The sequence below is a fragment of the Nothobranchius furzeri genome, chromosome 15, assembly GCF_043380555.1.
Source record: "Nothobranchius furzeri strain GRZ-AD chromosome 15, NfurGRZ-RIMD1, whole genome shotgun sequence".
Lineage (NCBI taxonomy): Eukaryota > Metazoa > Chordata > Actinopteri > Cyprinodontiformes > Nothobranchiidae > Nothobranchius > Nothobranchius furzeri.
Genome location: NC_091755.1, coordinates 37,090,205 through 37,143,975, shown reverse-complemented (window position 1 = coordinate 37,143,975; position 53,771 = coordinate 37,090,205). Strand labels below are relative to the sequence as shown.

Below are 53,771 nucleotides of genomic sequence, written 5' to 3'. Positions count from 1 at the left end.
ACTACTTCTTTAAAAGCAACCAGAGTATACTGTATCGATTTTCTTTAATTGAGGGTAATGTTAAAGGCAATTTAGTGGAGCACTGCTTTAAAACTTTCCAAATGGATGCAAGTGTAATGGGAATGTCTTGGTTACAGAGAGCGGGCGAGGCGTGGCGGTGCTTGTGTTTGACAGGAGGGGTGTTCTCACTCACTCTCTGCCCAGCACAGCACTACTTCACGGCTTCCACTCCGCCGTCCTGCCGCCCCCATTCGAAGTTTGCTTTGCTTGCCGCCTGTCGTTGGGATCGTACGCGGCTGCGGTGCTGCAACCACGACGAGCCGAAAAACAACTGGAGCGTCGAGAGAAGAAAGGTAAATGACCCAGAAACAGAAAACATGTCCGGGCTCGCGCTGATTGAAGTTTCACTGCGGCTCTGATCCAAACCCGTGTTTTTTAGCAGCTTATAAACGCCATAACACAGAGGGATAATTTTAGCCCGTGGGGTTTGCGTTACCGTCTGTAGCTGGGAATAAAACCTGCACATGGTCATGTGGCAACAACAGAATAGTTCACTCAGCAGAAAAACAAGCTTCAGAGCAAATCTACCGTATCTGGATATAATGCGCTATCCTTTTTTAGGATGTTCACGAACAGACACCATTTCTGTTCCTTTTACCAACACGACTGTTACAATATTAAGCTTCTTAAGTTACATTTGAGGAACCCTTCTGATGAGAAGCACTGACGTTTGACAGCCCACTTTTCCCTTCAGTTGTCAACACAGTTTACAACTTAATATGTTACTAGCGAGCTGCTTACAATCCTCGTGTGATAAGATCTTATCTGAGTGACCCCTTTTGTGATTATGGGTGTTCCAGGATATTGTGCCATATACAAAACCAAACAGCTCAGACAGGGAACATGTCAGAGGGTTTGCACTGTGTGATTGTCAGGAGGACTGCAAAATCCATGATGTGTGAAGTGGGCGTTGGTGGGCACTGTCACTTCTCTGAGATCATTGTTTACTCAGAGCTCTCTTTACACTTTCTTTTGACTGTAAAGGGTGACTGAGTTTCAGTCGTCATCTTAACTGGAAACCTAAAACGCATAGTTCTGTAAGCCGATTAGACTGTTTTATTGAGACGTTTTCCATAACGTGGTCTGCTGAGGCAAAACTACAGTAGTCCAGGAGATGATATCAAATACGTGTGCATGGATAAACTCACTTCTCTAAATATAGTTGTTATATTTTTGTATTTAGCACTGACTTCCTTTATCCTCATTCTGCTTTTGTAACTACAATTGTAAATTTGGGATTTAGAATAGCAAGAGCTTATTGTTATTGGGCAACACATTTGCACACATTCCTCTTGTGGTGAAGTTAGAAAAAACACATCTACTCAAAGTAAGATCTCTAGAAAGTTAAATGAGAACTACAAATATTTATTAACAAGTTTATGTAAGTAGTTTGCTCTTCTAGGACAGAAATGTTGCTCATAACAGCGTGACGGGTGTATTTATAAAGCGTGAACACGTTATTATCATGTGGTAACATGCTGTAACGTTTTCTCTTTGTTAGATGAGTCCTCTCAATCTTCTGCAAGCAAATTCAGTTATTTTCACAATATGGACGTATGATATCTGCTCAAACTGACTTGTCTGATTAGATATGTTTCAGCTGTAGATAATAATGCAGGTAAAACACGACGTGTGCGTGTGTGTGTGACAGGTTTATTACTACATGGATTGACTATATGCCTTTGAGCTAACAGACTCTGATTATGAAAATGGAAAATCTTACATGGTGGTATTTTTTATTCATTTTTTAAAGCTGAAAAAATACATTTACTGTAGTTTCATTTTTATTTGGTAGCGCTGTGGGTGTGACCCCATGTTTCTTGAAAACACTTGAGCAATTAAAAAAAACGAACTTGGTTGGTTCTAGTGCAAGTCTGGTCAGGTTTTACCTTTTTTTCCCCTCATCAAAACGCAGCTTGATGTTCTGCAAGGCTGCCTCCACAAAATAAAAAAAAGACTCTTATATAAGTCACATTCAAGTCTGAACTCAAGACTGATAGGCCGGCCTCACTTTGAGGCTGGGGGGGCGGGCGAAACCTTGCCTACATTTTCCAAGAAGGCAGTGATTCATACTGTGGAGAATGCCTTTTTTTCTTCTTTTTTTCAAAATCTAAATTTATTGTGTTTTATTTAATCCAGTCTCTCTTCAGCTGAGCCTGTAGTTTGCATACCATCCAGTTCCTCACAATAATAAACAAAGGAAAGCCCTCTTAAAGGCTGTGACTACGCAGTAATAATACAGTACTTGTGGGATTTTAAAAACACTTGTTATTTATTAGTAAATTAGGAGCTGTTTTTATAGATAAGGACATTTTTCCAGCTCACTGTTTAACTCAATGTAGTAAATCAAATTACCTATCTGTTATCTGTACCAACAAGTCACCAGTTCATCACAGGGACAAACAACCAGCCACACACTCACACATGGGGATCATTTACAGTCTCTAATTAACCTGACTTATGGGTTTCTGGTCGGTGACGAAGCCGGAGTAAGCAGGAAAAACTCACACATGCATGGAGACAACGTGCTGACTCCACGCAGGAAGGCCACAGCTGGGATTTAAACCTGCGACCTTCTTGCTGCATGGCCACAATGCTACCAGCTCTTCCACCATGCAGCTGTAAATCTATATAAATTATGCCAATGTTAATTTGGCAGTTTTCCTGTGGTTGAATCTAGTGAAGATCTCAAAAGCAGTTAGAGTTCCCTGAATCCCCTAAGGGAGCTTGCATAAACACACAGAAAGTTATTTTTTTCTCTGCCAGAGGTTCTGTCATTTTTGGTTTAACCTGCAAAGTGACCCCTGAAGCTGACGATCCATTTATAGTAAGGGAGTATTCCCCCGTTTGTGCTGTGAGTCACAGGAACATCTTTGCAGTTTGGAGCACAGGCTCTGGTTTAGACGGGCTGGTGCATGGAGGGGTGAAGGTAGGAGCGGGCCACTGGGCTACCCCTGTCTGAGCTGGCTGCCTGTGGATCCTCCTACCTGTTAGTCACCCGTGGCGGTGCTTTGACGGAGAGCAGCTGATGGAGGGAAACACTTTCCATAGCAACCGTGCATGTCGGCCCTTCCCCTCTATTATTCTGATGCAATCTGCTCACGCTTCACAGAAGAGAATTGTTGCAGTTTCAGGAGTGAAACAGCAAGCCGGCATTACATGTAGACCTAGCTTTTAGCTTCTCACAGAACACCAACAGTCTTTTCCAACCACAGAAAGACAACTTCAGTGACATACACCCTGCAAGTGTTGCAAAACAGCAGATTTCCTTGACTCAAGGCGTGGGCGTCGTGACAGCTTGCACAGACATAGACCTCATGGAAAAAGGTCATCCCAAGTATGCCTTGAACTTATGCCCGTAAAGAGTTTATTAGTAGTTGATGGTTTTACCTCCAGATGTTAGTTATTTCACCATGTTGGTTTTATGAGGAAGCTGTTTTCTAGTTAAGAGATTAAAGCAAACAACTAGTTCCAGACAAGTGTTTTTATTAGCTGTAGCCTCACAATTTAACATTTAGATTTGACCACTTTTCTAATTTAAGAAAGCAGCCGTGCTGTTTTTGTATATTTGCTCATGATGTATGTGGTGCAGTAGTTTTCAAAGCTGATTACATTGAGCAACTATTTGTTTACGCAAAGTTGCTTCTCATTTTGTAACAAGAGAAAACCAAAGTTAATGAAATTAAATATGTTTTAATATTTCATGTGCACACAACAGATGTTTTTTTTTACATGAATGCATCCATGAAAGAATATAAACAGTCCCCCCCCGAAAAAACAGCTGCCACTTAGCTGTAGTCCAGCGTGACCTTATTGTGGGCCGAATCAGTCACATGCTCTGTATTTAGTCTTTTCAGGCGTCAGGCCTTCTGGAAACCTCTTGAAATATTTATGTTTGCTTCAGTATGCTCATTAAGTTGATGCCATTGTTTTTCAGAAGTCCATCCCACGTTTCTGAGTGCAGACAACTGGCCCTGAATGTATCACACTATTCATTTCTCCTCTAAGTACATTGAATGCCTCTTCCTGTGCTCCGTGTTCCCACTGCACCTAATGCCCCCCCTCCCCTCCTCCCCTGCATTGTGCATGCAAATCATTATCTAATCAGGAAGAGGGGAATCAGATTACTCCCGATAGGCTCGAGATTGTGTAGAAGCAAACAAAAATGATGATGATGCTCAGCTGGGAAGGGGAGAAAATAGAGTCACAGAATAGCTCTTGATCACTCGTCTGGAAATGATGAAAGCTGGAAAGGAACAGTGACGATGAGAAGTTTCTTAAACAAGAGGAGTCCAATTAAACTCAGAAGCCTATTTTTAGATTATTTACAAGACTGTGTTTGAAGGTTTGAAGCTGGAGTCAGGAGCATGTTTGATGGATAAACATTTAAGGTCTGTAGTTTGGTGATGGCTTGCAGTTGTTTTTTTCGTGTAGTTGGACGTTCATGTGCCACTTGGCCGTCGATATGGGCCTGGTCCACCACATTGGCTGCATAAACAGCAGCGCTAGGCAACGCCACTGACCTTTTGAGGGAATTAAGTGAGGACAGCGTGGACCTTTCGAAGTCCAAAGAGAGCAAACATGTCCACACCACACTGTAGGGAGCCGACGTTATTTCACATTATTTTAATTATTTTTTTCAGTACACTCCTTGTCCTTTAAGTGATCTGATTGTTTTTTGGGTGCAGACAGCTGTCGCCGGTGCTGGCACCAGCTGCACCTGAATGTGGATAAAAGACAAAAGTCTGAACCTTTAAAGGGAAGGGCTTTTCATCATATAGTCTACTTTCATGTTGTGTTTCACTAGAGGATAACAGAACAGGTTTTATGTTTTACAAGACATGTAATGGATGTATACAGTGTTTCTGCTGTTCTTTTGTTCCCGTGGACTCCAGAAATCCTTTCTGTTCCTGATTATTTGATTTTAAGCCAAAGAGGTAGCTCCAAAGGCAAGCAATGTTTTTCCTGTGTGTGTGCGTGTGTGTGTGTGTGTGTGTGTGTGTGTGTGTGTGTGTGTGTGTGTGCGTGTGCGAGTGTGTGCTTGTTTTTGTTTGTTTGTGGTAACAAAATGCCCCATGACAGATTTTAATCAAACTTTCAGAAAGTCTTTATTGGATGTTCCTCTACAGCCGACGTTGGGAGCCAACTTGATTAAAGATGGTCGCCACCACCAACCGACTATTAAAAACCTAAAGGCTATAATTCAGTTAGCCTTAAAGATCAAGAGCTAGTTTTATGTGCTAGTAGTACTGACATACTAACAGATTAAAAGGGATTTTGCTATAATTCATGAGCTTAAACCTAACATTATTCTCAAGATTTCACCAAAAACAGCTATAATCAGATTGTTTCTTTACAATTTTTAGTTTTTAGTTGTAAATATAAAGGAATATATAGCTTTTTGGTTTGGTAAATTCTTGGAATAGACTTTTGTCAGTGATCCATTTTATTTTAAGCCTTTATATAAAGCTGTAAGAATTCCAGTAAATCAGACACAAGGTGCATGCCAGCAACATCTACGGTAGTCCTCACTACCATTAACAGCACGCACATGAAGAGCATTGGTAGCTTCGTTTTGGTGAAACATTTGGGTTTATTCCAGCTAACATTGTCTTCACGATGCTCCACAGTAATATTACATCTGTGTTTGTTCCTAATGTCATGCAGCCCTACTTCACTGTCTTTTGTTTTCCATTTTCATCCTGTTATGAAAGCATTATTAATAAAATGTTAATTTAATCAACAGGTATGGTGAAAGAGAGCTGTGGTTGAAGTGCTGATTAATCTGAAGTGAAGCCTAATATCCCTTAATGGAAAATAATTCAGACAAACCCCATGCAGCTTCCTCTGATTACACACATTTGCACTTCACATTCGATTAAAACATTGTGTGTTTTGTTAAGTAAAGCTGGTAAAATGATTTGTATCCTTTCTGATCTTAGAGATCAACAAAAGATAATTACAAAATCAACATTTGACTTAATGAGATAAAATTCTTACCAGAGTGAAACTGAAGATGTAAAACAATAAATGTCCTATTCTTAATAAATACATGCAAAAGGCAGATTTTCTTTTTGTTAATACATATAGTAAATATTTTATAGAATGCATGGTTTAAATTTTAATTCTTGCTGTAGATTTATTTAGATTTTAGGCCTGACTCTTCTGCTTCAGTGGACCAGAGAGGTCAGTCTTTACTTCCTTAGATCATATTTCTTTGCCGACATAATTGGAAAGCATTGATTGTAACTCCATGAAGTTTTCTTTAGATGCTCTGTGCGTTTCTCTGCTGGACTGTTTTTATTGACAATGCATCAAGCAGGATGTTTACTATCACCAGGCCATTAACTGGCTTCTTAAATGGTTAATGAGCTGTATATGTAACTGATGTTTTTCCTGTTATGACAGAATTTCTTTTATTTGTGTTTCAGTGGCTCTCTTAATGCTGATGAAAGTGTTTCTCGAGGCTTCACGCATCCTCCTCCTAAACATGGCATCAGATTAGTTCAAATTGCACTGCGAGGCTCCCTCTGTCATTCAGAGGCTTTATTCACCCGCAACCATGTGACATTTAAGTCTTCTTCCTTTTTGTATTAAAGGGGAGGCCCCTCTTCAAGCCTGCTTGGTTTTTGCAACTTCCAATGTTGTTTATCTCTGCATTCAAACACTGTCGGAGCTGCTTAGCCGATCGCTGCCTTCATGGCTCGTTTTTCAAAGCTAATGTAGGCCAGTAAGTGTGTAGAAACATATTTAGGGTGCAGGGAATCCCTGGAGTCTTAAGCACCATGGGTTCCTTTTGGCTAACAGACCCAGTTTCAGCTGGTTTGTCCGTCTTTACACACGTTACACTATCATATTTATCATGCTGGGAATTAAAGCTTTATTATGAGAAAAAAAAGTGTAAAAAATAATCAAAATTATTCAGTTTAAGTTTTCATTTGTGAGCGTTTTTTTCCCCACTCTTTGGATGTCAGTCCTCCGTGTTTACAATCATGGATCTCTACAGTGAAAGATGGAAGATGCTATCTTTTGCTTGCAGCCACGCTTTTATGTTTTACAAAAGAAGCAGTCTGCTGCTCACCCACCTTGTCTTTTCTCGCCGTCTATATTTCACTGTTTCTCGCCTGTGTGTACACAGGCAGGCAGTTAGCGCACAAGAGGCACGATGTCCGCCCCCACAAACCCAGAGGTGAAGGAACTGAACCCTGTCGACTTCATCCAGCTACAGCAGTACATTGATTGTGAGTACAGACAGACAAGTAGGCGAACCGGCGGGCGGGCGGGCAGCTTCTGCAGCGCTTAGCATCCCTCCCCACACACACTTCCACCCACACACACTCAATTACACTCGCTCATGGTTTCTCTTATCTAGAGGAGGCAGCAGTAGTTTTTTGTTTTTTTTAATTCTCACAACTTTGGCATGTCCTTATATTAGTGTACTCCTGATATTTTATGTATTAAATGAGAAAAAAATTCCCAGAGGATTGGTGCACTCCTCACATCGCTGTATTATCCCTGGGTGACATCTGTGTGTGTTCTCTCCTCCCAGACTGCAGCTTGAAGGTGAAAGATGTGCTGAGGGAATTTGATAAAGATGGCAGGCTGGCCCGGCACAGACATGGAGAGGTGAGGGGACGCTGTGTTTTGCTCCTCACGGTCGAGTTCACTCCTCCAGAAGTGACTCACGGCCACGACAGCTGCACCGCTCAGAACCGAGCAAAATAAAAGCTCTGACTGCAGCTGCTGGGTGTGAAATGTGACTGTGATTCATGTATATTGGGCGGTTATTAATTATCCCCATGCTGCTTAATTAGATTCCAACCTATCGATCATAACGACTCAGCCGTTGCTTTTTAGCGAGTCTGTAAATGTAAATGACTTCCTTAGATGAGCCCACGCAGCGGGTCCCGCTTTATAGGGAGGGACTTGTCCTGGTGCAGAGTAGGCACTAAAGTAAATGAAAACAGAGCTCTGCATGGCTGATGCTGCTGGAAGCTAACACAATCGTTATCGATGCAACTGGGCTATGTTCAGTTTTATTGTGAAATCTGATGGAAATGTGGGTTTTACAGTTGCAGAAAGGCATTAGTACAACACAGAAGAACCAGGATGTGCTCAGAATAAATGAGGACTGAATGCTTCTGTGTCCTCTGCTCTACTTTTCACTTCATGACTTATTTGCTTTGATTGAAGTTTTAAGTATTACTGGGGCATCTCTGCAGGGTGTCAGCTGGAAAAGAGGGATAACGTCAACATGAAATGGATTTATGGTTCACAATTGTCAAGGGAATACTGCTTATTAGCCCTGCAGGATAAGATCACGTGATTCGAGTCCATCTGTCAAGCCAAACAGATGGAGCAGAATCTTAAATCAGGTTGCTTTTTGTTTTGTGTCACAGTCACGTGACACCCTGCAATCAGTCCAAACTCATCTGACACATTTCTACAAATTAATAATAGATTAAACAGGTCTGAGTTGCCGCTTGGATTGATGAAAACTTGGTGTTTTTTTCAAAGACTAACAAGAAACGTGAGATTTTCACAGAGCAGCAAAAATGGGATCTTCCCTTATTTTCAGAACCGATCCAGAGCAAACCATGCAAAGAAAGCTCAGCCATTTTTATTTTTTTCCACTAAGCGGATGAAAACAACACAACTGTTCTTTTTTCCTTTCAGTGCATCAATGAAGAAGGCTTCCGTCATTTCCTTAAGGCTTATTTAGAAGTGGAGGATTTCCCTTCAGATCTCTGCCAGCGACTTTTCCGCTCTTTCCAAAACTCCAAACCCACCCAGGAAGAAAGCACCAGTGAGATTATCCATACAGCCTCTATTCAGGCAGCTCATTGCCTTCACTTTACTGCAAGGCCCTTATCGGTTTACGTTATGGCCTATTTGCTGCACAGTCCTTTATCGCTGCATGCCTGTTCAGGACTTTTTGTGCACATATGGTAACCAGAGTATTCACAGCCCTCTCCCTTTCCTCCATCTCTCCTGTAGAGGAGGTCTTCCTCAAGGATGTTTCGTGCTACTTCTCTCTCCTGGAGGACGGCCAGCCCATGGACAAACTAGAATGTAAATGCTTTTGTTTGTTTTCTGCCCAGAATCTCTTCAGTCATGGTCTGGTAGTCCCTTTCATTTCCTTTCTATCTTTAGTTGCTTTCAGGCTCTATGACAGAGATGGTAATGGAGTCCTCGACAGCTCTGTAAGTAGTCTAGAAAGTTGTTTATATCACAGCTTTAATTTGGTCACTTCATCATACCAAACACAGACAAAGACAATCCCTTCTCTTGTTTTTACATTTAATCTTTTGTTTTCCAACAGGAAGTGGATCGGATTATTGCTCAGATGATGCACGCTGCAGAGTATTTGGACTGGGACGTGTCTGAACTGGAGCCTGTAAGTCCCAGAGTGCTGTGCTCTGAAGCATGGATGACCCATAATCTAATTAAACTCTGCACAAACTTTACTTACATCCCTGACAGTAAGTTACTTCCATCTAATTTCAGTGACAGAAGCTCATTTATCTGGCACTCTTTAATGGATGTCATCAAATTTGCTGATTTTTATGCCCGATTAATTTCAAAAACTACATGGCCCTTGTTTTAAAATGTGTGTTGATTGGATATTAAGAGCTAAATCTGATCCCATCAGGTTCTGAAGGACATGATGACAGCGATTGATGCTGACAGGAGTGGTACAGTGTCTCTGAAAGAATGGGTGGAAGGAGGCATGAACAATGTTCCCCTGCTGGTCCTGCTGGGTCTCAAGGTGACAACAGCTGTATTTCTCGTTTTATGATGCTTTCCCGTCAAAAGCTGAGCTGAAACCTCTTTGTTTTAATGGCAGGTGTGACCGTAGCTGTCCTTTAGAAAACCTGGCCTTGTAGTTCTCATCTGTCATTTCCTGATCCTTCTCCTCGCTGTCTCTAAGGGCCTTTATGTCGACTCAGTGTTACAGGGTGTGGTAATGCCATCCCCCCTCATGCAAGCTCTGCACCATCACAGTGCTGGAGTGTTTTTCCCTTTGCTCTGCACCACCTGAATGCTAGCATAAAACATCAACTTTTCCAGCTAGTGTTCTGTACTGGAGTGCTGAACAGCTCTGGTGCAGATTTGAAGCATAAAAATGTTCTCCTAAGACCAACGGTGTCTTAAATTAGCATTGTAGGTTTGGTTTAATTTGATGGCCAGAATGAGAAAGCTGCACTGCAGCTGTCTAAAACCACAACCTAGGTTATATCTATTGGTTTGGCTTCTGCAACAATGCTGGGGACTTCCCCCCCCAAGCTATTTCTAGCTAGCACTGGACATTTGAAGCCTGGAGTGTGTGAATTCAGCCCCCTCACTGTTGATGAGTGCTGCCCACTATGCCTCATACAGCAGGTGATACATCATGCCGGAATAACAGATCATGTTTTCTGTCCTCTGTCTGCTTTTTAAACTGATTGAAGAAAGTCGCCTAACTGGGTGTTGATAAAGAGTCCTGTCAGATCTGATTTTGTGCTCCCATAATGTTCTACGGTTAGCACGATTTTCAGTACACGGAGCAGCAAGAGGGGGGAAAACGCCAGTAGAAATGCAAAAAGCACTAAAGCGTTGTGTCTGTAGGACACGTTCTGTTGTAAACAGACTAACAAATGTTCATCCCTTTTTTCCATTGCTGTCGATGACGATCAGATGACCCAAAAGGACGGGCAGCACCTCTGGAGGATGAAGAATTTTAACAAGCCTGTTTACTGCAACGTGTGTCAGAGCATGCTGCTGGGCATCAGGAAACAAGGGTTGTGCTGCACCTGTAAGTACCTGAACCGGCCAGAGGAGGGCGCCGCTACAGCAACATTTATTCCAAAGCATTGCAGTTTCACACTGTAACATGTTTTATTTCTAGGAGTGTGTGCTGACATGTTAATGGGTCTGTGTATGCAGGTTGCAAATACACAGTCCACGGACGCTGTGCTAACAAGAACCCAGCTCCTTGCACCAAGACGTATGTGAAGTCAAAGAAAGAAACCGGGGTACGCTAGCTGCTCTGGGACAACTTCTGATGAAAACTCTGAGTTTAGATTAGATTTGGTCCTTCATCTTAAAGCTTTTAGGTGCGAACATGTTTCCCACTTTACAGGTTCCAACGCATGACTGGGTGAGTGGGAACTGCGATTCAAGGAAGTGCGATCGATGCCAAAAGAAGATCAAGAGCTTCCAAGGCTTAACGGGCAAACACTGTGTGTGGTGCCACATAATGGTGAGGAAGAATCTCCCTGCCTGGCTTTAAATGGAAAAAAGATTTATCTCTAGATGTAAAAATGCTTCCCTTTCATTATTCAAAGTACAGCCTTGCTGCTTCTTCTGGTCTGGTACCGGTGTCTGAACAGATTTTCTGAACTGATTCAGTGAGGAGACAAACCCTTCACCGTATATATGTGAACATGATGTGGTTCTCTGCTATAAGAGGAGGTTATTTTTCTGAAATATGGTTGTGCACAAACAACAGATGGGCACTTTTCAGCATGATTCTGCTTTCAGTAGAAGAAACATGCCTGCTGGTCCGGGGATCTGTGTCTGCGGTAACTTTACAGTAAATTGCGATGTGGGTTTATTATAAAAACGACCCTGAGGAACAACACGGGTGTTTTTTTTCTGGTTTAGCAAACGTATATCTGAGCTCTGATGGGATTTGGATGCATTTCATCTCTTAAACCTGTAAAAATCAAGGCAGGAATGTAAAGTTGAATTTCTGAGGTAAAAATGGATTCTGTCAGTCACGACTGCTCTGATGTAATGCGCCACCTGTTTGTGTTATCCAGTGTCATGATGACTGTGCACACCAGGAGCCAGCAGAGTGTACCTGTGGGCCGCTCCGAGACCACATCCTGCCGCCATGGGCGATATATCCTGTTATAATGGTACAGAAATATCCTCAGGCTCAAGTACAGTGCAAACACAAGTTCAGAACCCAAGGCTGTTTCTTGTTTTCGGTCAACATGTTCCCTGTCTTTTGTTTCGTATTCTCAAAAGTCAGAAAAGCATTTATATTTCCGCTGGTTTGTTTACTCTGTTCACGTTTTTCTCCCTGAAGGAGAGATCAAACAATGTGAAGAATGGCGGCCCCAGCGTAACAGATGACTGCAACCTCAATATCACCCCTGATGGACAGGTGCTTCAGGTAGGGGTCTACACAGAGCTCTAGGAGAATATAAAAAGCTGGAACGTGCGATTTACTCTTGTACTGTCAGTAAACACCTCCAAGTGTTTTTGTATTAACAGATCAACCCGGTGCCAAACACCCATCCTCTCCTGGTGTTTGTCAACCCTAAAAGTGGAGGCAAGCAGGGAGAAAGGTGAGCTCGAATCCCACAAGAGCAGAGCACAACAGATCTCTCAGCTCATTGTTAATTTTTTTTCATGGATTTTAGGATTCTGCGTAAGTTTCAGTATTTACTGAATCCGAGGCAGGTGTACAACCTTTCAAATGGTGGACCTGGACCAGGGTGAGTCACATCAGATCGCGTTATCCTGAGGATTCATCTAAGTACTGCTTCATCCTTTTCTGTTGGAGTCATCATCGTCATCATCATCATCGTCTGTGATTCAGGCTGAGTTTCTTCAGAAACCTGGAGAACTACAGAATCTTAGTGTGTGGAGGAGACGGCACCGTTGGCTGGATTCTGGATGCAATAGGTCAGCTTGATAGTTCCTGTACAGGTCACATATAACCTAACCCCATATTTGACCCTGGACTTATTTTTACTTTTTTTAGACAAAACCACTCTTCAGGTACGACCGCCTGTTGCTGTCCTCCCACTAGGCACAGGAAACGACCTTGCTCGATGTCTGCGTTGGGGCGGAGGTGAAGCAGTTTTCTTTTTTAGGTGAAACGTATAGAAACCCTGTATGATCTGTGCACGTGAATCTCACTGGTTGTGTGTTCATCTCTTTCCCAGGGTATGACGGTGAAGATCTGACTCGTATTCTTCATTTCATTGAGGGCAGCTCTCAGGTGCTGATGGATCGCTGGAGCGTGCAGGTCATACCCGATGAGATTCAGGAGAAGGGAGACCCCGTGCCATATGAAATCATCAACAACTACTTCTCAATTGGAGTCGTGAGTTTCTGACAACAACCCACACATCAGGACGCGTTCCGTTTTCAGCTGGCAGAGTCGTTTGCTGTAACTACTCATTGTTTTGTTGTATTGCTTTGACAGGATGCCTCTATTGCTCACCGGTTTCACACAATGAGAGAGAAACATCCCCAGAAATTTAACAGCAGGTATGAAACTTCTTTGTTTTAATCTGGAACCCCAAAAATGAAAGATTATCCCAAAACGATGGCAAGACGCTGTTTCAGGTGCCGGTTCCCCTTTTACGGTTCCCACTTTTTAAAGCTGAAAAAAGATGGCTGCAGGTGGTGACAGCAGGTGTCTGTGGCAGCGAGCGTCACCACACAACTCGTGTCCCTTCAAGAGAAAATGCTGTGTGAATGTGAAGTAACAGTTAAACTTAAAAGGCACTTTTTTGTAACTGCAGGATGAAAAACAAGCTGTGGTATTTTGAATTTGCTACTTCAGAAACCATCTCTGCTTCCTGCAAGAAACTGAGCGAAAGCTTAACAATAGAGGTGAGCAAGCAGCACCAGCAGCACCAGAACTGCAGATGTGCATTTTGTCTTGGAAACAAATACCCCCCATTTTCCTGCAGACAGTTTCCTGATGCTTCTCTCTGTCTCTTCCTGTCTCTGTGGCCTGCTAGTGCTGTGGTACTCCTCTGGACCTCAGTAGCCTGTCTCTGGAGGGGATTGCAGTTCTTAACATTCCCAGCATGCACGGTGGCTCCAACCTTTGGGGTGAGACCAAAAAAGTGGACACCAAGGGGCTAACAGGTCAGGAAGAGCCTGAGGTGATCATCAACCCAGATGTCCTGAAAGTGACCTCCCAAGGTAGTTTCTCCCTACTGAACCATGTGACTAGTTTATAATATGGAAGTTCCTCTTTGCTCTCCAGAGTCCATTAGCTGATTGTTTTTAGTTAAGTCTAAATCCAGATTTCCTGTGGTTATCAAGCTTCGTAAATTGATCGTACATTACAGCCACAGCTCCAAACCACTCACTAACTAAATCAGACCTGCATTTTGGCTTCACGTGAAAACACAAACATCTGATGTCCAGCCATAACACTGCCCAGTCTCTACGTCTGAATAAACACATCCGTAACTAAGTTCACTCTCAGCTGAAAGCTGCTGCTGCGCTCTTCTGCTAATCTGCTGTCACCTTCACATAATAACGTTAGATAAGCGTACATTTAAAACCTTCTCTGTGGCCTAGTGGTATGAGTGTCCACCCTGGGGCTGGGAGATCGGGGTTCAAATCCACAACCGGGTCATACCAAAGACCCAATGCCTCCCTGCTTGACACCCGCCTTTGAGGGGTTGGATTTGGGGAGTTTAAACCACCAAATAGTTCCTGAGCACTGCTGCTCCTGCAGCTCATAGCTCCCCATGGGGATGGGTCAGATGGAGAGAAGATGACTAATGGGACTTTACCTTGACTTTAATTTGTAGGAATCAGTTAAAAAGTAGACATTAATAATAAAGATCCGCCCCATTACCTTTGTTCAACATAACTGAATTAGTGCAACCTAAACTCTGAGCATTAGCATCAGCAACATTAGTGTCATTTATACAAACATTCATTTATGCATCCAACCCTACTGCTTCTAAATGTGTTAAAGCTGAGGAATGATCTCTGGCCACTAGATGGCAGTAGAAACTTGCTATAAAATAAGTCATCTGTTCACATGCAGATTACACACACACACACACCCTGCATCAACATTGCACTCATGTGAGTAGTGCGCATGTATGGTAAAACTGAGAATTTAATGGTAACCCTCTGGAGGCAGGCGTTGCAGATTTGCAACGTTAAAGCCTACCTGGTTACTCCACACACGTATTTCATGAGCATTTTTAAACTCTGAAGTACCCCTGAAGGACTTAGTTGTTCGTCCTTTTATCAAAACTTATTTTGAGCCTGAGAGGGTTAAATTAAGTGCATTGTGCTCACATTATTATCATTGGTTGGTGTGTTGGGTGGTTGACCGCCCCAGTAAAACGTAGGTGCTGAGGTAGCAGAGAGGTGTTACACTGGTTTAGTTCTGCAACCAGAATCCATCCATCTTACTGAGATGCTTGTTTCACATGAAAACTAATTTGGATCATTTGCAGTTTGATTAGTTTGTGTTAGGATTAATAATAAATGTGTACAAAAAGATATATATAAAATGTTAATCATGCAGAATGAATGTGAATATCTTCTCAATCCGACTGAACCGTCCTTCCTCTGGCTGCGATGGTGCTTCCTTCTGTCTGTTTTACTTGTCAGATCTGAGTGATCGTCGACTGGAGGTGGTCGGCCTTGAAGGAGCCATGGAAATGGGACAGATCTACACCGGCCTCAAGAGCGCGGTGCGGCTGGCCAAAACGTCGCAGATCACCATCAGGTGTGAGAGACGTGTTTTGACTTTCCCAGCTCAGGTCTTAGTCCTGATAGAGTCGTTGGCTGAACCTTTCCACATAAATGCACTTTTACATTTACCTTGTGTTATTTTAATCACACGTCGGGGTTTATACGCTATTTAATCCCTATGAATTTAACATTTTACAGGACAAAGAAAGCGTTACCAATGCAGATAGACGGAGAGCCGTGGATGCAGCCCCCCTGCACGGTAAACAACACTCAGCAGCCTCAGTGTTAATGAGCTGTTTGGTCTGATAACACTGTTACTCACTGCTGTTTTCTTTTCAGATTCACATCACACACAAGAACCAAGCCTGCATGCTAATGGCTCCACCATCCAAATCAAGTTTCTTCAAATAATACCTGCTAACCGAATGAATGTGTTTACTGTTAAAGAGTGACAGACTTTTAAGTTATGGACTTGCTGTGCAATGTAGATCATTCACATTGTAACTAAGGGCGCATAAGCACATTTCAGCATGAATACAAACTTAACGGTAGGACACGTTTCCATTGTGGCCAAAATGTTTTTTGACCAAACTGTTGTCAGTGTTTTATGAATGTTAACCACTGTTGCTGTCCCAAAACTTGACAGGAAGTGCTGCTCTTTAGGTTAGAGTAAAGTGAATATTATTCTACAAGACAAACATCTGGCTTCACGTGCCTTTATAATCCACACTCTGTGTTACCATGTAGTATTGTTGTTTTGTTGAGGCTGTAAATATGCCCCAAAGCCAAACAGGTGTTCCGGTTTCTTCAGAAACAAAATTGAAGGAAAGGAACAGACTGATGGTAAATGTGTTAGACTTTTTACTAATTTTAAAAGAAATGTGAGTGTTGAGAGGAACAGGAAAGAAAAGCTTGAGCAGTCAGTCTTCTTCTTTGGACCAAATTTAGGAAAATGTGTTTGAGAGCTGAGAGATACTCTCCTAAGACCACAAAGTCATTACATGTTATCTAAGATTTGACATATTGGCTCAGAATATTTATTCTAATTTATGCAGTCTTAATTTAATGCTTTTCAGTCATATCATTTCAATATATATTTAAGGTGTAAATGTAACATTTCTGAAATAACTCCATGTAAAGATTTTAATAAATTGTCTGGACTGAAGTTTTTGTTTTAATTGTTAAAAGCTCATTTTGTAGTTAATGTTAGATTTAGCTTCAAATAGGGTGTGATTACACTTGAATCTGGAGTCACAGATCTGGTCCACTACCAAAATGTTGTCTTCCCTCTGCTTCTCTTTGCCTTTGCCAATGAGGGGATTGATCTTTGCAAGGTAGTATCCCCGTGTTCTCCAAAGTAAATGAAAAGTAAGGTTTTGTGCAGGTTAGAAATCCATCCCTCACCTGCTATCTGAATAATCATGACACATGTGGACACTGTTCCGGCAAATGTTACTCAAAACTTTTCAAAACTTGTAAAAACAAACAAACCAGAGCACTCTAGAAAAAAAAACAACAATCTGGAGTTGCTACGATCACGTGTTGAAAGACCGGACCAATACTGCTCCAACGGGAAAATGCCATAAAATCAATGCAATGTTACAGCATCTCTGGAATACAGAGTCTGAGACAGCAAACGCACAGATTAGTCTGTAAAAGAAACCAAGCAGTCAAGGACAATCAGCTAAAGTGGTATGATTATCTGTGTAAACGGACTACTATGTAACAATTATTTAAATCGACTAATTATTGTCAGGATCATATTCAACAATCCAAAAAGAAAAAAAAATATTTATAGTATGATTAAATACACAAGAATACTTACACTGCAACTTTTCTCAGATCCTTGCTGGTATTTAACAATTGCATCATTTTGGTCTGTTAAATGTCAGGAAATAATTAAAATGTGCTTTAAATATTTGTGTGATTAGTCCATTTCCATAGGAATTAAAATATACGTTACTGTAATTTAAATGCCCGATCTGTGAATGCTGAGTTACACGAAAAATGATCAAATAAAAGCTAACACTCGTAGTTGTTTTTCACTTTTATTTTGGTGTTGGTCAAATATATGAAGAATAATTCTTTAAGATATTCCACTTTGAACGAGTATAATTTAGAAGTACATTTACTTTATTACACGTTATTTAGGACTGTCGTTAGTGAACGTGAAGCAGAAACGCCCGAGGGGCCCTGAATGTGCCGTGGAGCGTAGCGTCTCGTGCCACTTAGAGTAAGCTCCGCCCCCTGCTACTGATGAGAGGCGACACTCAAACGGAGGAGGAGGTAGAAGTAGGTGATTCATCAGCTCCTTACCAGGTCCTCTGCTGGAGCTCAGCGAACCCTTTCATTCCCAACAACGATGACTTTCAGGCGGCTGAAGAAGGCGAACTCCAGCGGTCCGGAAGGCGGACCCGCTTCTCAGGACGACATTTATTTCCCTTCGTCCAAGTCCGACAGCTGCAGGAGCGTGGAGCTACCTGCGAGCTTCTCGGAGGTTTACAACTACAAAACTCTGGCTTACTCCGGCGGGACGCTGCCCAGAAACCTCAAAAAGGTCAGACAAGATCCCCTCGGCAGCAGCCTGACTATTGCAGCTACAAGTTTGGCGTTTAACTGTTTTTAAGGTGACTTGACAACTAGTTGGGTCCTAGTTGGAATTGGGTGACAAGCAAATGATAAAAAAACCATGTTTAACATATATTTTATGGATACATAAATAAATAATTGCCTCTGTGAGGTGCTTGAAAATAATGAAGACTCACTTTGAACGCGCTTGAGTTTGATCTAGAATTCTGCTTACAAGACAGAATGATGCAAGTTGTTGCATCCTTTCTGTTTATAAACGGCGAGTTGTTTATTTTTATTCTGCTGAGAGAAAATCTTAGAATCACACACACACACACACACACACACACACACACACACACACACACACACACACACACACACACACACACCACACACACACACACACACACACGTGTGGTGATTGTTCTTGGATGGAATTGACTGAGCTAAAGCTGATGATCTGGCTTTCTGGAGAACACTTTGGTGTTTTTGGAGATGATTAGTAAACTTGATGAAGACTTAAAATGAAAGTAGTCAAATTCAAAGGACTCCTGAGTTCACTCGCTGTCCTGAAGGCAGCTTTGTGATTCATTTGAGGAAGTGACTGCTCACCTCAGCTGTCCCTTTGTACATTTTCTGGGTTGTTTCTCATTAACCCTGAAAACTTAACTCTAGTTTTGAGAGCGGAGCAGAGCAGATCTCTGGAGGCTTCCCTTTCCTCAGAGCTGGGATGCACAGTGGGACACAGTGACAAGCCCACACACAACCAGCGTGCTGTAATAAGGGCGAGGTGGCTACAACACAGCATTGTGCACTCCCACCAATGCAGATCCTGTCGAGACACCCCCGTTGGACTCTGGGTACTTGGGAATAAATGCCCCCATTGAGACGGCAGTCCTGTAAGTGTTGGGACATTAAGAAAGCAACATTTTAGTGGGCTGGGAGATGAGAACACAAAGCAGGCTTTCAGAGAACCACATTTGAACATGATTGAGTTGGAACAGAGGTGGATTGATTTGGGTGGTTTCCCACAGGCATCTGGACTGATACCTTTTCTTTTGTTTATACAGTCAGGTGGGGCAGGGACCCAACCTGCCGCTGATTCCTCTCAATGCTGGTGTTGTAGTTCACCACGCTGTCTCACGTGTTTCTTTACCGAACAGTTAGGTAGATGGACAAGCGCTTCGGGGACATCTGACTTGGTGTGAAAGTTGGGCTAAATTTAGCTGAATGCCTTCTTTGAAGGTAAACAACAGGAGCCAGACATTCATTTCTAGTTTCGTCGGTGTGGTTCGAACCCGACGGAATGGATCAGTGGTTTTAAAATACAAACAAACCGCCTGGCACGCGTCTGCCATTACAAAACCTGCTGGACCAGTGCACCACAGGTGTGTCCAGGAAGTGCTGGGAGCTGATCTTAGGGGGAACCCTCATGACTCATCTTGCTCTAACCTCTTGTAGGTGTCTGACACGCTTCACGTCTGGTTTTGTTTTCTCCTCACAGGGAGGTGGCCCACAGAAGTGGAAACCCCTCACACAATCAGCAGAACCACAAAGGTACAGTCTCCCACATTGTTTTGGTCTTTGGCCCAGCTCATTGTTTTTCCTTTACGCAAACCTCACGGCGACTTCCCCTTAAGTCAGAGCCAAGCTTGTGGTTACAGATGATGCCATGAATTTGCATGTCCCCCTACCACTGAGACGTCCTTCAGTCTTACAGATTATTGTTCTGTGTGTCTATCTCTGATGTCCAGATGCTGATGGGCACAGTCCCATGCAGCTATTAAAATCCTCAATTTTTTACTTTAGATCAGGGCCATTGTGTGAATTTCCACTTGTTCAATTCAAAGATACTTTATTAATCCCAGAGGGAAATTAGAGTTTCAGTACACACACAATTCTGAGATCAGACATACATACATAGACACATGACAAGAATTGGTGACTGTGGTCTTTCGCAACCCGAGTCGCGCTACCTTAATAGAGATCAGAGGGTTTACATGAGGATTGGTTCAGGTGGAGGAAAAAAAAGGCACTTCAGAGTTACCCTCCACAGAGAGGGCAGCTTTGCTATGCAAAAAAACACCTCAGACAGAAATGCAACAGACTTCAGACATCACACAACATAAGTGTCCACTAGGTGGGGAGGTAGGGTTGGGACTCTTCTCACATCAGTGCATGCAGCCGCGATGAGCAGCGCCCGTCACCTCCGTCTGGACAGGGGAGGGAGGTAATTGGGTTAGAAAGCCCAGTGACTCCTGGAAACGGTTCCACGACCTTCACCAACTAGTTGTCAGTCCCGCCCAGGCTGGGATAGGGAGATGGAGTTGCCATGGCAACGGCAGCATTCCACATGTCTTCTGAGGGGGAGTAATTACTTCAGCCTCACAGGCTCAAGGGCACCAGATTCAGATAAGAACATGTTTTGGGGACAGACAGAGATAATTTCCTCTCTGTCTTAGGCCGGGGACACACCGGCCGCCGAAGCGCCGGGAGGCGAAGCGCTCACGAAATTCGGCCGCTGCTCGCTGCTCCTCAGACGAGACGCTTGTTTCTCCGCTCCGGTCGAGGCACGCCTCGCAGTTTTTCTTTTAACCACTTGGTGTCCTCCATTTCCTCTCTGCTTTTTCTCTGCTCTTTTCCTCTACACCCCCCTCCCCCTTGCTGTTTGTATGTGTGTTTGTACGTGTGTGTGTGTGTACGTGTGTGTGAACTTATGGTGTGAATCAGTTGTTAATAGCTGGCCTACAACTTTCTGCCTCTGTCCTGTTTGCTCTGGTCGAAAGACACCCAAAACCACACCCCCTTTACGTGGTCACACACACACACAAGTTTGCTGTGCGTGTGTGTTTGACTGTCGCGGAATTGTATTTTGAAATGCTTTATTTTGTTAAATTTACCGGCCTGCCTCTAATGTCTAGGTTTGACTTTCTGCCAGAATTGACGCGGTTCACCCGCGGCTCGCGAAAAAAATAGAGCAGACGCCGAAACGATCGCTGCACAGCGCGGGCTGGAGCACTTCGGCGGCCCATGTGGTCTATAGAATAGGATAACAAGGGCGCCGAATGAAGGCGGTCCCCGTTTCGCGGCGCTTCGGTGGCCGGTGTGTCCCTGGCCTTAAAGTTCTGTTGGTCTTCAACCCCTCTGGATCCAATAGTGGCGTAAATTAATCTATTCCCAACCGTGCTGTCCCGTCAACTCTCTCTTTAATCGAATCCACCTTCTGTGCCAGAGCCTCAATCTCAGCCAAAGTTCCAAGCTTACGACTCATCTCGACAATTATATGAGTTTGTGCGTTCACAGCGCGGTGTAATACATCCCTGAGCTCCGAGATTGAGCCAATATTCCTTGAAAGCTCATCAATTTTCCGGTAAGCCAGGTAACCGCTCAGGCCAAACGGCAAGAAACCTGACACCAACACCACAAATATCCAGACGTCTTCAGAATCCTCTACAGACAGTTGAGAGAGACAGATCAGGTTCCTCTGTTTCCAGGAGTCCATGATATACCCAGCTGGCTCTGTCCCAGAGGGGCATCCGGGAGCCCCTTCTCCCGTTCTCATCGTTGAAAAAATGTTGTCAATCGCATTGAGAGACAAACTGACCAGATCCATTTTTAATAATTTCCAGTTTCCAGAAAAAAATGCAGAAGTGCCGTACACTAGGGCTGCAACAACGAATCGATAAATTCGATGAAAATCGATTACTAAAAGCGTTGGCAACGAATTGCGTCATCGATTCGTTGTGTCGCACAACTCTTCCAAAAGCGCCCCCCCTTCCCGCCCGCCTTGCGCGCAGACCAGAGCAAGTCAGATCAGCGCGAGGGAGAGCCACAGATCAGCGCGAGGGAGAGCCGCAGATCAGCGCAAGGGAGAGCCGGCAGATCAGCGCAAGGGAGAGCCGGCAGATCAGCGCAAGGGAGAGCCGCAGATCAGCGTGAGGGAGAGCCGGTACCGGCAGATCAGCGCGAGGGAGAGCCGGCAGACTTGCGCTGCTGCGAACCGGTTCCGCATTGTCGCGCAGCGATCCAGGCAGCTGCTTCCAGCGCACGGTCCATTCTCAAAGTGGCGCAACCAAAAAACTATAATTAGCACACAATCGTTCATGTCCGCACATATTCTCTATTTTCTGTCTTATTTGTGCCTGAAGCTCGCTACTGCGGAGCTCATCACCTGTGCTGTGGTGATGTCACCTCACGCAGCATCGAAAACGCGCTCTGCGCTTTTCGGTCAGGAGATCCCTTTGACCTGCTCAAAAGTAACTGATGAGGTGAAAAGGTAAGAATCCAGGCAACAGATTTTCTGGAGAATTAAGAGGAGATGCAGGAAGATGAGAGACAGACAGGACAGGAAAATAGTTCAATAAAAACAAGAAAACAAAACAAAGTGTTGAAAAGTAAAATGTAGGTAGATTTATCTCCACTACAAGTTTTTACCTGTATAAAACAATAAGTTATACACATGTCATATTTATACATCTGATACAATTCAGATCACCTTCAAAACTCAGTCACACACCCAGGGCCGTTTCAAGACATTTTGGGGGCCATGGCAAAATGCCCCCCCCCCCCCCCCCTAACTGGGCTCCCCAGAAGCCTCTGTGTAATCCATACCCTCTCCAGGAGTATTAGTTACACAGTGTTTATAAAAGCTCCTCAGACATTACTGACATGTTCTAATATCAGATGAAAAACTAAATTATCAGACATTCTGTCTCATCTGCTTATTTTATAAACTTGCAAAAAGTAACAAAACCATTTGAAAGCCACTATTTGTGGATTCTCTGAAAGTTTCCATGGAGTGTGTGACTAGTTATTTTTTCATTGATCCTATCGTCTAATCTCACAGCTGAAACAAGCATCCTTAATAATCTGTGCACAGGAAGCGTACCGATGCTGTAGTAAAACAAAAGGTATAATAATTTATTATTAATAAAACCTTGTTGCAGCACTAAAGCAGAAAAATTAGATTTTGCATTAAATATGCAAAATATTTACATATGAATTGTTTTAGAGCCCTTTAATTGGCAGAATCTGATATTAATTTAGTTCTTACAAAAAATGGGTCCCAACATGGTTTGTGTGGCGTTGCCATAGTGTGACGTCATAGGCACAGATCCCCTGTCCTCTTGTTTGGAAATGGAAATATGGTCACCCTACATTAAACAAACTGTCCACCCGGGCTTTTGCGCTGCACAGAGACGCTTCGCTGCCTACGACTGAACGTCAGTTGAGAGTCAGTCTCATGCAGACTGACCAATGAAGAGAGGGCCTCAAGTTAAGACCCTCTCCTCATTGGTCAGTCCACACGAGGTGGGTCAAAGGTTACTCTGGGCGGGTTACGTGTTGTCAGGCATTCAAGTATTGAGTATATTTACTGCATATTACAGTAAAATATTCTGTATGTGACCACATTATGGTGATCCTTGGGTCGTGATGATGGAGCCCTTGAATATTGTTGCCCAGGGTACAACAAAGTGTTAATCTGGCCCTGGTTCCGCCGTCACATTCCCGCAGAAACTGGTTGATCACACCGGGGCCAGACTACTAGCATGTGGTTTTACAGCCACAATGTCCTCAGAAGCAAAAACGCTTTTAAAAGGGAGGGAGGAGTCCTAACTGTTGCTGCAGGCGTGTTGTGTAAGAGTGCAGTTATATACTGGTTAATATATTTTTGGGTTCAGTTGCTTTCATGTGGCCTAATGTGAGTCTATTTGGGATCATTGGAATGATCAGCAGCATTTCTTGATGTGACTTTATGGCAGTTGCCCAGGGCATCATCGCAAGGAGGATGGCATTCATTTACTTTTGTTTTATTTGGTATTTTTTCAGTCATTTTTGGAAATAGTGATCAATTTTGATTAATTCACAGCCTATGTTTAATTACATTTAAAATAAATGTCAACAGATGAGATCAAACAAAACAGATGAGAATTGCCCTTAAGCTGTTTAACTTGGACCAAGCATTTTAGGTCACAGATAGATGTAGCTTAGGGTCTCTGTCTATACACCTTATAAGACAATTTAGGTGATGGCATGTTGTTTTTCTGCTATTGAACTGTTTTCTAATAATGTTATGTTAAATAAAGTGAAGGAAGGAGAGAAATAACGTTTCCCTAGCAGTTTTTAAAAATTTCCCCATGTAATCCGATTAATCGATTAATCGTGTCGAGACCCCATCCGATTAATCGATTATCCAAATAATCGTTTGTTGCAGCCCTACCGTACACCCAAAGACAGACCCAAAGAAGAGCCTTGAGACAAGATAGGGAGGAGAGGAGGAAAAAAGTGTCTGTACTCTCCAAGAGCCGGAAGTGAAGTTCTGGATTTTCCTCGATAAAGTCCTGGTTTATAAAAAAAAAAAAAACTCATGTAAAAATCAGTAAAGATTGCAGAATGAGGGCAAAACACAGCAGCAGTGAATGACAGGGGTCAAATATTTACCCGTACGGACCCCAGAGAGCTCTGGAGATTTTTTCTAAACAGCTTTATTTCCAAGCATCAATATTCCTACAAAAAGGAGATCATGCTATTTTATTCTGTGTTTTGACATCCGTAGCCGCTCTTCTCTGCTTGCAGTTAAACGGGATGCTCTTATTTTGGTGATCTTACTCATTTTGCATTTGTAAAAAAGTGGTGAAAAGAATCCAGAAGTACATTTTTCATTTATTGTTTGTTTTGCTTTTAACGGATAACTCGTTCGTTTTATTTTTAGACCCAGAGAAGCAGTGATCCGTCCTGTTTACAAATCGGCCGATCGGTTAGCAGAATAATTTAGACTAATCTGTCTTCTCTTCCCGAGCCATGAACATGAAAACCTCAGTAGAACCATAACCATGTTTTTATTTCGTTCTTTAGGAAAGTGGTGATCCTGGAGAAAAAAGAAGAGGAGAGTTTTGGATTTGAGATCCAGGTAATAAAACCATGAGAAGAGAACCTCCTCCAGTGTTACTTAGCAGGACCTTCATGATCGGTGATAGAAGTGTGCTTTTCTGCAGCAGCGGGACTGAAAAGGTCATCCAGCAGACAAATAACTAGTTCGTGTTTGTCTCATGACTTCGGTCAAGAGGGGATGATTTCCTCCAGCATCTGTATTTTAAGCTGTGTGGTTTTCTCACACACTTCCCATGTAATACCTGCTCCTCACACACACACACACACACACACACCCAGGCTGATCTGTGTACAAGTCTAATGTGGACAACGTAACGTCACCCAGATTGAAGCCCTTCCTCTAGGAAAAGAAGCGGTGTTCTCTTTGCGTGTTCGTTAGGCGTTCCCGCCCTTCCTGCCTGCCGTGGCTGAGAGGAGCAGTTTGATGCTCGGAGCCTAGTGCTTCCTGCTGCTTTTTCTCTCAGTTTTGTTGAAGTGGATGTGGAGCTGAGGAGCCAGCATGTAAATGTGATATTTGCCTTTCAACCATATTTGCATGGTTGGTCGTTTATCTCTCATGGAGCAGAGATGGAAGCCAGCAGCTGCAAATCCAGGCAGATCCAAATGGTTGCACATTTCTTTTGGCGCTCTCGTGCAGGCTGCGTTCCTGCTTCAGTAAGAGCATCTGCCTCTAACATTACTGTAAGTCTTTCTGTTGTTTCTGGTGGTTGGCGTGTTGACAGGAAGTTTATTTGTGTCCTGCAGCGCTCTGGCCGTCGTGCAGAGACATGGGTGATTAAAACAAGGAAGAGCATGCAAATGTATGTGGAAGCAACAAAACAGGTTCCCAAGACAGCCGTATGCGAGAGCCGCAAAGTACACAGATCAAAGTACACAGATCTTTCAAATAAGGAAAACTAGCTTTCATGGAGCCGGGCGTTTGCTGTACTTCCTGTTTTACAGATAAATATACAGAACAGTGAAAAAGCTGTTGCCCTTCCTGATCCCGTCTGTCTCTGTTTTCTCGTCACTCTTAAAGCAAACTCGTTTCAGGATCACAGCTGTTATTTAGGGATGTTTGTAAAGTTTTGACTGATTAGTTTTTGTGAGACGAGAGGAAGCGGCCCTCACTGGCTGTGGTCTCCCTGGTGTCTGTGAGCTCGGTGATAAAACCGTCTTTCCGGCACCGTCCGTCATGGCTTCCTCTGCATCAGTCAGTGGTTTTCTTCTTTAACGTTGTGTTGCAGAACCACAGCGCTTCAGATCAACACCATGTTTTATAGTCACCGTCTGTTTGTTGCAGACTTATGGTCTCCACCATCAGGACCAGAACACGGTGGAGATGTGCACGTTTGTGTGTAAGGTGCACGAGAACAGCCCGTCCCAGACAGCCGGACTTAAAGTGGGTGAGTAACCGTTTATTTTTGGTCTTGCTGTTTATTTACTCCTCATTTGTCCTGGAAGGGGCACGAGACAGACAGCAGGGATGTGAGCGTAACCTGAAGTTTTACTTCCGCTTGTTTTCTTTGTTTTTGAGTCAGCTGACTCTGTGTCAACAGAAGCACTCGTGAGTTTCAGTGTTTGGTCGTCAAGGAAAACTGCCTGCTTGCATTTTTCCATCTGACGGACGCGTATTCATCCGTGCTACACCAAGAAAAGAAAATGACATTTTTAAATTCGTCTTTTTTGCTCTTAAAGCGTTTCTTCTGTCCTATGTAGCCGATAAATGCCCTCTGGTTGTCAGTCTCACCAGATTGTTAATAGACCCTTTTACTGTTTGTAAACAATATGACGTCAGCGAGAATGCGCGCGCAGCTTGGCAACAGAGAATGGCGTTGTTTCAGGCTTTATCAAGCTACGCTGCGGGCTTATCACCGGCAAATCTTGAATGTTATATTATTAAACTCACTTTAACGAATGGCAACAGACTCCCGGATCCCTGTGGCATTACGGAATGGGTGGAAGATGTAGGTGCGTGGCCAGATATCACCCAGTGGCTCGATATATATACGTTTTTAGTGGAGAGGCCCAGTAAGTACACACGTGAGAAGCTACGGGCATACAAGTCGTTAGATGCATACAACTATGTTGTCTGTGGCCACGTACAGAAAGTAAAATGTCACGACATAGACTCTGAGTTTTGCGTCTTGAAGGCAGAAGTCCTTCCTAGCCAAAGACAAGGACACAAGACTGCTACGTACGAGGCTTGGGTCATAGTAAACAAACCAGAGAACTACGTCTTCACAGCCAACTGTACCTGCATGGCAGGGTGAGCATAGCATAGGTTTCTTTTTTTAGCGTGCTCAGAGTACAATCGTGTTAATTTTAGAGAAACACAGTTTATACTAATATGCAGTGGGAAAATACAGATGAATTAGAATGAAATGTTAATTTGAAGCATGAAATAAAGCGTATAAATTTGTTTAATTCTGTCATTTAATAATTACCTTACCTGATATAAAATGGGCGCTACAAACTCGAGCATTTCGGATCGTGTTTTCAGTCCAGTTTTCATCAACCCTTTTGATGGCCTGCAGCCACAGACGCCTCCGATTTTGTTGAAATGGATGTGCTCCCTTCGGAATTCTGTAAAGTTTCAGTCCACTGCTTGAAGAGAAGCGATTCTGGCATCCATACACGCAACAACCCGACATTTTTATGTGCTCAGAACTTCAAAACAAAGGGTTTAAAACGCTGTTTTAGTATCGAGTGTGAATGAGGAAGCCTTCACTCTCGTTGCCAGGCTGCGCGCGCAACTTTTGATGGCGTAGGCAGTAAAAGGGTCTATAAAGTGATGATCTGCTGCCTCCTTCCAACCAGCTTCACTCCTCACATTCCTCACATGCTCCTCCTATTGTCCAGCGTGTGCTGTGACCACAATGTCTTCATCACCATGGTTGCCTTAAAAGACCAGAAAAAAGTCCTCAGAAAGGACCCGAGTCCACCTCACGCCCAATAACTTCTGCAAGATGAGTTGGAGTGGTTTAGCACAGCTGCAGACAGACTAATCACACAACGAATGAATTCAGCGTGTTGGAACTGAACGCCACGGCGGCAACGACGCTAACATTTGTGCTTCGCGTGTCGAGGTTTAGTTTAGATCCAACACGCCTCAGCCGGGTTTAATGGGAGCGTCCTGACCTCTCGGCAGCTGGCTAACACGTGTGTGTGTGTGTGTGTGTGTGTGTGTGTGTGTGTAGGAGACACCATAGCAAGTGTGAACGATACCAGCGTGGAGGGATATCTACACAAGGACATTGTTCAGCTCATCAAGGCCTGCGGCGACTCACTCAGGTAAACAAATCAGAATAAGACAAAATTATTAAATATCTATAAATGCAAACAGAAGCCCAGAAACGGATGTGGGTCTGTGAGGTAGGATTATTATTTATGGGGTTTATCGGGTGTTATCATCAGGATGTGTAATAATTCAAACGTAGCGACTGATTTAATGTCGGATCGCCTCTCGCTGGGTGTTAGCGCGCCGTTGCTGCGGTCACCAGTTTAGTGTTTGAAGACAAACGCCACCAAGACAGCATGGCTGCGGCTCTGGACTTTCAAAGTAGTAAGCTGGCTCAGAAAATTGGTTGCTGATTAATGAAGCTAGATTCTAAAAAGCTGCAGAAGTTTAAGCTGAAATCCGACTTTTCCGTCTCTCTTTAAATAATCCAGCTGTTAACAGCTGGAGTTCTGAGCGGGTGTTTAATTAGAGCCGCGCTCCTCCTCTGTCTGCCCATAAAACTTTAAAAGGACGATTAGCACGAACAGGCTGTAATATTCTGGATCTACAGAAGTCATTCGAGCGTCGGTGCAGGAACGCCTTCACAGGCTGACGTCACCGGCTCAGACGCTCACAGTGAGCTGTCGGCGTGAAAACCGGCTCTTTGTTGGGAGTGGAAACTGCACGAGCCCAGAAACGCCACTGCTCGTAAACATCAGAGCTGTTCGTTCCCACCTCGGACTCGTGAAGGGAGACTTTTGTAGTGTGGCGTGTTTTTATTGCTGCTTTCTGCCTGCTGTCGGCTGAGTGCTTCCTGTTGGGAGTAACACGCCGTTTCCCCACAGGCTGGAGACGGTTTACAGCAACTCCATCCGAAAGGCTGAGCTGGAGGCGCGGCTGCAGTATCTGAAGGTGAGTCTTCAGTAGCTCCACACTCGTTCTGCCTTATGTGGGACGCACTCACTCACTCACTCACTCACTCACTCACTCACTCACCCCACCCCACCTGTCTCCTCAGCAGCTCCACCTGTTGTCTCAGCTGGTCGGGGATCTCTGCAGCTCTTCAGCCTCTTCTTTCCCCAAAGCTCACAGCAGCTGTCCCACACTAATCCACCGAGGCACAGCCGCCCTCTCCAGTACTAATCCAGCATTTTAAAGCTCAACCTGCTGCTGAACACAAGTTTTTCAGGCTGTTCGACTCGTCGCAACTCGTAGCTGTTAAATGATTAATGCGCTCTGAAGCGTTTGCTGTTCAGGTTACTTTAGCCCGTGGCTTCAGAATTTGGCTTCGTGTGTTGTGTTGCTGTGAAAATGTGTGCAAGTTTAATGTTTCGGTCAACTCAAATGTCTCCCGTCTTCTTTTGTAGCAAACTCTTTATGAGAAGTGGGACGAATATCGCTCGTTGATGGTGCAGGAGCAGCGGCTGGTTCACGGTGGGTCATTTTATAGGTTTGGGTGGCTTAAATGATGCTGAGCAGGTATTACACCAAATAAATCACAGTCTCACTGGGCTGGGACTGGTTAGCAACTAGCTAGAGACAAAAGCACGAAGGAAAGTCCTGTTTCTAATCCACCTGAATCTTCAAGTGGGGCATGAGCTCACGTCAGTGTTCTGCAGTTTCTGGTTGCCGTTTAGTTCAAAATACGTTCAGCTTGTTTGCATGATTTCACCCTGATTTTATTCCCCAGCTCCTCCCAAGAAAAGACTAAATGAAGCCTGAGATGACTCTGTGGCTGTTTGGAGAGGAAACGTGTTGTTTACATTTCCACTGACAGAGTCTGAGGCCCTGTGAGCATTCAGCCCACTTTATGCGTTTCAGTATAATTTACAGATTTAAGTCTAGACTAAAAAAACCTCCACATGGAAGAGCTAGTGTGAGATTCCAGTGGTAGGTTCAAAGACCAGGAGGAACGTCAGGTTATTATCAGTGTTTGTCAGTGAAGCATTCACAGACAAAAAAAACATCAGATTTCCACCCATCCATGGTCTGAACCCGCTTTGTCCACGTAGGGTCGCGTGTGTGTGTGTGTGTGTGTGTGGGGGGGGGGGCTGGTGCCTGGTGCCTATCTCCAGCAGTCAATGGGCAATCAGGCGGGGTACACCCTGGACAGAGAGCACACACACACATAGGGACAATTTAGACAGACCAATCAACCTGTGGGAGGAAGCTGGAGTACCCGGAGAGAACCCACGCATGCACAGGGAGAACATGCAAACTCCATGCAGAAAGATCCCAGGCTGGGAAGTGAACCCGGGACCTTCTTGCTACAAAGCAACAACTCTAACCACTGCGCCACTGTGCAGCCCTCGCATATCACATTTTTATATATATATATATATATATATATATATATATATATCAGCTGATGAGTGAGTGAATGATGGCTGATCATTCTGATTATCGGCTGATTTTGTCTGTTTCAGTGTTCTCACTAACAGACGCAGCCTTACAGGAAGTGGTGATCAAAACAAAAACAGGTCAACACGAGTTAGAGTTGGCAGATCAATAATCATTAATACGTGTTGACGTTGGTTTCGTACTTTTTCTGAAGCCTAATAAGAAGCTTCCTGCCTTGCAGGAATTGTGATGAGTGATGCCGCCATCTACGAGTCCCTGGAGTCGGCCGGTGTCTACGGCAGCCTCGGCGCCCCCAGCCCAGCGACTCGGAGAGCCCTGCGCGGCTCCAGCAGCACCAGCAGCACCGCTAGCTTCCTCACCGCCGAGGACGACCCCCTCTACCAGACCTGCCTGTACCAGGTGGACGGAAACCCAGAAGCAGACCACCAAAGGAAAGAACAGCAGCCGCCCCAGAGGCCGCAGCGTCTCCGTCCAACCAGTGAGGTTCTCACGGTGACAAAGACTCAGCTGACCCGCAGCGCCAGCACTCGCAGTTACATGAGAGGGTCGTCGGCGGCGGCTGGCTCAGGGGAGAAAAATGGAGGATTCGGCTCTCTGCAGAGGAAACCCAAACAGAAGAGCTTCCGCCGGCGCCTCCTGAAGTTCATCCCGGGATTGAATCGACCGCTGGAGGAGGAGGAGAGCAAACTATGAGCTGCTGTTTGGTTAAACTCACCAAAGACTTGAAACGGTGCAGACCATCAGACTAAAGTGCATCAGGAGTCTGAGACCAAAGTAAACGGGGCTGTGTTTCTGACAGACCAACACTTCCTCGGTGTTTCACACGTGTACATAAGTGTGTTCTGTTTGTTTTTTAAGTTATTTATTTATTTCTACATGTTCTCTTCAAGCGCAGATGAAGGATGTTTCATTTTTTCCCCCCTGCTAGTTCGGCTTTCCGCGTGAGAACTGAGGAACGGGCTGTAAATGTGCAACAAAACGTTCCACAGGAGATGCGCATGTGTCAGTGCAGGACACATTTAATCATCCTGAAACCGTGCCTTTTCCAGATTACACACCGGTCATTTGTAAGAACGACTTCGCTGGCGAGAAAGCCCATTTACACACAAGCTGCCGGCTGATTGTGGAGAAATGTAGCTGCTAAATAAATCTCGACTCTGGCCTGCAGCGTCTGTGGTGGTTTCATCTGTTCACATGAGACGTTTAAAAACCGTTTCAGAACGCTATCAGTCGTGGTTTTAGTCTGGTCTGTTGCTGTGGAGGCTTTAGGGTTTTTACTGGTCTGAGCGATCCAGAATGAAGGCTGTTGTATCGACTCTGACACAGTTTATTGTTGGGAGAACAGCGAGGAATGTGCGGAGAAAAGCATGACCCAAAATTCCAAACGCAGGCGCTTTCTCTCAGCTCCAGCAGGCAAACGCTGCTTCTTCTCCCTCCTGGCTCCCATTCTCCCATGGCTGTCTTGTGTGTGTGTGTGTGTGGGGGGGGGGGGTGTGGGTAGAGGCTTTTCATCCCTGACGTCCAGCTGACCCATGAGGTCATGGTGGTCACTCTCTGTGTTAGCTGTGCAGAGCTGATGCCTTTTGTCCTCGCAGCTCTTTCACAGACGCATCAGCGGTGACGGTGATGCGGAGCGATGGTATGCAGCCGTGTGTCGGCGCTCCTTCATCGTCTCCATGGAGTGGAGCGGTGGGGTGGGGGGTCAGTCGTATAAAGGGTTGTTTGCATGTTTGCTGGAGCTGAAAACGTGGGATTAAAGTGAATGGGCTGAGGGCATAATCAGGTGTTAATTAGGGTGATCGTTAAAAACAAGGTGAGAAAGGGTCGATTCACTGAAACAGAGGAGCAATTACCACAGCAGGCGATCAGTGTGTGTGTGTGTGTGTGTGTGTGTGTGTGTGTGTGTGTGTGTGTGTGTGTGTGTGTGTGTGTGTGTGTGTGTGTGTGTGTGTGTGTGTGTGTGTGTGTGTGTGTGTGTGTGTGTGTGTGTGTGTGTGTGTGTGTGTGTGTGCGCGTGTGTGTGTGTGTGTGTGTGTGTGTGTGCATGTGTGTGCAGCATCTTGTGACGGAGCTGAACTTCTTTTTCTGATGGTTGGTGAGAACGTTCCATAAATCAGCTTTAGGGGTAAAATCCAAACTATGCAAACTCAACAATAGCCACAAAATCTTTGCCTCAAGATTAAAGATCAAATCTTTTTATATTTTAAGAATTAATCAAAGTTAAGACCTGGAATGCACATATTTAGATATGTTTTAACAATTTCTCTTTACAAAAGTGGATAAAAGATTTGATAAAACTTGTGTTTCAGGCCTCTGAGCTGCCTTAAGACGCAAATATCTAATAATTAAAAATCTTTAGTGATGCTGAAATGAAAAGATTTTCATGTGTTCATCTTTTAAGGCTCTAGAGTTTTCAGTTATTCTGAGCTGTGGCATCTCCTGCAGCCATCACAGATACCTGGCATGTATAACCCTGAGATGCAAACGTCACCTGAAGCTGTTTCCTAATGACAGATCAGAAGATTATCTGATTAAACACTCATTAGCTGAAACAAAGGAGTTTGGCCAAAATCGGGAAATAAACCAAACCAAATCGTCGGTTGTGAGGAAGTCGGTTTACCTGCTCCAAAGTCAACAGTTTTATGGTTATGAGTGGAATGTGGTCTCGGGGCTCCTCCGCTGCTCCTGGAGGTGCTGGGGAGACCACCTCATAACTCTTGAAACCATCAGTTGGACCGCTGAGACTTGGACACTCGGAAAGAAACCAAACCAACTCATTTAAAATTACAATCAAACCAAAACTCAGCCGTGTTTACCAGTTTTTGTTTTAGCTGCCTTTGTCCTGTTGTGCCCATGAAGGCTCTTTATAAACCCCTGAATAAGAAAAGGTGAATTCAAGTTCACCAAATCACTCGGGTCATTTTTAGAGAGTTAAACCCCGCCCCAGATCCATATCCCTCTCCTTATTTACATCACATCAGGAAAACTCCCCTCCTAACTCGAAATCAGACAATTTCTCGCATCGGAACATTTTCCTGCCTGGATCTGCAGGACACCATTTTTATTAAACTGATCAGAGCAGCATTCAATCGCATCAGCACACCAGCATGAAAGAAGATTTCTCATTTTCTCTCGGAAGAACTGGGACGGAGAGAGAAAGTCCCAGCATCTCCTCTGCCAGGGCCGGTTCTAGGCCAAATTCTCCAGGGGGGCCACAGTGGGGCCAGTATTTTTTCATGGGGGGCGCAAGAAAAAAAGGGAAAAATTAGTGCAATATCAAAATTATTTTTTGTCGTCGCCATATGACAAATTTTGTGCTTGTGCACAATTTTGCCAAAAGGAAATTCATTGATGTCAGGAAAATAAACTTTATTGCTTGCATTCGTCTCTTAGCGTATTTTCCGTTAGTCGTCCTCAAGAATTTGTTCGGGTCCCATTTAAACTATTTTTAATCTTTTATTCAAAAATCCACCGGGTAAACATTTCTGTCCACAGAGTGTGCTGCGCTCTAAAAGCTCTGTTAGAAACGCTGCAGCTTATTAGTTCCCGTCTCCGAGGCAGCGCAGGGAAAAAAAAATCTGATCTCTTCAGCACAGGGGCTATAACAGGGGCCAGGGCCGGTTCTATAGGGGCCCAGGCCCCTGTGGGCCCCTGTTTAAAACCGCCAATGTCCTCTGCTGGGGCTGATGTGCAGACGCACACGTGCATCTGGAACTTCCTCAATGCTGCCACGCGTCTCTTTGCATGAAACCTTCTAATTTTAGAGTTTTAGTTCCTCAATGAGCTGGCTGCTGCAAAAAGACGTCTACGTTCAAGAACAAGAGAGGGTTGTTATTTACACTTGAGTTAATTAATCTGCAAACCTTTCACAGAGCTTTTACTGGTTCCTGACTGGAGAACAGATTGGGATCCCTGTCTGGTCCTAGCCTCTGGTGGTCTGCAGTAGGGAAGAACAGATTTTAGCCTCTGTGGTGCAACAGCAGAAATGAAAGGCGTCTTTCTCAACTGCTTTGTGCGTCACGGAGCACGACGGGCCGTCAGAGCCTAAACTGTCTTCTCTCAGCTCAGAAATAAGGAAGCAGTTGGGATGCTTGGCTCAACACTTACACGGCTTTGTGCGTGCAAAGAATAGGCCCCAGACACCACCACAAGTGTTCAGATGTCACCAAAAAGGGAAGGCTCTGCTGCAGTAGGGTGTGTAGGTGGTACAGGGATTCGAGCTTGTGTGGGTCGCCAAGAAACAGGATGCGGGTTACAAATGTGCAGGAAATCCACCATAAAGATAAGAGATTCCAGCTAACTGCAGGGCTAGAGAAGGACACGATGGATACCACGTGTCTATATTCACTCAACAGATCTACAGTTTAAACGCATACATAACTCACAAGGAAGCACATTTATAAATCCTCTCATTGTAGCTCCACTGACTCAGCGTTGACACCAGCAGCTCAACACAATCTGCCTCTGAGGCCATAATTCAAACGTTCAAACCGTTTTTGTTAATGAGCAGCTCAGATCCTGTCTGTTTAAACAGAGGGGACTTTATTGGACCTTGTTAATACACAGATGCTCACCAATCCAACAAACACACACCCCCATCGCACATCAGCTGGTTCCTGTAGCATTCATAAACGGTTGCTGCAAAAACAGGTGATTCATTTCCATTCACTAATAAATGTTCAGACACACATGAGGCGGAGTCCGATGGCAGCTGGGAACTGTGAGCTGCCTGCAGCCGCCAGAAAAATCGGATGAAACAAACGCCTACGCAGTTTTGATGAAGTGCTCGTCTGCAGAAACACGAAAACCTGTCTGAGTTTCTGTGATCTTTGCGAGTTTATCACTTTAAATCTAAAAAGTCTCAATGACCGCAACCAAAAGCAACTAGGTTTGTGTCTAGATGTCAGGTGCTGCTCTGTGGGGAACCGGGCTAAGTTTAAACACCTTTAATGACTCTGTTCAATCACCAGTCTCACTGTAAAATTAGTCCCGGAGTTGGAAGTTGCAGAGTTTAATAACCTTTATGCCTCAGATATCAAATCATTCAAATATTTGATTAAAGGCATAATTTTAAATTGCAGAACAGAAACAAAACGCCTCCTTCACTCAGCAAAAACAGGAAGTCCACTGACAGAACCAACTCTAGCACGTCATAACAAATCACGTTCCTTTTTTGGAACCTGTGTGTGTGTGTGTGTGTGTGTGTGTGTGTGTGTGTGTGTGTGTGTGTGTGTGTGTGTGTGTGGTGGCTCAATGTGGAAAAATCCCCAGATGAACAGTAAAAAATGTGAGTGAGAGTTTCCACAAACATGAAAACACAAAACCATCTGAGAGTGGCTGAATAAACTCTCTAGGGATGTAATTATCAAGAGATGAAATGGATCAGAACACCAGAGTCACAACCAGAACTTTCTTAAACATTACATTTATAATTTTGTATTTAGGGCCTTTTTCTTCTAGACACAACCAGCACAAACACACACCTCATTAGCAGTCAATCCTCTGGCCTCCTTTAGGAAAACAGTATTTTTTGCAGTACAGTGATCCCTCGCTACTTTGCGGTTCGTTTATCGCGGATTCACGACCACGGATTTTTTCTTTGGAGCCGTATTCAAGGGAAATTCGCCGATTCGCGGTATTTTTCAATGCGAAATATCAAGAAATTCCTGTTTTTTTCATCAATTTCATCATAAAATGCACTTTTTGTAATAAAACTATAAAAAAAACAAGTAAAAATACAGTACTATGTAAAGGGAGGGTTTTAAAAGTCTGAATACTGAATACGTACCTGTTAAATAAATACTGTAAATATGGTGTCGCTACTTTGCGGATTTTCACCTATCGTGGCCAGGTCTGGAACGCATCTACCGCGATAAACGAGGGATCACTGTATATCAAATTAAAATCTCTTTGTATCTGTGTGAACGTATATCTGCCAAGCATCAATAAAATAAAGATCTGACAGCTGATCCTTGAACTCAGTGTTGCTATGTGCCGATTCACTAGCGGTACCAGAGCTTCCAAGTGGGGATTTTAAAGTCCCATTAGTCATCATCACACTGGTGAAATTCATCTCCGCACTTGACCCTGTGGGGAGCCGTGAGCTGCAGCTGTGGCTGCGCTCGGGAACTATTTGGAGGTTTAACCCCTCAATCCAACTCCTTAAAGCTGAGTGTCAAGCAGGGAGGCATTGGGTCCCATTTTTAAAGTCTTTGGTAAGACCTAACTGGAAATTGAACCTCAATCTCCCAGTGGACCTCCCAGTGGACACTCTACCACTAGGCTACTGAGAAGGTTTGCTTCCAGAATCAAAATTTTTAATATTAATGAAAATTTTTTGTTTATTCATACAAGAATAAGAAATCAAAACTGATCCTCACAACCAGGATCAGTGCATGCTTTTTCACAGCAAGGATGTCACAGGTTCAAATACTAGGTAAAGCCATTCAGCATGGAGATAACATGTTCTCCTCATGCATGTGTGGAGGTAGCATATTCGCCTTGTGCATGTGTGGAGGTAGCATGTTCTACTCATGCATGTGTGGAGGTAGCATGTTCTCCCCATGCATGTGTGGAGGTAGCATATTCCCCTTGTGCATGTGTGGAGATAGTAAGTTCTCATGCATGTGTGGAGATAGCATGGTCTCCCCATGCATGTGTGGAGGTAGCATATTCCCCTTGTACATGTGTGGAGATAGTAAGTTCTCATGCATGTGTGGAGATAGCATGGTCTCCTTGTACATGTGTGGAGATAGTAAGTTCTCATGCATGTGTAGAGATAGCATGTTCTCCCCATGCATGTGTGGAGGTAGCATATTCGCCTTGTACATGTGTGGAGATAGTAAGTTCTCATGCATGTGTGGAGGTAGCATGTTCTCCCCATGCATGTGTGGAGGTAGCATGTTCTCCCCATGCATGTGTGGAGGTAGCATGTTCTCCCCATGCATGTGTGGAGGTAGCATGTTCTCCCCATGCATGTGTGGAGATAGCATATTCGCCTTGTGCATGTGTGGAGGTAGCATGTTCTCCTCATGCATGTGTGGAGGTAGCATGTTCTCCCCATGCATGTGTGGAGGTAGCATATTCCCCTTGTACATGTGTGAAGATAGTAAGTTCTCATGCATGTGTGGAGGTAGCATGTTCTCCCCATGCATGTGTGGAGGTAGCATGTTCTCCCCATGCATGTGTGGAGGTAGCATGTTCTCCCCATGCATGTGTGGAGGTAGCATGTTCTCCCCATGCATGTGTGGAGGTAGCATGTTCTCCTCATGCATGTGTGGAGATAGCATATTCCCCTTGTACATGTGTGGAGATAGTAAGTTCTCATGCATGTGTGGAGGTAGCATGTTCTCCCCATGCATGTGTGGAGGTAGCATATTGCCCTTGTACATGTGTGGAGATAGTAAGTTCTCATGCATGTGTGGAGGTAGCATGTTCTCCTCATGCATGTGTGGAGGTAGCATGTTCTCCTCATGCATGTGTGGAGGTAGCATATTCCCCTTGTACATGTGTGGAGATAGTAAGTTCTCATGCATGTGTGGAGGTAGCATGTTCTCCCCATGCATGTGTGGAGGTAGCATATTGCCCTTGTACATGTGTGGAGATAGTAAGTTCTCATGCATGTGTGGAGGTAGCATGTTCTCCTCATGCATGTGTGGAGGTAGCATGTTCTCCTCATGCATGTGTGGAGGTAGCATGTTCTCCTCATGCATGTGTGGAGGTAGCATGTTCTCCCCATGCATGTGTGGAGGTAGCATATTCCCCTTGTACATGTGTGGAGATAGTAAGTTCTCATGCATGTGTGGAGGTATCATGTTCTCCTCATGCATGTGTGGAGGTATCATGTTCTCCTCATGCATGTGTGGAGGTATCATGTTCTCCCCATGCATGTGTGGAGGTAGCATGTTCTCCCCATGCATGTGTGGAGGTAGTAAGTTCTCCTTGTACATGTGTGGAGATAGTAAGTTCTCATGCATGTGTGGAGATAGCATGGTCTCCTTGTACATGTGTGGAGATAGTAAGTTCTCATGCATGTGTAGAGATAGCATGTTCTCCCCATGCATGTGTGGAGGTAGCATATTCGCCTTGTACATGTGTGGAGATAGTAAGTTCTCATGCATGTGTGGAGATAGCATGGTCTCCCCATGCATGTGTGGAGGTAGCATATTCGCCTTGTGCATGTGTGGAGGTAGCATGTTCTCCTCATGCATGTGTGGAGGTAGCATGTTCTCCCCATGCATGTGTGGAGGTAGCATATTCCCCTTGTACATGTGTGAAGATAGTAAGTTCTCATGCATGTGTGGAGGTAGCATGTTCTCCCCATGCATGTGTGGAGGTAGCATGTTCTCCCCATGCATGTGTGGAGGTAGCATGTTCTCCCCATGCATGTGTGGAGGTAGCATGTTCTCCCCATGCATGTGTGGAGGTAGCATGTTCTCCTCATGCATGTGTGGAGATAGCATGTTCTCCTCATGCATGTGTGGAGGTAGCATATTCCCCTTGTACATGTGTGGAGATAGTAAGTTCTCATGCATGTGTGGAGGTAGCATGTTCTCCCCATGCATGTGTGGAGGTAGCATATTGCCCTTGTACATGTGTGGAGATAGTAAGTTCTCATGCATGTGTGGAGGTAGCATGTTCTCCTCATGCATGTGTGGAGGTAGCATGTTCTCCTCATGCATGTGTGGAGGTAGCATGTTCTCCTCATGCATGTGTGGAGGTAGCATGTTCTCCCCATGCATGTGTGGAGGTAGCATATTCCCCTTGTACATGTGTGGAGATAGTAAGTTCTCATGCATGTGTGGAGGTATCATGTTCTCCTCATGCATGTGTGGAGGTATCATGTTCTCCTCATGCATGTGTGGAGGTATCATGTTCTCCCCATGCATGTGTGGAGGTAGCATGTTCTCCCCATGCATGTGTGGAGGTAGCATGTTCTCCTCATGCATGTGTGGAGATAGCATGTTCTCCTCATGCATGTGTGGAGGTAGCATGTTCTCCCCATGCATGTGTGGAGGTAGCATATTCCCCTTGTACATGTGTGGAGATAGTAAGTTCTCATGCATGTGTGGAGGTAGCATGTTCTCCTCATGCATGTGTGGAGGTAGCATGTTCTCCTCATGCATGTGTGGAGGTAGCATGTTCTCCTCATGCATGTGTGGAGGTAGCATGTTCTCCTCATGCATGTGTGGAGGTAGCATGTTCTCCTCATGCATGTGTGGAGGTAGCATGTTCTCCCCATGCATGTGTGGAGGTAGCATGTTCTCCTCATGCATGTGTGGAGGTAGCATGTTCTCCCCATGCATGTGTGGAGGTAGCATATTCCCCTTGTACATGTGTGGAGATAGTAAGTTCTCATGCATGTGTGGAGGTAGCATATTCGCCTTGTGCATGTGTGGAGGTAGCATGTTCTCCCCATGCATGTGTGGAGGTAGCATGTTCTCCCCATGCATGTGTGGAGGTAGCATATTCCCCTTGTACATGTGTGGAGATAGTAAGTTCTCATGCATGTGTGGAGATAGCATGGTCTCCTTGTACATGTGTGGAGATAGTAAGTTCTCATGCATGTGTGGAGGTAGCATGTTCTCCCCATGCATGTGTGGAGGTAGCATATTCGCCTTGTACATGTGTGGAGATAGTAAGTTCTCATGCATGTGTGGAGATAGCATGGTCTCCTTGTACATGTGTGGAGATAGTAAGTTCTCATGCATGTGTGGAGGTAGCATGTTCTCCCCATGCATGTGTGGAGGTAGCATATTCGCCTTGTACATGTGTGGAGATAGTAAGTTCTCATGCATGTGTGGAGATAACATGTTCTCCTCATGCATGTGTGGAGGTAGCATATTCTCCTTGTGCATGTGTGGAGGTAGCATGTTCTCCTTGTGCATGTGTGGAGGTAGCATGTTCTCCCCATGCATGTGTGGATGTAGCATGTTCTCCTTGTGCATGTGTGGAGGTAGCATGTTCTCCTTGTGCATGTGTGGAGGTAGCATGTTCTCCCCATGCATGTGTGGATGTAGCATGTGTGGAGGTAGCATATTCGTACGATATATATATATATATATATATATATATATATATATATATATATATATATATGTATGTACCATATATATATATATATATATATATATAGGATATATAGGATATATATATATATATATATATATATATATATATATATATATATATATATATATATATATATATATGACTTAATAATCGGCTTTAGATATTGGCTATCTGCAACAAATTTCTTTAACCCTTTGGTGCATAATGGTCACTACAGTGGACAGATACTCCAAATGGTTATTTATTTGTTTTTGCTATTAAGCACAGCTGTTGAGACTTTATTGCATTTGAGCCCCTCCATTTGGACTTCAGTAAGCCAAGCCAACATATTTCATGATCAGAATGCACATTGCCCACTGAAGTGGACATGTAATAAATTATTTGTAAATTATAAAATTTTACAAAAATATTTGTTGAAATTTGTTTCATTCACACCTAAAGATGAATGAAAAAAAATGTTAAAAAAATCATGGTTGAAGATTTCATAATTCATGCATCAAAGGGTTAAAAATCCCTTAAAAACCCGTATCAGTCGGCCTTTAGGCTGGATCAGCACCAGAATCACAATAATTAATTGACTTATTTGTATTTTTTCTCACACCTGAAATCACACAAGTGTGTTTTTTTCTCACCTGTGGATGGTTGGTTCATCTCTTTAATGTAGATTTCTACAACAAATGAAAAATGCTGCTTAAAATACATTTTAAACCCCTGACGAGGGCCTCATGAGCCAGTTTTTACTGTTGTATTTTTGTTTGCATGTGTGCGTTGTGGCAGAACAGGTGACTGAAGTAAGAAGTGTTTGATGTAGCGTGTAGCACTTCCTGTTCATGATCTATTTATCTGGCCATTTCCAAAATAAGAAGAACATTGACGCCACACCATAATCCCACATAAACACACATTCTCTGCATTATCTCGGTTCCTGTTTCAGGGCCACGTCTGGTAATTCGTTTTTATTTCTCTTTGAGTCTCAAGTGTCAGCGAGTCATGACTAGTCTGTGTCCAAGCCAGTGCGGGAAACAGCAGCTGTGTGCAGCTAATACTCTGATCAAGCAGACATAAAAACTTTATTTGAACAAATAAAAACACACGAGGAGTTTGGCTTAGTGTTTCCCTCCATTTTGCTTCCAAAAGCAGTAAAAAAAAAAAAAAAAGCTTAAACTTAATCTCAGCCTGACACTTTATTTTCCGTAGAGGTCTCAATCTGATTCAGTGAATCCTAACCAGAGGGACCAGGACAACTAGGATCAAACATTCTGTCGTTAAACTGGTTCCACCTTTCCATGATGATGATGCCTTTATTGTGTTTGAGAACACAGAGCCAGATAAGGAACCATCTGCTAATGTTGTCACTTCCATCCTGAAACGGATGCGTCGCTGAAAGGTCACTGTGGGTCACTGTAAACTGTTACTTCTTCTAATGGAAGCTGCTGGTGGTGCAACTGCAAAAGCCTCGTTGTCTGTTTCTGCTGCAGATCATCATCAAGTCTCCTTCACCCTGAAGAGCAACATAACAATATATCAAAATATGTTGGAAAATCGGTTTCTAGCTGTGAAGCCTGAAACTCTTTGAAAAGTCTGGAACTTCTGTAGGACAGATGGTTTTCATTCAGATCCCTCAGCTTGGTGCAGTTTAGGCCTCGTGCTCACAGAGTTCCAATCATACAGAAGCTCATGATTTTATTTTCACAACTGGAAGTCAGATGGCTTTAAGCAATCTCATCTCCTACAAAAAAACTCTAAAACACTCAAAACTTTAAACTTGGGACTAAAGGTTCAAAATCAATGTTTTGTTCACTTTGAGTTTTTGCAGAGCAGCGTGTCTGTTTGTTTGACGCTCAAATTATGATGATAAAATGTGACCTGGAAATCTGTGTCTCATGGGTGTGTGGTTACCATGGTGACCTTAATGTGTCACTTGCAGCAGTCTCAACATTTCTTTTTATATTGTTAGTCTTTACACTTTAAAGAAGCATAATAATAATAATAACAACAACAACAATAATAATAATAATAACAATAATAATAATAATGTGTGAGCGAGTTGTCCATTAATCGGAAGGTTACAGGTTCGATCCCGGCTCTGGACAGAGAATTCTGCTGTTGTGTCCTTGGGCAAGACACTTAACCCACCTTGTCTGTCAGTGTGCCCGAGGGCAGCTGTGGCTACATTGTAGCTCATCTCCATCAGAGTGTGAATGTGTGTGTGAATGGATGAATGATACACTGTAGTGTAAAGCACTTTGGAGTCCTTACCCTGAGAGGCGCTATACAAGTGTGGGTCATTTATCATTTATCATAATAATAATAATAATAATAATAACAATAATAACTTATTATTGTTGCAGTTGTTATTATTATTATTATTATTATTAATAGTAGTAGTAGTAATAATAATAATATAATAATAATAATAACAATAATAAATTATTATTGTTGCAGTTATTATTATTATTATTATATTGTTATTATTATTATTATTACTACTACTATTAATAATAATAATAATAATAATAAATTCTTATTGTTGCAGTTGTTGTTATTATTATTATATTATTATTATTATTATTATTATTATTATTATTACTGCTACTATTAATAATAATTAATAATAATAATAATAATAATAATAATGTTGTTATTATTATTATCAAGTATTATTTTTTAAGGTGTGGAAATTTTAACAAAAAATTATTATAATATGATAATTTAATAATCTGTAAAGTTACAGGTGTGTTTTATATCCATTTGTTTCACTTCTAATTATCAAGCATTTTGTTAACGTTAAGTTTATTTACTCACAGCCTGTCAGATGATAGTAATCTAACCAACACCAAACTCTTTTTGAACTTGTTTAGCTTGCAGCTGATCAGGCTGAAAAATGGTGCAGTCGACAGTAAAAATAACTATGAGAAGTTTCCTATAAACGTGATCAAAATTTGATCAAAATGAATGAAATGAGTAAGTTAGATAGAAGTGGAGATGTGTGTGCAGGTCTTTTTCTTTATGGAGCTCTGCTATGTGAAGCCGCTGTTCAGACCGGGACAGAGCAACACAATGACAGGAAGTGTCACAGGGTCGTATCTACGAACGCTGGTTTCTCAGAAACAGTAACGCTTCCATTTTTACCAGAACTGTCGTTTGTTTCTTTAAAGATTAGTAACAACAAAGACTGCATGGTGCAGACCTGTAGGCATCCAGCGTTGAATTTAAAAGGCTGCAGTAACCTCTCTGTGTCTCTGAAGAGAGGAAGTGCCGGAGATCAGCCTGTTCTGGACGTGGTCCTTTTCTTCCAGGGGAACGAAGGCAGACTCCACGTCCTCACCGACGGGACAGCAGCACATTGTCCTGATCTGCTGCCATGTCCGGGTTGTGGAGCGTCTGGCCTGCAGGAAGGCTGGAAGCTGTAGTGTTTGTGTGACAGAAGAGAGGAAGTTGACTCACTGTTTTTCAGGAGCCCCTGAGCTCTGACATACTGTAACGTGCTCCGAGAAAACAAATTTAACCCTCAGCCTCACTTCTGATTAATGATCTATTTCACCCTGTGTGGGCTCATACTGTACACACACACACACACACATCTAACATGGTTTATGAAGTGTTTTCTCTCTCGAGATGCTCAGGGCTCCACCTGAGGAGGCTGAGTTAACTCATGAGTGATGAAACTCTCTAGAGTGATGATGAGGGGGATGTGAGGCCCCGCTGACGACTGTGAAAGGAGACGAGCCGTGTGTCGTAATATCGTGATGCTCAATGACAGCTTCAGGGTTCTGTATCTTTTTAAGCAATATGGAAAAAGGAAGTTTGCGTGTGTGCGTCGTCACTTTGTGGTGTCTGCATCAGTTTGCACTCCTTCCTCTTAGAGGGTGCAGTCATTTCAGACCAACTCGATTCAGCCACGAAGCAACACACGTGTTTTTGATCTTTGTGTTTGAAGCAGGTTTCTAATTTCACATCACTCTGTTGAGTTTGCTGTTTAGAGTCAACATCAAACAGGCTGTGGAGCCCAGACACATGGAGAGCAGTGTTGTATCTGACGCTTGCAGGTTTCTTCTCCACCCCTCACCGCTTTGAGAGCCCGGTGCTGTTTGGGGATTTCACCTGCGTGTCACGGTCAAAGTGACGATCAGCCGGATCCAACAACAGCCAAACACAGAAAGGTTTAAAGAGTTTATTAAAGGGAGTTGTTAAGCGATCGGGACCGGCTGGTAGTCGGTTCCGGGCGGCGTGGCCTGGGAGACAGAAAACAGTCAGCGAGGGAGATAATTCAGATGTCTTAATCTGAGGAGTGACGATCTTCGGAAACCGCAGCGGTACTCAGCGGTGAGGAATGCTGATGCAGGTGGGTGCTCAGGTTCAGGCTCGAGTTGAGGCAATAGACGGGTTCCGTGGTCAGACAGACGGAGGTCGGGCAACAGGCAGAGGGGCTCCGTGGTAGACAGGCAGAGGTCAGTAACGAACAGGCAGGCAGGCAGGTTCAGTGGTCAGGCAGGCAGGCAGGTTCAGTGGTCAGGCAGGCAGGCAGGCAGGCAGGCAGGCAGGCAGGCAGGCAGGCAGGCAGGCAGGCAGGCAGGCAGGCAGGTTCAAACACTCAAAGGACTGTGACAGGGCAGCAGATGATCTCGCACTGAGCAGCAGGAGCCAGGTGCTTAAATAGGGAGCAGCACAGGTGAAATTAATCAGCTAGATGACTGCTGCTGCGGGGAGACAGGAAAACACAGAGGTCAGGGCATGATCATGACACTGCGTCAGTGGAATCCACAGACTCCTCTCAGAGTCCCCTTGCTTACTGTTGCTCAGCCTGGCTCCTGACCCTGGGCAGATCCAGGAAACTTTCAGACAATAACACCACTATTTCATACTCTGGAAAAACACGAGGAAACTCGCTGAGAGGTGAAAAGGGGCCAAAGTCAATTAGGGAGCCAACACGTGTGAGTCACCGGTGGCCGGAGTCCCAGACCTGGAGAGGAATCTGAACAGAACCAGCAGTCCACTGTGATGGGCCGGAGTTTCTGAGGCCTCGTGTAAAGCTTCCTGACAGTTTTCCTGTGGGAGAAGTAAAAACAGTCCCCACCCTCGTCCACGCCTCCCTCGGCGTAGTGACAACAAACCTGACGTCCTAAAACCACCAGAGAAGAGACGCAGGAGTGGGGCACGAGAATGAGCAGAGGAGCTTCCTGTCTGAAGCCGTGACCTCATTCCTTCGTCCACTGTAGAGCTACAAAAGACTTGCTCAAGAGCAGCATGGTGAAAAATAAAACCATTTTATATAATCCTAATCTGATTAGAATAAATCTATGTTAAATCCACCATGTTGCTTCAGTTGTGACAAAAAGTTGTGAGAACTTTCTTCAAACACCTCGACACCCTTTGTTTAAGGAGAAAACTTTATTAGCTCAGAGTTTTTATTAGTTCCAATAAACTTATATGAAACGGTTTCATTAAAGCAAATCGGTTAAAGCCACACTTCATAAAACAAATCCACAAATAAGGAAAGAAGAATAATCCTTTTGTCCCGCAGACATACTTCCTGTTCTTTCATCTGAAGAAACTGAATCAGGAACTCAGGAAGTTTCTTTTTAAAACTAGAGTCTGTGCTCATGTCCCTTTACCTGAACAGGTGTCTGTTTCAACTGTTGGAGACCCATCCATCCATCCATCCATCCATCCATCCATCCATCCATCCATCCATCCATCTGTCTAGCCATCCATTTATGCATCTATCCATCCATCCATCCATCCATACATCTGACTAGCCATCCATTTATCCATCTATCCATCCATCCATCCATCTGTCTAGCCATCCATTTATCCATCTATCCATCCATCCATCCATCCATCTGTCTAGCCATCCATTTATCCATCTATCCATCCATCTGCCTAGCCATCCATTTATGCATCCATCCATCCATCCATCCATCCATCCATCTGTCTAGCCATCCATTTATCCATCTATCCATCCATTCATCCATCCATCTGTCTAGCCATCCATTTATCCATCTATCCATCCATCCATCCATCTGTCTAGTCATCCATTTATCCATCCATCCATCCATCTGTCTAGCCATCCATTTATGCATCTATCCATCCATCCATCCATCTGCCTAGCCATCCATTTATCCATCTATCATCCATCCATCCATCCATCTGTCTAGCCATCCATTTATGCATCTATCCATCTATCCATCCATCCATCTGTCTAGCCATCCATTTATGCATCTATCCATCCATCCATCCATCTGTCTAGCCATCCATTGATCCATCTATCCATCCATCCATCCATCCATCTGTCTAGCCATCCATTTATCCATCTATCCATCCATCTGCCTAGCCATCCATTTATCCATCTATCATCCATCCATCCATCCATCCATCTGTCTAGCCATCCATTTATCCATCTATCCATCCATCCATCCATCCATCTGTCTAGCCATCCATTTATCCATCTATCCATCCGTCCATCCATCCATCTGTCTAGCCATCCATTTATCCATCTATCCATCCATCTGCCTAGCCATCCATTTATCCATCTATCATCCATCCATCCATCCATCTGTCTAGCCATCCATTTATGCATCCATCCATCCATCCATCTGTCTAGCCATCCATTTATGCATCTATCCATCCATCCATCTGTCCAGCCATCCAGCCATCCATCCATCCATCCATCCATCCATTCATCATCTGTCCACCCATTCATCCACCCATTCATCCATTCAACACTACATTATTCCATCCGTCCATTTCTTCCAAGATCTTCTTCAGTTCTATTCTTGGTCTTCAGACTAATTGCTGAGGGTTGGATAATAGATGGATCAATAAACCAAGAGCTTGGCGTTCTTCTTTGCCCCAACTGCCAGAGCATCTTGATGAATGATTCCTGATCCCTGCTTCTTTATCCCGGATCCATGATATAGTTCTTCTTTAACTCCACTCTACCATCGCTTATGAACAAGACACCAAGGTTTTTGTACACCTCACAGCCTTTCTCCCAAACCAGAGGGAGTTGCTTCAGATTTGGTAGATTTTTCATGACAAAACATGTAAAACAAGAAACCCTCATCAACACTGTTGTCTTAGATTTAGTGTGTGTGTGTGGGCAGCTGACGAGGGAGGAATGTGAGAGTGGGCCGGCTCAAAGGGGAACATTCTTTGGACCAACAGTCAGACAACAACAAAGTTTGTGTCTGACAAAGACAAGCACACAGGCAGAGCTCACCATTCAAAATGCTCCCATAGAAGATGATGGCGATGATGAAGACGATGGTGAAGACCTTCCACATTTAACATCTTCAGCAGAAAGCCTCATAGAATCACAGATTTAGGATCAGATTTTGTCAGACATTCAAATTAGATTAAATATTTCAGTTTGCAGTATTATAGTGTGATAATTACCTTCGTCCTGCCAAATAACCATCCTCCACAAAGGATAAGTGTTTAAGTCCACATTTTATCAAAATGTGGGGACACAGTGGTTTAGGAGTTGTAACCAGTGGGTTGCTGGTTCGAGCCCAGGCTTCTGCCTGCTGATGGTGTGTCAGAAGGATCGGTGGTGCCTGTGTGGGCAACTGTGGCTACATGGTAGCTCATCACCACCAGGGTGTGAATGGCTGACTGTAGTGTAAAGCGCTTTGGAGTTCTCTGACTCAGAAAGGTGCTACAAGTGCAGCTCGTTTATCATTAAAACCTTTGCAGTCGTTTTGTTTTTTACTCCATTTAAGTTGGTTTAGAAACTTATTTTTCTAACCCCCACAACCTGAATACATTTAAGGTGCTGTAGTGAATTTGGATTTGTGTTTATTATTTGTGCATCCTTTAGTCCCTTGGATTCACGTCTGGATCAGCGTTGAAAGTGGATGATCTGAAAGCCATGTCTCTGAAAAGCCAAACATCTAGGGTCGAAAAGACAAACTACACGGAGAATGCAGCAAATTCATAAGCAAAACACTTTTTTAATGTTCAGCCAGACCAAAGGCATCAGTAGTGTCTGGATGCTGCCCTCCAGTGGTCACTTGAGTCATACCTAAGAGGTCTTTATGGAAACAAGTTGATATTTGAAACAAGGCGTTTTACAAATAATGTAGATAGGTTTAAGCATTTTAAATACAGCCATACAGTAGTTGTGTGGATGGAGGTCATCGTCTTCTCCTTTCACACATCTCTTCAATTGAATCCAGTGGGCAGCTTATAACCGAGCTAGCTTTGTGAACTAACTTGTTCAGTCTCTTCCCGTCTCGGTCAGAGCAGCCTGCACCCCAACAGACCACAGCAGAGTGGATAACAGAGCCAACCACAGAGTGATAAAAGGATTTCAGCAGATGGGAATGAACTTTGAAGGACCTCAGCCTCCTCAGGAGGCGGAGGCGGCTTTGGCCCTTCTTAGAGAGCATTGGTGTTGTTGGAACAGTTCAGTTTGCTGTTGAGGTGAACACCCAGGTACTTAAAGGCATACACCACCTCCATGTCTGCTCCCTGGATGTTCACTGGTGAGTGAGGAGGAGTGTTCTCTAGAAGTCAATCACCATCTCCTTTGTCTTACTGGTGTTTAAGCGAAGGTGGTTATGCTCACATTAGTCAACAAAGCCCATGATGACTGTACTCCAGGTCATTCCCCTCAGATACACAACCAACAATGGCCGAGTCAGACAACTTCGGGAGGTGACAGCTGCTGATGTTGAAGGTGAAGTCTGGGGTGAGAGCACCGAACCCTGTGGAGCTCCAGTCCTGCACACAACCACCTCAGATGTGCAGTTGTGCAGCCTCACGTACTGTGGCCTGTTGGTGAGGTAGTTGATGGTCCATGCAGTCAGATGTTCGTCCATTCCTGCACCCCTCATATTCTACTGCAGTAGACATGGCGAGATGGTGTTGATAGCAAATGACAAGTTGAAAAACATGATTCTCGTGGGGCTTTTTTGCATCTCCAGATGATGCCGAGACTAGGACTCGGAGAGGTCTGTGCCAACACTCCCAGGACTCCTTGTTCTTTGCTCTAAACAAACCTCACCGGCTTGACGTTTGGCTCGGAGTCCTGCTGCAGAATTAATTCACGACTCTCTGATGGGACTGTCTCAGCTTTGAGGACAACATGAATCCAGACGTAGTTTGCAGACCTGAGCTGTTGATGCTTCCTGCAGCTTCTGCAGTCCTTCTGGGAACAAATGGCCTCCAGCTTCAGCCAAATGCTCTAAAGCAGGACTCACCAGCTCCAGTCCTCAAGGGCTACTATTTTGCACATGTTAGATGTTTCTTTGCTCCTACACACCTGATTAAAATGAATGAGCAGTTAACAGGCCTATGCATAGTTAAGGAGTGATAATGTGTTGCACAACGAGAGGATTCACTTGCTCCATTCAGGTGTGGTAGAGCAGGGAATTCAGAAAACTAGCAGGGCGGTAGCCCTCGAAGACTGGAGTTGGTGACACCTGCTCTAAAGCTTCAGTCCAGAGAATGTGCTGCGGCTTTGAATAATATTGTTTTATGGTTCTAAAAGACTAACACCATTTTTTTTTTACTCTTCTGTGATTTTTCTTGGCAGTGGGATGAATTCTTGTATTTGATCTTGAGCACGTGTGATTTCTCAGTGGTCTTTCACCAGGTTCTGCCACCAGATGGAGCATGAAGAGCATCACATAATTGATCTAATGCTGCAACTATTAACTAAAGCTGGGAGGTCTGAAGTGACCAGACATACACGTTTAACTTTAAAAATAACTTCTACTAGACCTTTCTCAGTGGCCTAGTGGTAGAGTGTCCGCCCTGAGACTGGGAGATCAGGGGTTCGATTCCTGGTCGGGTCATACCAAAGACTTTGAAAAAAAAATGGGACCCAGTGCCTCCCTGCTTGACACTCAGCTTTAAGGGGTTGGATTGGGGGGTTAAACCCCCAAATGGTTCCCGAGCGCGGCTGTGTCTGCAGCTCACCGCTCCCCCAGGGGGCTGGGTCAAATGTGGAGAACAAATTTCGCACACACACCTGTGTGTGACAACTAATGAGACTTTAACTTTAACTTTTTTAATATAACAATCCTTGGGAATCTGTTATATTTTATAACAGTCCTGAATGGAAATTCCTTGTGTACGTGCTGGAGTAAGGGCTACTTGGTTCTATGGAAAAGAGAAGGTCATAATTTATGGGATGTGCTTGTAAAATATGAGCTGTGGCTGAAATGTCGTCTGATCTTTATGCATCAGAACGGAAAGTGGAACTTGATAAGGACAGTAGGGCCTTAAGGAGGAATGCGAGGGCGATGTGTAGAAAGAGAAAACTCTCACGTGTTGATTTAAAAAAAGGAAGCGTTTCAAAGGCAGACCAAGTCATGCTTACATCATCTGGCCTGCGGTTCTGCTCTCTGTATGTCGTGGTGTCTGAGGAGGTGGAGAAACTGTCCCACACACTGCTGAAACATCTCCTCCACTTCTCCAATAAGAACAGTGAAATAAACTTCTGCTTTAATGAGTTTTTGCTTTCTGATCTAACGAACTTGAAGAAATCCAAAGACCAAGAACAGCATCTCAAGCCCTGCAGGTCTCACTGGGTTAGAGTTAGGTTCAGAGGTCATTACAACAAGAAAGCGACCGGAGAAAAAATAGAGTCTCGCATTTACCAAGCAATGTCTTGATGATCTCCAAGACTTTTGGAAAGGTGTGGTGGAGGGTGATGAGTTGGGTGGCAGAGGGTTCTCATCTTTGCTTTTTAGGGATTAGGTGGTCCTTTTGGCTCCATCAAACTGTGACCTTCAGTTCTTATTGGGGAGGTTCGCAGCCAAGAGTGAAGCAGCTGGGATGAAGATCCATTACCTACTCTGGGTTTGGGAGGCGGTCCTACCTCAGCTGGAAGAGTTCATGAGTTAGGGAAGAAGTGAGCAGGAGATCTAGGTTCGGTGCTGCAGGGGAACCCCCAGAAATTTTGGATAAGGGTGGCCAGATGGGGCCAAAGAAAATTTTGGGGTGGCACACTGAAATTGGTGCTTGCGGTAATTCTGGGAGAGTTTAGCCTGTGGCGATGCAATGCATTGCTCCTTTATTCTTTTTTATTTCTGAACAATATGCATCCAAAACATCGAACTCAAATTTGAGAATCACAAACATTTCAGAAAAATATAATTCAGTTATTTGAAATGTTTTTTCAAAATTTATTTGAGAACTTAATTTTTTTTTTTTTCCCCAAGGGCTGGGACCTTGGCAGTCTGATCTTCGGCTACAGAAGCTGGCTCTTGGCACATGGAATGTCACCTCTCTGGTGGGGAAGGAGCCTGAGTTGGTGTGTGAGGTTGAGTGGTTCCGACTAGATATAGTCAGACTCACCTCAACGCAAGGCTCTGGCTCTGGAACCAGTTTCCTCGAGAGGGGTTGGACTTTCTATCACTCTGGAGTTGCTCCCACTGAGAGGCGCCGAGCAGGGGTGGGCATACCAGTTGCCCCCCATCTTGGTGCCTGTACGTTGGGGTTTACCCCGGTGGATGAGAGGGTAGCCTCCCTCCGCCTACGTGTGGGGGGGACGGGTTCTGACTGTGGTCTGTGCTTATGCACCAAACTACAGTTCAGACTACCCCACCCTTTTTGGAGACCTTGGAGGGGGTGCTGGAAAGCGCTCCTTCCAGTGACTCCCTCATTCTGCTGGGGGACTTTAACGCTCACATGGGCAAGGACAGTGAGACCTGGAGAGGTGTGGTTGGGAGGAACGGACCCCTGACCTGAATTTGAGTGGTGTTTTGTTATTGGACTTCTGTGCCAGTCATGGATTGTCCATAATGAACACCATGTTCAGACATAAAGGTGTCCATATGTGCTCTTGGCACCAGGATACCTTAGGCCGCAGCTCGATGATCGACTTTTTTATTGTTTCATCTGACCTGCGGCCGCATGTCTTGGACTCTCGGGGGAAGAGAGGGGCGGAGCTGTCAACTGACCACTACCTGGTGGTGAGTTGGCTCAGATGGTGGGGGAGGATGCCGGTCAGACCAGGCTGGCCCAAACGTATCGCGAGGGTCTGCTTGGAACAACTGGCAGAGTCTCCTGTCAGAAGGAGCTTCAATTTCCACCTCCAACAGAACTTCCAAAATGTTCCGGGGGAGTGGGGGGACATTGAGTCTGAATGGACCCTGTTCCATGCCTCCATTGTTGAGGCAGCCGACCGGAGCTGTGGTCGCAGGATCGTCGGTGCCTGTCGTGGTGGCAACCCCCAAATCTGCTGGTGGACACTGGTGGTTAGGGATGCTGTCAAGCTGAAAAAAAGAGTCCTATCAGGTGTTTTTGGCCTGTGGGACTCCAGAGGCAGCTGACGGGTACCGGCAGTCCAAGCGGAACGCGGCTCGGGTGGTCGCCAAGGCAAAAATCCGGGCATGGGAGGAGTTCAGTGAGACCATGAAGCAAGACTTCCGTACGGCTTCGAGGAGATTCTAGTCCACCATCCGGCGCCTCAGGGGGGTAAAGGAGTGCGCTACCAACACTATCTATATTGGGGACGGTGTGCTGCTGAGCTCTACTCAGGACGTTGTGGATCGGTGGGCAGAATAATTCGAAGACCTCCTCAATCCCACCGACAGATCTTCCAGTGAGGAAACAGAGTCTGGGGACTTTGGGTTGGCCTCTCAAATCTCTGGTGCTGAGGTCACTGAAGTGGTTAAAAAGCTCCTTTGTGGCAAGGCTCCAGGAGTGGATGAGATCGGCCCAGGGTTTCTTAAGTTCCTCTGCAATATCGCATGGACATCGGGGGCAGTCCCACTGGACTGGCAGACCGGGGTGGTGGTCCCCTTATTTAAAAAGGGGGGCCACAGGGTGTGTTCCAGCTGCAGGGGGATCACACTCCTGAGCCTTCCTGGTAAGGTCTATTGAGGGGTTCTGGAGAGGAGGGTCCGTCGGATTGTTGAACCTCAGATTCAGGAGGAGCAATGTGGTTTTCGTCCTGGCCGTGGAACACTCGACCAGCTCTATACCCTTAGGAGGATCCTGGAGGGTGCATGGTAATTTGCCCAGCCAGTCTACATGTGTTTTGTGGATTTGGACAAGGCGTTTGACCGCGTCCCTTGGGGGGCCCTGTGGGGGGTACTCCGGGAGTATGGGGTACCAGGCCCTCTGATAAGGGCTGTTAGGTCCCTGTATGACCGGTGTTAGAGCTTGGTCCGCATAGCCGGCAGTAAGTCGGGCTCGTTCC

General features: G+C 44.3%; 2 protein-coding genes across 3 annotated transcripts; both read left to right on the top strand.

Annotated features, from left to right (window-relative positions):
- Positions 1 to 207: 207 nt before the first annotated feature.
- Positions 208 to 16,684, top strand: dgkaa (diacylglycerol kinase, alpha a). The gene is made up of 24 exons (XM_015967054.3): positions 208 to 353; positions 7,199 to 7,301; positions 7,610 to 7,686; positions 8,737 to 8,866; positions 9,058 to 9,132; positions 9,214 to 9,263; positions 9,383 to 9,457; positions 9,713 to 9,829; positions 10,738 to 10,855; positions 10,987 to 11,075; positions 11,183 to 11,302; positions 11,865 to 11,963; positions 12,137 to 12,223; positions 12,325 to 12,398; positions 12,474 to 12,548; positions 12,653 to 12,738; positions 12,818 to 12,907; positions 13,002 to 13,162; positions 13,265 to 13,329; positions 13,587 to 13,677; positions 13,809 to 13,995; positions 15,436 to 15,553; positions 15,718 to 15,778; positions 15,859 to 16,684. The coding sequence occupies exons 2-24, from the start codon at positions 7,226 to 7,228 to the stop codon at positions 15,928 to 15,930; spliced, it is 2,193 nt and encodes a 730-aa protein (XP_015822540.1). The 5' UTR covers positions 208 to 353; positions 7,199 to 7,225; the 3' UTR covers positions 15,931 to 16,684.
- Positions 16,685 to 17,761: 1,077 nt separating this feature from the next.
- Positions 17,762 to 31,459, top strand: tamalin (trafficking regulator and scaffold protein tamalin). 2 transcript variants are annotated; one of them, XM_015967055.3, is made up of 8 exons: positions 17,762 to 18,076; positions 19,595 to 19,647; positions 24,946 to 25,000; positions 26,264 to 26,366; positions 28,161 to 28,254; positions 29,026 to 29,092; positions 29,548 to 29,614; positions 30,762 to 31,459. In XM_015967055.3, exons 1-8 carry the CDS (start codon positions 17,882 to 17,884, stop codon positions 31,232 to 31,234), a joined length of 1,107 nt encoding a protein of 368 aa, XP_015822541.3. In that variant the 5' UTR covers positions 17,762 to 17,881; the 3' UTR covers positions 31,235 to 31,459. The 2 variants fall into 2 exon arrangements, with proteins under 2 accessions (XP_015822541.3, XP_015822543.3); XM_015967057.3 differs by lacking the exons at positions 17,762 to 18,076; positions 19,595 to 19,647; positions 24,946 to 25,000 and adding an exon at positions 25,330 to 25,662.
- The last annotated feature ends 22,312 nt before the right edge of the window (positions 31,460 to 53,771 follow it).

Excerpts from the sequence above, each read along its gene's own strand:
- tamalin (XM_015967055.3), top strand. The coding sequence starts at position 17,882 with ATGACTTTCAGGCGGCTGAAGAAGGCGAACTCCAGCGGTCCGGAAGGC. Across the intron at positions 18,077-19,594 it reads TGCCCAGAAACCTCAAAAAG|GGAGGTGGCCCACAGAAGTG; the intron begins GTCAGACAAGAT and ends TTCTCCTCACAG. Across the intron at positions 29,093-29,547 it reads CGCGGCTGCAGTATCTGAAG|CAAACTCTTTATGAGAAGTG; the intron begins GTGAGTCTTCAG and ends CTTCTTTTGTAG.
- dgkaa (XM_015967054.3), top strand. The coding sequence starts at position 7,226 with ATGTCCGCCCCCACAAACCCAGAGGTGAAGGAACTGAACCCTGTCGAC. Across the intron at positions 9,264-9,382 it reads ATGGAGTCCTCGACAGCTCT|GAAGTGGATCGGATTATTGC; the intron begins GTAAGTAGTCTA and ends GTTTTCCAACAG. Across the intron at positions 12,399-12,473 it reads GGAGGCAAGCAGGGAGAAAG|GATTCTGCGTAAGTTTCAGT; the intron begins GTGAGCTCGAAT and ends CATGGATTTTAG.